The sequence below is a fragment of the Camellia sinensis genome, chromosome 5, assembly GCF_055761805.1.
Source record: "Camellia sinensis isolate YWXY chromosome 5, ASM5576180v1, whole genome shotgun sequence".
NCBI lineage: Eukaryota > Viridiplantae > Streptophyta > Magnoliopsida > Ericales > Theaceae > Camellia > Camellia sinensis.
Genome location: NC_138965.1, coordinates 117,112,477 through 117,184,565, shown reverse-complemented (window position 1 = coordinate 117,184,565; position 72,089 = coordinate 117,112,477). Strand labels below are relative to the sequence as shown.

General features: G+C 34.7%; 2 protein-coding genes, 1 long non-coding RNA gene and 1 pseudogene across 4 annotated transcripts; 2 read left to right on the top strand and 2 right to left on the bottom strand.

Moving 5' to 3' along the window:
• The first annotated feature begins 29,029 nt into the window (after positions 1–29,029).
• On the top strand, positions 29,030–33,250 carry LOC145790823 (uncharacterized). Of its 2 annotated transcripts, XR_014330053.1 has the most exons (3): positions 29,030–29,078; positions 30,755–32,503; positions 32,766–33,250. It is a non-coding gene; the product is annotated as an uncharacterized LOC145790823 (long non-coding RNA). The 2 variants fall into 2 exon arrangements; XR_014330052.1 differs by lacking the exon at positions 29,030–29,078 and having other exon boundaries at positions 30,251–32,503.
• Positions 33,251–49,169: 15,919 nt separating this feature from the next.
• On the bottom strand, positions 49,170–50,601 carry LOC145791636 (ubiquitin carboxyl-terminal hydrolase 9-like). The gene is made up of 5 exons (XM_082872018.1): positions 50,581–50,601; positions 50,279–50,424; positions 49,488–49,862; positions 49,303–49,434; positions 49,170–49,197 (listed from the first exon to the last, which is right to left on the bottom strand). Exons 1-5 carry the CDS (start codon positions 50,599–50,601, stop codon positions 49,170–49,172), a joined length of 702 nt encoding a protein of 233 aa, XP_082728144.1.
• Positions 50,602–54,893: 4,292 nt separating this feature from the next.
• LOC114271251 (uncharacterized) lies at positions 54,894–58,521 on the top strand. The gene is made up of 5 exons (XM_082872017.1): positions 54,894–57,100; positions 57,186–57,491; positions 57,591–57,678; positions 57,784–57,894; positions 58,066–58,521. Exons 1-5 carry the CDS (start codon positions 54,894–54,896, stop codon positions 58,519–58,521), a joined length of 3,168 nt encoding a protein of 1,055 aa, XP_082728143.1.
• A 1,256-nt stretch (positions 58,522–59,777) lies between these two features.
• Positions 59,778–60,771, bottom strand: LOC114271267 (1-deoxy-D-xylulose-5-phosphate synthase 2, chloroplastic pseudogene; annotated as a pseudogene).
• Between the last annotated feature and the right edge of the window lie 11,318 nt (positions 60,772–72,089).

Here is a 72,089-nt window from a genome sequence, read left to right as displayed (position 1 = left end):
ATGCTTAATAGCCACTTTGATATGAAAGATCTTGGTGAAGCTAATTTTATTTTGGGAATTAAAATTACCAAGACTGAGGATGGCATTTTTCTTGATCAGTCGCATTATGTTGAGAAACTTTAAAAGAAATGTAATTTTCTAGACTGTAAACATGTTGCTACTCCTTTTGATGCAAGCATACATTTGTCTGTTGTAACAAATGAAAAAGAAGTGATTAATCAAAAGGAATATGCTAGCATGATTGGTAGTTTGAGATATGCTACTGACTGTACTAGACCTGATATTGCATATGCTGTTGGAGTACTTAGCAGGTTTACTAGCAAACCAAGTCGAGATCATTGGCTAGCCATGGGAAGAATTATGAGATATTTATTTGGAACAAAAAATTATGGTTTGTTTTATAACACGTATCCTGCGGTACTTGAGGGATATAGTGATGCCGATTGGAACACTTTGTCAGGTGATTTTCTCTCTACCTCGGGTTTTATTTTTACCTTGGGTGGTGGTGCTATATGTTTAAAAAACAGACGATAATTGCTAATTCTACAATGGAAGCTGAGCTTATAGCATTAGCTTCAGCATGTGAGGAAGCGAATTGGTTGAGAGATTTGTTACATGAAATTCCTTTTTGGGAAAAACCAATTCCTCCTGTGTTAATTCGTTGTGATAGCACTGCTGCTATTGGTAGAGTGAACAATCATTTTTATAATGGTAAATCCAGACCTATTAGAAGGAAACACAGTAATGTGAGATCCTATTTGATTAATGGCATCATAACTGTGAATTATGTAAGATCTTGTGATAATCTTGCGGATCCGTTAACCAAGGCCTTGGCGAGAGATAGTGTCTGGAATACATCGAGGGGGATGGGTTTGAAGCCTATAAAATCAACAACCATGTATGAGGATACCCAACCTAGGGACCAAAGATCCTGTAACTAGGTTCAATGGAAAGAACGAATCATATAGTGGTTGTAAAAATGCACCCTTTAATATTTTGTTATCCATCCTTATGATGTAAGTGCATTTGTCCTGTAATGTTGGAGGGTTGAGTTTTTATACTCTTAATGAAATTCTGTAGCTCTTGTTGAGTGGGGTGTGTAAATTACAGGAACATCCTTGACAGATTTCACCTATGTGAGCATGAAAGTGGGGCCGCTTTCTATGAGAACAAGGCTTATTCTCAAATATGCTCATGAAAACTAGGATTGGCACAAGGCCGTAATGTGCTGGCTGTTAAAGCTCATGTCAACACCTGGATTATTATGTGTGAGCAGTAATTCTTTATTTCCCCTAAGCAGTCATAGTTCAAGTCTGAGACCACTACTGACTCTGGAGTAGAGGTTACTGTTTCACTAATGAAGGTTCAATGCAGAGCACACCTTTATGATGCATACTAGTCTATCTTTGTTTGGTAATCTCTTTTATCCTTGTTGATATTAAAATGAGTGGGGGATTGTTGGACCATTTTAATATCTTATATTTATTTATTGGTTTATGTTTTTCATAAATGGGGTTTTATTACTTTGGTAACCTCTTGGTCATAAATGGAGGTTAAATAGAATTCATGAACCTGTTTAATGGTCATTATTTTGGTGTAACCATTTTCTTGTTTAATGGTCATTGTTTTTGGTGTAACTGTAAGGTCCTTATAGCCTATATATAGTCTACTCTTTTCTATCTATAGAAATCAACTATTCTATACAAGAGAGATTACTAGCAAAGAAGGGTGTTTTATTGGTGGAGCTTTGGGTTCACCATCTTGTGCAGAGTTGGCCTGAACCATACGACAAGTGGTCGGGCTGTTGTATCCTGGAGGGGACAAGTCATAGTGTTGTGACTGCTGCATCGGTATTTGGATTCTTCCTATCGCAGTGGGCTTGATCTCCTTAAAGAAAACGAGATATCCGTGCCTCAGCCTGATCTATTTGTATCTCATTTTCTTTGCATCATTTATCAATAATATTGTTTAGTTTCTGGTATTTTCTCCAACAAGTATGTAATAGAAATATATAACACATACACATGTTCCATAAATGAAATGTAACTTTGAGAAAACCCTCTGAAAAATATCATATATGGAACCTAACATACATCACAAGAACAAAAAAAAACCCAAACTTCTAAATCCTTAATCAAAAAATACCATACATTCTGAAAAACTCTAAATCTATAACACAGAGATGCAAAAATCTCAAATAACCTTAGATCTGTAACATAAAAATCAAAAAATCCAAAGTATTCAAACAATTTAGGCGTAAACACAAAACATACATCACAACTCTTACCTTTGTATCTTGATTTTTCTTGCTATTTTGTGTGAGTTGACTTCACTTTAACCGTTACCCTCTTTAATTGTTAACCATTATCCCAATTGAGAACCAAAATTGAAACCTTAGAAAACTTTCTCCAAATCTTCTTTCAATTGTGACATGTGAAAATGAAAACTGCATAGACGAAACCTATATATTTAAGGAAAAATAATTTTGACTTTTCAACACAAGCCATTAACGGAATCAGTATTGGAAAAAAATTCTAAAATCACAAGAGGGGTAAGTGAGTATTTCCAAACAATAAAGGGGTAAAGTGTAACTGGCCTAAACCACATGGAAGTAAAGAGGATTTTTCCCTTAAAAGAAAGGTCAAAACAACTATACAAAACTGTAAAACTTATTATAATTTTTTCAAACTTCAAAGAAGGTCAATGTAATTTACCTTTTTTTATTGAATGATGACACCTCTTACCCTCAATATTAGAGTTCTTCCTTAATTTTGAAAAATGGTAATTTAACAGGACATTGCAAGTACATTAGATTCTTGTTACTCGGGGTTTAAAAATAGTCACATGTACGTGTATTTTATTTTTGTGTGCAGAGAAATTAGGATTTAAAATCCCATTTGCCCAACTCAATTTGCATTTACCTATCAATTTGCCCAATCTGCTCGGTTGATTTTGAAACTATGGGTAGTCGGATGGAGATAGAATTTTTTCAATCCAAACCCCATTTGGTCGAGTGACGGATGACATGCAACTCACCCAACACTGGCTCGTGAACACTCTTACCTTCTAGTGATTACTGGGAAAAAAGTATTAATAAAATGCTTATTAAGCACTAAGCATTTGTGTAAAGTTGGATATGATTTTTGATTATGTAAATAATATATGTATAATTAGTTTAGAGCTGACAAATGAGTGAGTTTGGGCGGGTTTAAATGGATAATAGGTCAAAGGAGTATTACTCCAAAACTATCAATTTAGGTAACGGGTCAGGCCATATCCGGGCCATTCACGGCCTGACCCGGCCCAATTTTTTTTTTTTTTATTATTATTTTTTTTTCTTTCATGTGTGTGTGGGGAAGGCATGCCTTTCACTGGTTTTGTTTCTAAAACATAACCACCTACTATAAATAAATGATTATTATTTTTTAGCATAACTTTCAATGGTTTTACTCCAAAACACATTATCCATCTATTGTAATATGTACATATATATATATATTTCAAAGGTGGCAAATGGGCGGGTTTGGACAGATCAAAACGGGTTTTGCATTTGATAAATGGGTTTAAACGAGTTGGGTTGAATTGGATATAGGTTTGACAAATGAACCCACCAATCCATTTACTTCCATCTCTCTTTTTTAAAAAAAAAAAAAAATTAATTTTTTACATTTTATAAAAAAAAAATTATTTTTTGTTTTTTTAATTTTTTTTTACGATGACAATGGCAGATCGGAGGTGGCGGTCACTACAAGAAAAAGCACCTTTGGCGACTAAATTTTTAGTCGCCAAAAGTTGACTTTTCACTTTCTTCAACTAAATATGTTAGTCACCGGTTTTGTCGCGAATACATGGTCGCCGGAGGTATTGGCGACTGAAAAAGTTTTAGTCGGCAAAAAACAGGTCTTTAGCGACCAAAGCTTTTGTCGCCAATAGTCAATTACATTTTTGAAATTATACATTTAGCGACTAATCTTTTAGTCGCCAATAGTGAATTATTTTTTTTATTTATACATTTGCCGACTATTTTTTTCGTCGCCAATAGTCAAGCTTTTGGCGACAAATTCCATTTTAGTTGCCAAAAGCATATTTCAGGAAAAAAAAAATAAATTACCCTCTACTGTTCCCATGTTTCGAACCACCAACCTCCCACATTTTAAACCTTTAGCAACACACTCTCCCCACTATGGCACTACAACATCACATGAACATAAATGCAACATATATTATTTATATAGTATATTGACCGGTATTAATACAAAACTATATATATATAAATAATTATTTTTATTTTATATAATTTATGTAAAAAATAAATTATTTACTAAAAAAAATAGGAGACCACTTTTGGCGACTAAATCTGTTTTTTAGTCGCCAATTCTATACTTTTTGGCTACTAATTACTTTTTTGTCGCTAAAAGAATTAATTCCCGCCTAAAACCTTCACTTTTGGCGACTAAACTGAATTTTAGTCGCCAAAATCCTCCACTTTGGGCGACTAAATTGAATTTTAGGCCTCGTTTGGGAACATGCTATTTTAGTAACTTTTTGGCTTTTTGGTTAAAATATGAAGTAAAAAAAATTAACATGTTTGTGGTGACTTTTTGACTTTTTACGAAAAGATGTGCAAAAAGTAGAGAGAAAATAGAATCTTTGACTTTTTGATATAGGTTGTTGGCTTTTTGATTTTTTTAGTAACTTTTTGACTTTTAGGCTAAAATAACTACTTGCCAAACGAGGCCTAGGCAATTGTTGACTTTTAGCTACTAAATATTTTTTAGTAGCAAAAAAGCTTCACTTTTGGCTACGAAATTTTTTTTTTGTCGGTAAAACACGTATAATCGGCGACCAAACTATTTTTTAGTCGCCAAAACCTATACTTTTGGCTACTAAATGTTTTTAGTCGCCAAAAACCTTGACTTTTGGCTACTAAAATTTTTTTAGTCGCTAAAACACATATAATCGGCGATTGAACTGATTTTTAGTCGCCAATAACTATACATTTGGCTACTAAACTATTTTAGTCGCCAAAAGTCTTCACTTTTGGCTACTAATTCCATTTTAGTCGCCGAAAGTGCTACTTTCAGCGACGAATTTTTTTTTTTTTAGTCGCCATTTGTGCTTTTTGTTGTAGTGGGTGGAGTGGCGATGGTGGTGGAGGTGGTGGTGGTAGTAATAGTGGTGGAGAGGAGGTAGTAGTCGTAGAGTGATGGCAGTTATTTTTGACATATACTTTATTGAACTCATTTTTTTAATATACTTAAATTTTTTTTTTTTTTTGCAAACAAAAAAAATGTAAAAAATAATTTTTAAAGAGTTACATATATATACATATAGTCCTGTATTTTAAAAAAAAAAAAGTTCTAAATTTATTTTTCAAATTAACATATCCATTTTTACAAAAAGGTTTGGGGTTGACTTAAAATTTTAGATCTAAATCATGATTAAAAAAATGCAATACATATAGCGATTGCAGTTTTGACCCGACTCTTGTTGCATTCCGGACTCGGGCTTATGGTTTCTGAATGTTGTTCATTATCGTTTTTCCCTGTATTCCTTCTTAAATGTGGTTATTGGATTGTAGTTATGTGTTTGGAACAGGTTGATTGCTTGATTTTTCAAAGCTTTGTTGCCCAGATTTTTGCTCCTCCGCTCAAGCAGCCATTCTTGCACTCGAGTGGGCTTTGCAAATACTGGAAGAGTGTATTCTATGCTCAAGTGGGTGGACGCTTGAGCATCCAATCTTGAGCTCGAACGATGTCTTTCGTCTGCAAAACTTCTAAAAGTGTGCATTCTGCGCTCGAGCGTCACTTCTCACGATCGAGTGAAACAATGTGTCTGATGCTCGAGTGTCACTTCTCACGCTCGAGCAGACTGCGTGTATATCAGTTCGTAACAGCCACATTTTTACATCACTTTTTCATTCATTTCTCTCTCTAAAACTCTCTCAAACCCTAGATCTTGTGTTTCTCTTTCTAACACTCATCATCTCTCTACATTTTCACTTAGATCCATTGAATTATCCACCCTAATGTCTTTGAGAAAAAGGTAGAGTGTCCCAAGATCTTCATTTTGATCTGAATAAAGTTGGGTTTGAGCATCTTTGGAGTTTCATCCTTGCCTTGCTCGTCTTTTCTCTTTGAGGTAGGGATTGTCTACACTTTCATATAGTTTTTAACTTAGTTATTCATTGTTGTGTAACAATGGTGGGATATGGGAGTGTTATGAACAAACCTAGGGTTTGGGTATAAAATCAAAAGAGGGATTCCTAAGATAAATGTGTTATAAAGGGTTATGCGGTTTGAAAATGAGTTTCTATTGTGACAAAAATAGTAGATTTTAACCTTTGGGTTGATATTTGGGGAAATAGAGCTTGTCCTAAAATGGTTCAAATATTTATTGTGTATAAATAAATGGAATTAGTGTTGTAAATATGAAATTGGATGAATGTTGATATAAACGGTGGAATTGGATATGTATTACCTCACACCTATGAAAAATTGAATAAATTATCTGTCTTGAGATTGAATATCTGATTAGAAATATATATATTGGGCTATCGGTGGAGGATAGTTATGATTGTTGTAGAAATTACATGAAGATTAGGTGAATTAAAACTAATTTATTGTTGATTATCAGTGAATATGACTATGTTTTAAATACATTGTATATGTATGATGTTTGGGAGGAGAAATAGAATGTACTCCATGTTTGGGAGGAGATACGAGATGGACTCCATTGAAATTAAGTTAGCTGGAGTGTCCTGGGGGAAAATCCTGAAACCGTGCGTATACATGGGTGCTGATCCTGTGGACGAAATTTTCGTAAAATGGCAAATTGAAATGTTTGTGTGGTAATTGTGTTGATTGGAGAACCACTGAGTTGTAGTCTCAGTTGGGTTGTTGAACTATAATGAAATTGGCTCATGAATTGAAGGAAAATGGATTAAGATATGAACTTGGTACTTTATGATTATATAAAATGTGAATGTTTTTTCACAGGCATTGTATATGCATATTGTACTTATATCTTTGTTAAATCTTATATATTGTGCTGGGCTTTGGCTCATCCTATTTGGGAAAAAACCATTTTCAGGTATTGGTAATATGCCTCCTCCAAGACAATAGTATGGAGGGACATTTAGGAGCAAGAGCTTCTTTCTTTTGTTATATTATTTTGTATAGCCAAGGGCTTTAACTGTTTTGAGCTAGGCTCACTTTTGTTGTAACCAAGCAATAACTTGGAAGATGTAAGCCTATAGGGCATATGATTACCTGTTTAGTTTTCAGTTCTCTTATCATTGTAACACATGCTGTAGATTTAGGCTGAACAGTTTGTGAATGTATATCGCATATGTTATCTTTTGTATACGAACTTTGATGAATGAAGGCATATTATTTCTATTATCCTTCCGCTTATGGGTTGTATTTATTGTATTATTTTGGGAGTGTTACAACTTGGTATCAGAGCATACCGGGTTTGAATACTTTTGGTACGTGGGAAGTGATTATTACCACAATGGGTTTGTCTCGCTTAGTTGAGACGTTAGTATGTATTGTATGCTTATATGATAACATGCTGATATGATTATATGGGTATGGGATTTAGTTCCTAAAATATTGATTGGGTCTACGGGTTTCTGGAAGTCCTATTAAAAGAGCACTTGAGCACTGTTGTTTCTAATTGGAATCTAGCAACGTCGCGGGATGGTCATTATCTAGGAAGAAAATTCGTATGTGTTTACGTGACTACGTGCTTATATGGAGTGAATTATTATTGTCCAACGCATGTCCAACGCATTAGGACGCGAGTGAGTTGGCTTCGGCACATTTGTAAATGTGTTAATCTCTTTTGTTACCTTCATTAGGATGTCAGGATGTAGACGTGATGGTGGTAGGAGTGGTAGGCCTAAAAGGCACAAGGTGCCCATACCGGATGATATTCCGGCACAAGAGAAGGGAGTGGTCAAGCCAATGTAGTCGAACCAGTGGGTCAACAGGCCATAAGTGCCTTAGCCGCGAAATGGCCGGAGAATTACTAGAATCCATGGACATTCTCAAGGCTGATAATCAAGTCCAGGCCGAAGTAGCTGAAGCAGGGCTATCTTTTCTGAAAAGAGAGTTTTTCCGGTTAAATCCGGATGAGTTTTTGGGTGATCCCAAGAAGTCACTGAAAGCAGATGAGTGGCTAGAGCAAATAGTGAAGACATTCGAGATGCTTGGCATCGAGGACGACCAGTTGAGGGTAACCGTGGCGTCATTCCAACTAAAGGGGTGTAGACACCCCATTTTTGACCGCCCTTAAGACTTGGGCGTTACTGATGGTCTACTTGGTGGTAAAAGGTGTGTAGGACAAAGGTTCAATTTCTTCGACAAGGAGAGAGACAAATCTTAACTTCACACCCCATTTTGGACCAAAGCTATTTTGGATGGTTTTCAGACCTTAAAACCCTGTCTTTCAAAACATTTTTGAAATAAAGTTTCTACAATGTTCCGAGGCTCACATTTTTGTCAAATAATGCGCTTTTCGATGAACCAAGCAAGGACAAAGTGGAAACGAATGAAAGAGAGATGAAATCTTTGAAAAATATTTCAAAACACCTTACTTAGGGGTTTGAAGTTGAGGAAAAGAGGAGAAGAGGGGGGAAACCAAGTTGGAGAAGAAGTTCAGCATGAATCCGGGTAGAAGAGGGTCGAGCAGCCCTCGGTAAATCGGACTTATTCATCTGCATACTTGGATTTTAGCTATGAGGCCACCACCGTTGGAAAGCTTACTTCCGGGGCTTCATTTTTCACTCAAGAATCTCTTAAAGCCAAGTTCGGGTGGAGGAGATATGATTGGTTGAAGTTGGGCATCATTCCGGTTGGATCGAATCTGCGCGGCTTCACCAAAAAGGGCATAACTTTTTGCACAGGAGGAATTTTAATGCAAGGTTTGCGCCATTGGAAATCTAACTTCCGGAGCTTCAATCTGGACACCCATCAGCCACTTTTTGACCTTGGCAGCCACCTATCGGCCATCTATTTAGCCGGTCGGCCAGAAAAAATAGCAGGCCGACCATTTATTGTGCCGACCGGCCATTTATTTGGCCGATGGCTTCCTTTCGTGGCCGGTGTTACCCTTTTGCACCCTTCAGGCATGGTGCATGCCAGCTGTGCCAGCTGGGATGCACAAACCCTCTCTCCCGTGCATATGTGTGGCTATTTTGAACCTTTAACCCCTTTTGACCCAAACCTTTTGCACCCTTTGATCAAGCTTCTTGAGGAAGCTTGACCCTTTGTCAAAGCTTCCCCAAGAAGCTTGCACCTTTACCTTAGTTTCTCTAGGAAACCTTGACCCCCTTGACCCTTCTTATTTAGCTTCTCTAAGAAGCTTCAAAGCTTTCCCTTGTCTATATAAGAGACCTCTCTATATAAGAGACCTCCCTTCTCCTTTGATTGGGTTCAGCAAAAAACCAGAGCTATACACATATATATCTGATATATATCATCCTCTCTCTCTATATCTCCCTCTCTCTCTTCATTTTGTGTGTGTTTGAGGGCCTAAAATGTGTGTTTGTTCTTAGTTTTGCACTAAAACACATAGCATTACACCTTACTTCAACTTTGAGAGACATTAAGGGTTTGTTCTTGAGGTTTTGGACTGATTTTGGTCAGAAGAGAGTGGCTGGGCCTGCTGTTCTTGAAGTGTTCTTCAAGGGTAACACTTTTGCTTTATTTTCCCCAATCTTGCATTAGCTTTTGACCTGTCTTTCATGCTGATTTAAGCTTTGTGTATAACATAAAAAAGTTCTATTTTTTTGTGTTTAAGATAGTTCATTAAGGTCACTTTTGTGTTTGGGGTCGTTTACCCCCTTTTAGGCCTTGTTTGGCCCCATTTTGTGCTATTTTCGGTGAGCTCCGGGACCACCTTGTTTGGGCCTTCTCGCCACTGAAATCTTGAGGAATTTCAGTGGTGAGGATGGTGATTTAAGGTCCTAAGAAGGAGAGGGTCATCCCCTCTCCTTGTTGTCTTATTTGCTTGCATTTTTGGCCTTACAAAGGGGCCTATATTTGCAAACTTCTTGAGCTCGGTTCAGGCATTTTTCAGTGGGTTTTAGGACCCCCATAAGCCATTTTTAGAGTTTTTTTGGTCATGTTGAGTGTCCTTCTTGCATGTGTAGAGTAACCCTCTTATTGGCCTTTCAAAGGAGCACCTTATTCTTGCATGTATTGGACACATTTCAGTGGGTATTTGGTCATATTTTGGCATGCCTTAGATCTATTTTTTCTTGGTTTAATGGTCTCTCGCATGCATCATATGCTTGCTTTGCAATCCTATGTTTTGGCCTAACATGCATCATGTTGTGAGATGACATTTTAGCATGATTTTGGTTAGGTTCCAAGAGGGTTTTAGCACTGTTTTGCCATGCTTAAGGTCTGGTTATGGTTGTTTTGATCATGTTTTCCATGATTTGTATAGTCGTCTTGCATTCTAGCTTACTAACCTTGGGTGTGTGGGTCACTAGTATGCTTTACTTGGCTTATTCTCATGATTTGGCATCATTGGAAACCACATTTCAGTCCATATTCCATGTTTGCATACTTGCATTTTCCATCCCTTTCATGCCTTGAAGAGTTGATGGCTTACGCTCCATGTTTAGGTCCTTGTGCATGCATGCTTGTGTGTGCATTTTCATGCCTTTGTTGCATCATTTTGGCCACTGATTTGGGCCTATTTGAGAGCTGCCCATTTTGGTTTAAGACCATTCCCACATGTCGTTGCATGCTCATCCATCTTGCATGCTTGTTAGTTTGCATAACTTGCATGCTTGCATATTTACATTGCTTGTTCACATGCTCATATTGCATGCTTAGCTTCCATGCCTAGGTTGCATAACATTAAGCATGCATGCTTTGCCTCTTGAATTGAGTATGATGGAGGTTGAGTTCATTGTGTGTTTGTGTGCATTATATTTGACATTAAAATGCACAACTTTGTTTCTTGGGCCATCACGCATTGAAATGCGCGATTGGTGGCCCGAGAATTGAACACCATACCCCTTTGAGTCTTAAATATGATAAGGGATGTGGTGGTGCATACATTTGCTTGAAATGCATTGCCATGCTATGTTTTGCCCTCTGCTACTGTCAAAACAGGTTTTGCAGGAAGCTTTGGCCGGCCGGCCATCTATACTGCTGATCGGCCATCCATTGTTGGCCGATGGCTTTACAGATGGTCGATGACCATCCGGACATGGCCGGTGGTGTTCTGTCTTAGCCGGTGGTGTTCCACAGTGTCCATAGAGTGCTCCCTAGGACTTGTGCAATTTTCAGAGGAGCAGAGCAGGGAAAACAGAGGCAAACTTGTGCATGGCGTTGGATTTCTGAGCAAACCCGAACACGTATTGCATTGGGCCCTCTTCCCGAGGCTGTTTACTGCTTTCTTAGATTAGTTAATTTGCTTAACTAGTTTAATTTGTCTGTAATAATTATTTAGCTTGTAGGTTAGTTAATTGTATTATTCTTTTGGTTCCTCCGAGCGAGGGCAAATTTGTAATAAGTGTGGGTGCGTGCGTGCATGTCTTCCAACCCCCACTTCTTTCTCCCTTTTACTTACTTGCTTTGATGGTTAGTATTAGGGCATATTTAATATAGCATACCTTATGCTATGCATGCATGCATCCATACATTTGTCTTGCATGCACCGGGCTTGGCACATCATACTAACTGCATTGTATTTCAATTCCAAGTTGAATACGTGTTAGTTGTAGCATCATCATATGCCATCCATAGATTAGCCGAGCCTATTGTAGCTGCATCTTGCATGTGTTGCATTAGCCATCTTAACATGAACTAGGATCATGCATATGATTACTAACTAGTTTCTGTCTTGGCTCGGAGTACTAGGTAAGCTTTCATGCTTTAGCATCCTTACATGAGTGTGAGTGTTGCCATGACAGCATACTTACTATGTGGCTAGATACTTATGTGATATAAACTTCTTGAGTGCCTATGGGTGAAGGTTGGATTGTTTGAGTTGGGACAGCTCGTTGAAATCCGTGCTTTAGCCTACTTGCGAGTAGCAAACCATTTTCAAAACAAACATGCAATGTTTTGTTCCAATTTAGGCGATTTGGTCTATACTTGTTTGTTGTGCGCATAACATAGTAATTCTAGGCTAATAACCAGAATAAGAACACATAACGTTTTCAAAAACGGATATCACGATTAGTAGAGGCCGATCTTCGGATCAGACGAGAGGAGGTGCTCATAGCTGACCTTCCCCAATCGTACCCAAGCTCCCGAGCCGAGGCAACTTTGGTGATGACGGACACGTGGCCTTTGGCACCGAGTCAGGGTTTCCTAAATTTCCCCATAAAAAATATTTAGGTGGCGACTCTGTATCTGGCAAAGCAATCCATGTTTGGCACTTCTTTTCTAAAAATCCGTTTTCTCAAAACGATTTGCCAGATTTGGACTTTTTGGTTCAGATTAAGAATCGTGACAATTCAAGAGTCCGAACTGTAGCGAGCCCAAAACGAACAGAACGGGATTCGTCCTCCTGGGGCGTTCGGGGACGTCTACAAGGGGGATATGGGTCAGTGGTAGAAATATGCGCATGGGCGCAGGACAATTTTCTACCTCTCACAGTTAGGGAGAAATTAAGAGACCAATTTTCTAAGCTGGTGCAGCTAAACACACTAGGGGCTGAGTTTGAGGCTACATTCACTAGCCTCTCTAGGTTTGCACCTGAGTTAGTAGCGACTAAAGAGCGTCGTTGTTTGGAGTTCGAGAAATGGTTAAGAACCGGGCTCATGTTTCGAATGGCCAAGTCCATGATTAGAGATTATGGGCGCCTTGTGAAGGCGACGGCCCATCTTGAGACCATTATGCAGATAGAAAATGAGAGAATGAGGGGCTCTAGGAGGAGCCAAGACAATCACGGAGACAGTAAGAGGCAGAGGAGTTCTAACCCCTAGTAGTCCCAAGGAGCTCAATCGAGGTCCACTTTTCCAGTACCAAGTTCGGGTTCTAGGAGGGGTGGTCAGGGAGATATTACTTGTTACAAATGTGGTCAATTGGGCCACAAGTCTCTAGCTTGCCTGTGGAGGGAGGAAGGCAATGGTCTGCATTGTCTGCGGCTCGTTCACAGGGCCAGAGTCAAGGGAGAGGGCAGTCGCTCACTTGTTATCAGTGTGGGCAAGCGAGGCACATGAAGAGATTTTGTCCACAGTTGGGTGGCACATCTGGTGTGTCTGGTTTGAGGCATACATAGAGTCACTAGCCTGCATAGTCAACACAAGCCTCGAGGGCCAATCAAGAAGCCTTTTCAGCTCAGTTAGTGCATTAGACTTATGCTCTGAGGGGTGAGCAAGTTGAGAGAGACCTAAGGAGCGTGTGTATGCTGTTACAGTGCCAGAAGATACATTCTTATTTTGCAATTCAGTTGCTAATGTATTGATTGATACGGGTGCATCCTATTCTTTTATCTCGTTTGCATTTGCATCAGTTTTAGGGTTAGAGTTGGCTCAATTAGCATCTCCTATCTGTGTAGAGTCATCTATCGGTGGTGAAGTTATTTTGAAGCAAGGATGTCAGGGTTGTGACATAAAGATTGTCGGTCATCAACTTCCATTTGCATTTGTATTTATTGATATGTCTAGCTTTGACGTCATATTGGGTATGGACTGGTTGTCTTCATACCGGGCTGTTATAGATTGCTACAATCAGAGGATTACTGTATATACCCTAAGAAGTGATTGTTTTTATTTCTTGGAGGACCAGGTGGATAGAGTTTTATCACCGGTATATGATCCGTGTGGGCGGAGTGAACTTAGTTGTCTTCTTGTAACCTTCTTGGGTGGTAAGTGTAATGAAGTTCGGGTTGAGTTGCCAAGAGTGTTTTGTGCATATCCCGATGTCTTTCTCGAGGATCTTATAAGTTTGCCACCTCACCGAGGGATCGAGTTCTCTATTGATTTAGTGTATGGCACGGCACCGGTTTCTACGGCACCGTATAGATTTGCACTTGCTGAATTAAGTGAGTTGAAGATTCAACTCCAGGAATTGCTAGATAAGGGTTTTATCTGCCCTAGTACTTCACCTTGGGGAACACCGGCTCTCTTTGCTAAAAAGAAAGATGGAGCGTTGCGACTTTGTATAGATTATCGGAAGTTGAACCAGGTAACTGTTAAGAACAAGTACCCAATACCTCGTATAGATGATTTGTTTGATCAGTTGAAAGGATCTTATTACTTTTCTAAAATAGATCTGAGATCGGGTTATCACCAGTTGAGGGTAAGGGAGGAGGATATCCCAAAGACGGCATTCCGTACGCGATATGGCTACTATGAGTTTTTAGTTATGCCTTTTGGGCTAACCAATGCACCGGCAGTGTTTATGAATTTGATGAACAGGATCTTCCGTGAGTTCCTAAATTATTTTGTAGTCATCTTTGTGGACGGAATCATGATTTACTCACCCTCTGAGGAGGAACATGAGGAATACTTGCAGGTGGTACTTGAATTGCTTAGAACCCACCAGTTGTATGCTAAGTTTGAAAAGTGTGAATTATGGCTGAGAGAAGTTAAGTTCTTAGGCCATGTGGTATCCGAGGAGGGGGTGACTGTAGATTCATCCAAGATAAAGGCAGTGCAAGATTTGGCACAACCTAAAATTGCTTTTGAGATCCGTAGTTTCTTAGGGTTGGCCGGGTATTATCGTAGATTCGTGAAGAATTTCTTTAGGCTAGCCTCACCATTAACTAGACTGACGAGAAAGGGAATTAAATTTGTGTGGAATAAGACTTGTGAGAAGTTGTTTGAAAAGCTTAAGGTTAGATTTACCACTGCTCTAGTATTGATTATTCCGGAGAGGGGTTTGGGCTATTCGGTATATTGTGATGCCTCACGGGAAGGTTTGGGTTATGTATTGATGCAAGAGGGGAGGGTGGTAGCCTATGGCTCGTGGCAGTTGAAAACACATGAGAGGAACTACCTTATTCATGACCTAAAGTTGGCGACGGTAATCTTTGCTTTGAAAATTTGGATGCACTATCTGTATGGGAAGAAATTTGAAGTGTTTTCTGACCACAAGATTTTGAAATATCTATTTACATAGAAAGACTTTAATTTGAGGCAGATGAGATGGATGGAGTTCATAGAGGACTATGATTTTGAGTTGCATTATCATCCGGGAAAGGCTAATGTTGTGGCTGACGCCTTGAGTAGGAAATCAATTAGCAGTGTGGCTTGTATCGCTATTCGAAAATGGGAGATGTTGGGTACTCTTGGTGAGTTTGACTTACATCTTGGTGAGTCTGTTGAGTCTGCAATATTGTTTACAGTAGTTGCACAACCCACACTTGTGAACCGAGTGTTAGAAGCGCAAAAGAATGATCTTGAAGTAAAAACTCTCCGGGAAAAGATCTCCAATGGGAAGGTGAAAAGAGGCTTGAACGTGTATTCTGACTCGAGACTGTCTATTTGTGTCAGAGTCTTGCCGAGAGGACGTACTCCGAGAGTTTCACTATTCACACCTTGTGGCACATTCGAGGGGCACAAAGATATATCATGACCTGAGTTGCCAGTTTTGATGGAGGGGTATGACGAAGGACGCGACAACGTTTGTATTGAAATGCCTTACTTGCCAACAAGTGAAGGCCGAGCATCAGATGCCAACGGGTTTATTACAACCCTTACCTATAGCAGAGTGGAAGTGGGAGCATGTCACGACGGATTTTGTTGTGGGTCTTCCGAGGACTCAACGGGGTAGTGATGTCATTTGGGTGGTAGTTGACCGGTTGACCAAGTCGGCGCACTTTATATCTATGCTTGTGAGCGATTCGGTAGACTATCTTGCTGCCCTTTACATTAGGGACATAGTAAGGTTGCATGGGGTCCTTATGACGATTGTTTCGGATAGAGATCCGCGTTTCACAGCTTGGTTGTGACAGAGCTTGCATAGTGCCTTGGGCACTGGATTAACCTTTAGTACTATGTATCATCCTCAGACTGACGAGCAGTCCAAGCGTACCATTCAGATCCTTGAGAATATGTTTCGAGGTTATGTGCTTGATTTTAAGGGGTCGTGGGAGAGGCACTTTCCCTTAGTGGAATTTGCCTATAATAACAACTTCCAATCAAGTATTGGCATGGCACCATTTGAGACCTTGTATGGTCGATCGTTTAGATCACCTGTATGTTGGACTGAAGTGGGTGATGCACCTTTGTTGGGTCTAGAGTTGGTTCGAAAAACGACGAAGAATGTAGCACTTATTTGTAAAGGGTTGGTTACAGCTCAAAGTCGTCAAAAAAGTTATACCGATCGTAGGAGGAGACCCTTGTCTTTTGAGGTGGGAGACCATGTGTTCTTGAAGATATTACCTAGGAAGGGTTTGATGAGATTTGAGAAAAGTGGGAAGTTGTCCCCTCGATTTATTGGACCTTTTGAGATCATTGAGCAGGTCGGAGAGGTTGCTTACTGTTTGGCAATACCGCCACAATTTTTCGAGGTTCATGATATGTTTCATATTAGTATGCTTCGGAAGTATGAGCCGAATTCATCGCACGTGTTGGATTGGACCAACTTAAAGGTAGATAAGGATGCCTCGTATGATGAGAGACCGGTGAGAGTTTTGGATACACGGGACCAAGTCTTGTGAGGCAAGACGATATCCTTGGTTAAGGTATTGTAGAAACACCACGGAGTTAAGGAAGCAACTTGGGAGCATGAGTTGGAAGTTCGTGAGAAATATCCAGACTTATTTGTTGATGTTTGAACATATATTGAGATTTTGATTATGTTAATGAAATGTAAAAGCATTGTATATGTTTTAGAAATACAAGGACATTGTACATGTTATGGATGTTTTGGAAGCATGAATTCAATATAAGTATTGCATATGTTTTGAGAACATGGAATATTGTATGTGTTGCATAACTTTGGAAACATCGTTTATGTTGCGTAAAATTGGGAAATTGGGCTTATCACAAACATTGTTAATGTTTTGGGAATATATGAATTGTGCGTCAATGTCGGAACTTACGTATTGAGTTAAAGAGAATGAATGACCGGAAAATGAGTCATGGTAAGAGAATTGAATGGTTATCATTGTTGTAGTTGGTTCTAACATAGTTTTTTTAAAACTTGATTTGAAATTTCGGGGACGAAATTCCTTAAGAGGGGCATCTTATAGCGATTCCGGTTTTGACCCGACTCTTGTTACATTCCGGACTCAGGCTTATGGTTTTTGAATGTTGTTCATTGTCGTTTTTTTCCCTTATTCCTCCTTAAATGTGGTTATTGGATTGTAGTTGTGTATTTTGAACATGTTGGTTGTTTGATTTTCCAAACCTTTGTTGCCCAGATTTTTGCTCATCCACTTGAGCGGCCATTCTTGCTCTCGAGCAGGCTTTGCAAACTCTCAGTATTTTTACAGGCCTGCAAATACTGGAAGATTGTATTCTACGCTCGAGCGTCTAATCTTGAGCTCGAGCAATGTCTTTCGTCTACAAAACTTCTGAAAGTGCGCATTCTGCGCTCGAGCGTCACTTCTCACGGTCGAGCGAAACAATGTGTCTGACGCTCGAGTGTCACTTCTCATGCTCGAGCAGACTGTGTGTATATCAGTTCATAACAGTCACATTTTTACATCACTTTTTCATTCATTTCTCTCTAAAACTCTCCCAAACCCTAGATCTTGAGTTTCTCTCTCTAACACTCATCTTCTCTCTACATTTTCACCTAGATCCATTGAGTTCTCCACCCTAGTGTGTTTGAGAAAAAGGTAGAGTGTCTCAAGATCTTCATTTTGATCTGAATAAAGTTGGGTTTGTGCATCGTTGGAGTTTTATCCTTACCTTGTTCGTCTTTTCTCTCTGAGGTAGGGATTTTCTACACTTTCATATGGTTTTTAACTTAGTTATTCGTTGTTGTGTAACAATAGCGGGATATGAGAGTGTTATGAACAAACCTAGGGTTTGGGTATAAAATCAAAAGAGGAATTCCTAAGATAAAGGTGTTATGAACGGTTATGCGGTTTGAAAATAAGTTTCTATTGTGACAAAGATAGTAGATTTTGACCTTTAGGTTGATATTTGGGGAAATTGAGCTTGCCCTAAAATGGTTCAAATATTTATTGTGTATAAATAAATGGAATTGGTGTTGTAAATATGAAATTGGATGAATGTTGATATAAACAGTGGAGTTGGATATGTATTACCTCACACCTGTGGAAATTTGAATAAATTTTCTGTCTTGAGATTGAATATCTGTTTAAAAATATATGTATTGGGCTATCGGTTGAGGATAGTTATAATTATTGTAGAAATTACATGAGGATTAAGTGAATTAAAACTAATCTATTGTTGATTATCATTGAATATGACTATATTTTAAATGCAGTGTATATGTATGATGTTTGGGAGGAGAAAGAGGATGTACTCCATGTTTGGGAGGAGATACGAGATGGATTCCATTGAAATTAAGTTGGCCGGAGTGTCTGGGTGAAAGTCCCGAAACCGCGCGTATACATGGGTGCCGATCCCACAGGACAAAATTTTCGTAAAATGGCAAATTGAAATGTTTGTGTGGTAATTGTGTTAATTGGAGAACCACTGAGTTGTAGTCTCAGTTCGGTTGTTAAACTATAATGAAATTGGCTCATGAATTGAAATGAATTGAATGAAAATAGATTAAGATATGAACTTGGTACTTTATGATTATATAAAGTGTGAATGTTTTGTTACAGGCATTATATATGCGCATTGTTTTTTTGATCGGCAAAGAAAAAATTCCATTAAAACATGAAATTTAAAAGGTACAAGAAAAAAAACGCATTGAGAGAGATTCGAAGAGTAAAAACTCACTCTCCTACTACTGCTACTCACGTTTTTACAACTGACCCCTTGACCTCACAAATTATATTTTAAAATTCAAATAAAACAACAAAAAAACCCAAAAAAAACTACAATTCAAACTCTTGAGCCCCACACCTAACACTGATACACAAAGAACACCCACACCTGCCTCGACTGCCGAAGACCACCTAAAGCACTGACACCTAAAACACTGAGCCCCACGTCTACTGCTGTCGAGAACCACCCATGACAGCAAACCCTGCTGGTTACTCCTCCTTGGCTCAACAAATTCCTAGCTCTCGTCTTTAACCTCCGCCGGAAATTGTTACTAGTGCCTCCTGTACTGCTGCTGCGGCCTCCTCCTTAGGTTCTTCTTCAGCAGCCACTGGCTCTGCCTCTGGACATGGAGCTGCTAGTGCCTCCTCTACTGTCGCTGGTGCTGGAGCTGCTCTGCCTCTGGAAATGGAGCTGCTTCAGCAGCCACGCTATTACTCTGAAAACCCAAATTACCAACTACTTCTGCCACGGTTTACTCACCCAAACAACTCCCTCAGTTGATCCTCACCAACAAACGCTGAGCAGTCCCCTCTAAGAAGACCCGACGCCATTCACCTCTTAACCGAACAAAAGCACCGATCACCAAAGATTTGAACGGAAATCACCCCTCAAACTCCCACTCGCACGGAGCGCTCGAATGAAGAACCTAAACAACTATGAAACCTTCATCCCTCAAACTCCCGCTCGCAGTAGAAGTGCCCGAATGAAGTTCCTGAACCAACCCATCCATGATCAACGCAGCTACCCTAAACCGAAATCCATGGCCGAAACTGAACACCATGGCCGAAGCAAAGATAGATCTAAAACCTCCCAAGGAAAACACAGCTAAAGACCCCAAAGAAAACCTGAGAGAACAGACACCCTAAACAAAAACGAAAGGACAAAACAGCATCCTAATCAAATCTAGAGATTAGATCTGTAAAAGGATAAAACCGAAAAACAAAAGGGGGCTCAAGATTATAAAAGAAAAAGCAACAACACAAGAGGAAAAGCTAGGCCAGCCAACCGCCATGGCCAAAGGCGGCGGCCAGCTGGCCAGAGGTGAGGCCCCTAGTACATTATATCTTTGTTAAATTTCATATATTGTACTAGGTTTTGGCTCACCCTATTTGGGAAAAAAACTATTTTAAGGTATTGGTGATATGCCTCCACCAATGTAATAGTATAGAGGGACATTTGAGAGCAAGAGCTTCTTTTTTTTGTTGTATTATTTTGAATAGTCAAGGGTTTTAACTGTTTTGAGCTAGGCTCACTTTTATTGCAACCAAGCAATGACTTTGAAAGATAAGCCTATAGGGAATATGATTACATGTTTAGTTTTCAGTTCTCTTATCATTGTAACACATGCTGTAGATTCAAGATGAACAGTTTGTGAATGTATATCGCATATGTTATCTTTGTATACGAACTTTGATGAATAAAAGCATATTATTTCTATTATTCTTTCGCTTATGGTTTGTATTTATTGTATCATTTTGGGAGCGTTTCAATACAACCTTTAAAAAAAAAAGATAAAAAATGGGAATAAAATCAAGAAGAATTTCTTTTTCTTAATGATTAGAATTTAAATTTAAAAGAAATGAAAACGAAAAAAGAAAAAAGGAGAAGAACATTCAATAAAAAATCCAAACAATATCAGTATATATTTATTTTTATGAGTTCTTCTATGACGATTTATAGATGTACATGAGTAGAGAGAGTAGAGGGAGAACATGAATATTATAAATAAAATATACATAGGAATTGACAACCAGTGAACATGTAGTTGAGCGGTTGCCAACATTATTTGGGAACTTTAGGTTTTAATCAAAAAAAAATTATAAATTATTATAAATTATTACATATATATTTTTATTTTTTTAAACATATTTTCATAAAAAAAATTAAAATAATTAATTCTTAAACGAGGCCCGGCAAGTCTCACGGACCCGTTAACAAGCCGTTCAAACCCATACAAGCAAACCAGTTTCACATCATTATGACCCGCTTGATAAACAAGCAGGTATAAACCCATATATTACGGCGGATATGGGCGGGTTCGGATTAGGATTGCCACCTCTAACTTAGCTGTAGCTAATGTTTTAGATGGAAAAGAAAAAAGTGTCCTTTTATTCTTTTTGCTTTTAAAATTTGATTTTTTACCGAGTTTAAGACTTTAAACTATTTGTGTTTTGGATGGATATTTTAATAAAACTAGTGATTGGATATGTACATTGCACGTGATTCCTGATTTTTTTTTTTATCAATTATTAGTATTGTAATTATACGTATCTCTTAAATTGGTATATGATATGTAGGTATGAATAAATTGATCTGTATTTAAAATATAACTACGTAAGAAATGAATACATACTCGATTGAATAATTTAAATGATAAATGAGAAAATTTATAAATATAAACATTAATTTAAAGTTAAATTGTTGAGATCACAATCTTATCTTAAACAATAAACAGATCCTTTAAATATAGTATTATACAAAAAAATTTCTATCGACTTCTCATCTCAATTTTTCATAATCCGTACATGTAATATAATTGAAAGTATCAAATTAATTGCATAATTATGCAATTTTGTTTAATAATTTACCTCATAATACAAATTCATTAAATTCACTATTACATATTATTTGCATATTATTAGTGTAAGAATACATTAATATCAATATGTAATATATTTTTATATATTAGAGTTGTTGAGTCTCGTTTCCTGTTCCATGAATATCTTGCATGATGAAAAATATAACATCAGTCATTAGTATATTTTCATTTATGTAGAAAATGTGAATTAATTTTTTTTAAGAAAATGGAATGATATTGTATTTTAATATTTCAATCGATATAGGAATTTCATAATTGTTTTCACAATATTTATAGATCCATGCTTATAATGTTTACAAGGTTACTTTCATAAACTGCCAAGTTACATAATTTATTATGTCATCTATAAGTAATCAACATATGACAAAAATTGATCGAAACTTTTTATTTGATGTACTTTTTTATTTGATGTACTTACGTTCTGCATTATTAAGTTGCTAAGATAATGTTTGAGCATCATTTTTTTTCTTATAATTCGACTAAAATGTGTGTATAAGGTATATTATTTGTTTTTGAATTTCACAATAGATAAGAGAATTCTTACTTTAATTTGTCTAACTTTACTTTGATAGCATGTAACAAGAGATCTTCTGTAATTTTTGTTTCATTATCTTCTTATTTTTCTCCTTGCTCACAATTATAACTCACTGTAATACAAATATGTTAATGAGTAAGAGTTTGCGACGATATCATATTGTTATGAATTTCAAAATCTTTTTTTCCTCAATATTGTGATTTTTTTTGTGAGGAAAAAAAAGTACAATTATTTTCGTTAGGGGTGTGTGCGGTGTGATTCGAGTGGTTGGAGAATAAAATTATAAACTGAATGACGGATTAGCAGATTTACGAATTAACAAATTGTAGTTTGAGTGGTTTTGGACGAATTAGCGGATTGAAGAATATTCTATCCAATTAGCAAGCATTTGCATAATACATAATACAAATTAATTTTACATTATATTTTTCATATATATAACTACTAATTTGTAATAAATTTTACATATTAAATCTCTTTCACATTCATTTTTATTTTGATATTTCATTATAGGTTGAAAAATATATATGTATTAACTATAACGGAGCGGTTTCGAAGGTAAATTATGAAATTTAAAATTTAAATTACGGTTAGCGGATAGAGTGGTGTGAATTTATGTAGATCGGTACAGTTTTAATGGATTGGATGATATTTTGCACAACTCTAATTGTCTTGATTGAGTTGATTTGCAAAGTTTTGGTTTGTTATTGAAAGTGTTTATTGTGGATATTTATTTGTATAGCATGCATGTATATATGTATTAAACATAAATTGATAAAAAAACAATATACAATTCTACAGTTTTTTTCCTAACAAATATAACTATATTAATAAAGCAATATATATTAGAAAATTAAAGTATCTAATGATAATATAACATTACAAATTGACAATATAGGAATACAATAACATATATAAATTTACATTTATATTTTTTATATAAATAGACATTGACATATATAAGATATCACAAAAGTAGTATGTGAAATCGTTTGTAATAATATAATACAGATAATAATGATGAGTTAATTGTTCATAATTAAATAGTTGGTCATAGTATAGATATTTAGTGTTATATTTTTGTGCATATGTATCACTTTTAATTAGATTTTTAAATTCACATAAAAATTGAAAGGAATTTGTAAATAATTTGTGTAAAATTAGAAATTAGTGAAAAAAGATTAAAATAAAAAAAATAAAAAGAGAAGTTTTATAGGTGCCGTTTCGTAATATTTACGTTTTTAGTTTTCTGTTTATATTTATAAAAATTTAAAAAATTCAAATAAAAACTTGTTTGGTAAAATTTTTAATTTATAAATCAGTGGTCTCAGTTTATAAATTTGGCCAAAAAATGAAAACACAAAAAATGTGTTTTCATTTTGAGTTTTCAGTTTTTTTTTTTTTACCACCCAACATTAGCCACCACCCACCACCATTTTCCACCACCGTCTTTCGCCACCACCACCTACTCCCACCACCACCTGTCACTACCACTCACCACCCACCAGCCACCACCAGCCACCACCCGCCACCACCACCCACCTGCCACCCACTCGCTACCACCACCCACCCCTCACCACTACCACCACCACCACCACCTACCATCCACCTGTCATCCACCCGCCACCTACCACTATCATCCACTGCCCGCCACCACCACCCGCCACCCACTCACCGCCCACTCACCACCCACCTGCCACTACCATCCACCACCTGCCACCACTAGCCACCTGCCACTCACTTGCCACCACCGCTCACCACCACCACCACCACCACCACCACTCACCACCACCACCACCATCACCCAGCACCCACCTGCCACCACCACCCACCACCACCACCACACACTCGCTACCACCTACCACCCGCCATCGTCACCCACCAGCCCACCACCCGCCACCTACCCGCTACCACCCACCACCACCCGCCATCCGCCACCCACCTGCCACCCGCCACCGTCACCCACCCACCCATCCATCCACCCGCCACCACCCACCACCACCCGCCATCCGCCACTTACCTGCCACCACCACCCACTCGCTACCACCCACCGCTTGCCACAGTCACCCACCCACTCACCACCACCACCCACCTGCCACCACCACCTACCACCACCCGCCACCGTCACCCACCACCACCCACCACCACCCACCCGCCACCACCCACCACCCACCGTCACTACTTTCCACCACCGTCTTCCGCCGCCACTTGCCATTTCTCACTCTTTTTTATATTTTTAAAATTTTTTTAAACATTTTGTCAATTACCAAACGCGTTTATAGTTTATGTTTTTCTAAAAATAAACAAAAACCAATTTATAAAATTTTTGTAAATATAAACTGAAAACGTAAACGTTACCAAACACACCCATAGTGTTTTGTTTGGTATATCTTTTCAAACTTTTATTCTGAATTTTTTGGTTTTCATTTTTTTTAATCTTTGACACCATTTTTTTAATAACTCTTTTATTTTCTTTTTAAATTCACTTAATATAATATTTTTTAATTTTTAATTTTATTTTTAGATTTAGATTCACTTAATCTAAATACACATAGAAAATAATTTCTTGTGTATTTTTTTTGGAAAAAAAATATTAATATTAAATAATAATAATAACAACAACAAAAATATAATAATAAAAAATAGTACATGTTTGAATTTATAAATTTTTTTACCAATATTTTACTTTTTAATTCTATTTACATTATTAGATATTAGATTTTCATGTAAAATTATAATTTAAATATAAAATATGGGGAAATTTTAGTATATTTAATTACAAAAACTGAGAAAATATCAAAAATTAAAAACTGAAAAATATATTTAAAAAATAAAACCAACGAAAGTGATTCTTGTTTAGAATTTTGATATCATATCTTAGTTATTAAAGTACCATGCAAGATTTTACGGTTCATAAAATATGATTTAAATAAAAAGAAAGTATATGAAAAATAACTTGCAAATTTTTGAGATGCAATACAAATTTCTGTTTTATAAACGCATGCGCTTTTCTCTGTCTAGATTTGAATGAACGCATGTAACTTTAAGATTCAATTAAAATTATTCACAGTGATTTAATCCATGATGGACAATTGTAAATATTATGTATATCGAAGTGGACCTAAAAAATAAAAAAGAGTAATCAGTGTGTTTGGTTTCAATTTTCAAAAAATTAAGTTTTTCTTTTTTGTATTTTTTTGTTTTTAGTGAATATTTTTAAAATTTTAAATAATTTTTTTACTTTTTTAGTTGCACCTTACTTAGATGTATCTAAACAGTAAAATATTTATGAAAAAATATTTTAAAAAATTAACAAATACACAAAAATATGAAAAATTTACTGAATTTTTTATTTTTTGGTATTTAGTGTATTTTTAAAAGATTTTTTTTTACAAATATTATGCTTTTTAAGTGTATTATGTTAGGTGTGTCTAAAAATTAAAAAAATTACTGAAAATATTAAAAAAATTTCATTGAAAACGTTAAAATATGAAAAATAAAAAAGTAAAATTTTCTGAAAACTGTTTTCTAAAAATCAAAACCAAACAAGCTGAATAGTTTTTTATTCAATTATCATCAATATAAAAAATAGATAAATGATTTATTTATTTATAAGAAATGAGGCATTTTTTTTATATTTATATAGGACTTGTGGAATATATCATTTTTGAGTGTTCAACTTTAAAAATAAAGAGATAATTAGTTTATATGGGACTCTTCATGACTTTTTAAAAATATAGTAGATTTGAGAGTATAAAATTGAGATTTAAAAAAATTTAAAAAAATATGAAAACTCTTCACACTTTTATAATAGTAGTAGATGAAGCAAAATACTAAGCAGTCAAAATTATAAAGTGGCTCAGCCTATTACTAAAATTACGTTAAGGTAGAGTACAAATGGCCCAAATCGCAAGAGGGTGGTGAATTTTTTCTAATATAAATTTTAGAGTAAAAGTTTAGAAAAAATATAATGGGTGTGTAATGCAATCAAAATTGACACAGATAATGTGCAAACACAAAGATAAATATGATAAAATGCATATATTCAGTATAAGAAGATATAAAAATATTATTTTTTCATCTATACGACTAGCGAATTACGAATGATAAGGAAATAAGTGTTATATGAATTAAAACATTAAAAAAATTCAATATAATTATGCCAATTTGTGAGGCTTAATATATTTTTTCTAAATCTCAAGAGAAAGTATAATTTACCCTAAATTTTATGTTTTTTTTTATTTGATAGATTACACCTTTTATCTTCAAACTTTCACTCAAAGTTTACTTTGATATCCTCTAATTATAACAATTAAATTCTCAAACATCAACATACATTTTAATGTAATCATCCTGTCATCACTACAGGAAAAGGGGGATTTGGTGGCGTTTTGTTAACGACGTTTCTGTAAACATCACTGTTATTAGTATTTAACGGCGTTTTATAAACGCCGCATATTCTATTAAACAAAACGACACCGTTTTATGATGGGAGGCGTTTAAAAACGCCTCCGAATGTGGTGACCTACACGCGTCCCTTTTTTGTGAAAACCTTATTTTGAATCAGAGCCTACATACGCACAGATCTCTCAACCCTTAATACATGCGCACAGATCTCTCTCTCTCAACCCTCTCCATCGAAGCTTAAATCAAAGAAGATTCAGATCGAAGCCCCGATTTGAACAAAACCTGATTCAGATCCATCGAAGCTTAAATCAAAGAAGATTCACTACACCCGTGATTTCACTCTCTCTTGCTTCAAACCCTTTCGTTTCTCTCGATTCAAACCCCTTCATTTAGTAATCGATTAATCTGCAACCCTTCTCTTCAAGTATTCGATTCACCTCTTCTTATAGTCAAGTTCGATTGAAGATGATACTTACTGATGGAATCATTCGATTCAGGTTTGCTAGGTTTTATCTAGATCAGATCGATCGATTGAAGATCTATTGATCGATTGAACGTGATTTCGAAGTTCAACCTTCTTCAGCTCGGTGATTCAATCTCAGATTCGTTTGGCGATTTCGAAGTTCTCTCTCGATTTCAAAGCTCGGTGATTCAATCTCAGATTCGTTCAGCGAGGAAAGTGAGCACCATCATCTACCAAGGTGAGCACCATCGCTTCAGATTCGCTTGTTTTTTTTCCCCTAAATTAGCATGTTGAATTTTCCTAGCATGTTGAATTTTAATCTCTGTTTTTTTATTACCCTAAATTAGCATCAGTTTGGATTGATCAATCAGTGTAGCTTAGATATTTAGGTAGAATATCTGGTTACATTATTATTATTATTATTATTTTGAATTCTAAAATATAGAACAGTTCATTATATCTTGGAATGGATTGTGATTTTGTATTCAATATTGAGAAAAAATCTAGCTTAATTCAATTTCTTGCATAATTTTTTTTACAGACAGTAATAGATATTGATATTTGAACAATTTGTGTATCCTCTGCTTTGCTTCTTTACGTGTCTGATAGAAGAATGTAAATTGTAGTCTCTTTGTGAAGAGATTACCATAGCCGCCTTTATTCATAAGGATACAAATAAGTGTTGGTGCCAAAAATGATTAATAGTAATAAGAGTTGTGTTATCTTCCTCAAAATTCTCATCAATTCAATGTCTTCTTTGAAAAAAAAAGAAAAAAGAAAAAGTGCTTTCATTACTATTCATTTTTAATAAAGTTAATAAATGAACACTTTTGTTAATTGTTTCCGAATCTCCTTTACCCCATAGTTACTGGTGCGGTCTGGACATGGGAGCACAGGCAATGCCACAAGAATGCAAATGCCATCCTCATCCTCCAAATCAACACATCTGCAAATGCTACACTTTATGTGGCTTTCACCACCCACCTTCACTTTCACCTTCACCTTCACCCTCACCCTCACCCTCACCCTCACCCTCTCCCTTGACCGTTGAAATGAAACCATAATTGATGTTCAAAGAAACAAATTTAGTAAATTAATTACAATGCCTCTCAACAAAAAAGATTGGCAATGATTCAAGCTTATTTGTAGTTTTTATCACTTGGGTTTCTATTGTTTTTCTCTAATAACTTCAACATATACTGAGACGGTTGAACAAATTGACAAACTGTCCTAGAGATCGACAGTGAGCAGGCAATTCTCTCCTATATATATACATAGTAGTGGTGGTGGTGGTGGTGGTGGTGTTGTTGTTGTTGTTAGAAAGAAAGAATAAAAGATGCGAGGGAAAGACATGGAGAATGAGGTGTTCGTCGGTGGGATTATACCCCTTCTTTACAACCAGCCCAAAATTTAAATTAGAAAGAAAAAGGAAGACAAAGTAAAGAGAAAGTAATGTGGGACTGAGCAATATGATATTTGTGAAACCATATAATTGTGTGTTGATTTGTAAGTGTATGGAGCGAAGTGGTCCAACTTGAGTTAGTGATTATCTGTATATTTATCGCTTCGAATTATGCATTTTGGGCTATGTACAAGTGTTTCTAATTAATAGATCATTAAAACATGTGATGCTTTTGGAAGTTTAGCCACCATGCTCACCACAACACAGCTAAGAATTTCATTGCATTTCTAGTGTCTGGGAGTTTCTAGTGAAACAGAAAATGGACAGGATGCTGTTTCTTTTTGGTTTAGATAATCTACAACAATAATTATAATGCTTTTTTATTTGGTATGGTTTCTCTCATTGCCTATTCGATTCTATTCTTTTTTTTTTTTTTTGAACATTTATGTTTAAACAGAGAATTATGCCTTTTACTGGTAAAGTAAAAAATGGGCTATGCATTAATAAGACTCACAAGTTTGATCCCAACATACTGTTTTTATCTTACTCTGGTCAAGCCGTAAAGCTTCTAATGCTGCTAATGCGAATAACTTGTCTGCACTTCTAATTTGATTTCCATAAATCTTCTTCTTGGGGACTGTTTACTTGTCTCAAGTTTGATATATTAATTTCAGAATTATGTGGTTCTAATATTGCAAAGTTACTTTTATTCTGTAGACTGTGATTTCTGCACTGCTATCTGTTTTACAAGAGGATTTCAAGGCTACTGAGATTGAGGTATTGCCATTTTCTTAGCGACTTCCTGAGTACTTATTTTTCTTCATAAGGTACTCTACCAGTCATTAACAAATTTACTTTTCTTGAACAATCTAATTTAGCCTAAATCATCTCATTGTGTGATATGTTCCACTTCAAAGGTCGTCACTTATTTTAATTACTATTTTATGATGTGTGCATCAGTGATTTTGTTTTATTTTCTATAGCCAAAGTTCTCTCTATGCTTGGCATCCTTCAGAAGGTTCTAAGCCTCATTTCGGCAGCCTCTGTGAGATAAATCTAAAGATATATCTTATTATGCTCTAATAACCCTTACCTAATGTAGTGTTGCTATAGGACAATTATTATTATTATTTTTTTGGTCAAGTATTATTATTATTCTTTTATTATTTTAGTTTTTTTTTCCTTCCCTTCGGTGAAGTATTCTGAATTCTGATAGCATCCATTGGTAGATGCACCTATCTTAATTTTGATTGTGTCCACTGCTAGATGCACCTATCTTAATTTTGATTGTTTCCTCCTATGTGACTAAAAAATAGTTTGTCACAACGCATTCATGCTTGACACTGGTGTATCATGTATGTCTAGTGAATGTGCTGAACTGTTTGTTAGAGAATGTTTTATTTTGGCTGATTTGGTACCTTTTATTATCATAGATCATGAATAATTTGAGTTATGAGTTATTGTTTTGTTTTCTAATTTTTTATCATAATTTCAGAAACAAGCTGCCAAGAAGGATGTATTTCAGTTGTTTGCTGAGAAGGTGGAATATTTCAGAGGAAAAGAAGGATGTACTTCCAGCTATGTATTAATATCTTAGAATGGATTGTGATTTTGTATTCATCATATTCTAAAGACATACTAGAATCAGATAAGAACCTAGAAATAGAAAACATTGGCAATTTTCTACTGGGAAAGAATCTTTTGGTGCGCTGTGATTTTTAGATATATGTTAGTTTGTGATTAATGTTAAAATATGATTTTTGGATATATGTTATTTTGTGGGTAATGGTGATTGAATATTAATTGAATGAGAAATTGAATTAATGCTTCATTTGTTATTTGAATAGGAGTTATTATTTTATATGTTAGTTTCATTACAGGTGTTTGAATGGGAGTTAATATTTTATATGTGTTAGTTTTATTATAGGTAAATGTGCATCACATATCACTTCATTTTACATATCCACCACTAATGACATGGCTTGTAAAATCGAGCACTGACATGCACTAGTATGTCAAAATCTGACTCTAGTAGATAGTTGAGCAGTAATAGAAAAAATCTAGTGAGATGTTAGTGCTGGTTAGCAAACTGTTAGCTAGCATTTCAATTCAAAACAATAAAGTTCAACTACACCTCCATCTGCTTGTACTTGCTAGTATATGTACAGACATGATAAAGCGTTGATGCTACATCCTCCATACCCTAGAGTAGATAGCATTAGTAATGGTTGATGCCTTTGCAAGTTGTTACACCATTCAGTTTGTTTTGGTTTTCTTCTCAATTTCAATGCTGTTTGCAGGGTGTTTACTGGTTTTTAAAAAAATTGCACCTTGGATGATAGCCCATATGTACGCTTAGGCTGGGCTGTTGAGCTTTTAGTTATCTATCTTTGCTAATATGTTTATCATCTTGTGTGTTAAAGCTATTTTGTGTTTCTTTGTGTTGTCTTTAGGAACAACAAAAAGGAAGGAATTGCATGGGACAACCTGTGTCCATGCACTCTCTGGAACATGGGGATTAAAACCCGATGGCACTGTTTTTCAAGCTTATAGAATACATTTTACTTGTAATATACCTGGTGTGCATTACTCTAGTTTTGTTCTTTTGATTGACTCAAAGCTAGATGATTGTGTGGGAAGTGTTGAAATGGAACTTTTCTTACTTTCGAAGTTTGTGAAATCTTCGGTTTCTTCATGTGGCGAAATACATCTAGATGCAGAACAGGTTCAAGCATACGTTTAAAATAATTTGGGTTCTGTTTTACGTGAAACACTTCTACTAATGCCAAAGCATTCTGTTTTTCCTTGTTAGGTGGTGCGAGCAATGTGCTTCAAATCTATGGTTCATTTCCATTGTTATAAGATTTTGTAAGTTGCTTTTAAATGTGTAATTTATTAATTTATCTTGTTCTTTCAGTGCAAAATGTGTTCTAAGACTTATGGAGACTACGTAATTAAATGTTATGAGAATCCAATAGCTCTCTCTCTCTCTCTCCTGATGTTTGTAAATTGGTTGAAGAGGTATTCATGATTTTAAGGCTTGGTATCTAGGCAGCATGCATTTACAAGACGTGCCTTGTCTGACACACTTGATATTCGTACCACTGTCCAGACTTGAACCAATTCTAGAGTGATTTTTTCCTAAAATTTTCTAGAGTGCTACATTGTGTGATGTGACTTGCCAGTAAATCTCAACCACACAATGTAGCACTCTAAGAAATTTTAGAAAAATTTCACTCTAGATCCTTAGTGGTCTCATATCATTCCTCGGTCTCATATCCATGCCAGCAGCAACGGATCAAAAAAAAAAAGCAAACCATATTTCCCATCACATAAACATGCCATGAAACCATATTTCCCACCGCTTACACATGTGACTTTTTACGATGACATTAAGGTTTGTTACCTAACATTCGATGAAATTTACAAGTTTTTATGTGATCCTGAGGATGTTCCATCTATTCCGTCCCCAAAACACTTTCACTGCGTAAGTTCCCTGTCTATTTCAGATTAGTTTAGCCCTTTCTTCTCCTATTTCTGTGGGGTCATACTTTTATACCTCGCAATCTAAAAGACTCGATAGGTTTGAGAAAGGTTTGACAAATAGTTTCGAAATCAGATAAACTATATAAAATGGATAGTTTTGAAATATTAATTAACTGTGAAAACAATGAGTAATATAATATGTTACTCAAAGCCATTATATATTTGATTCCAATGCAAAAGAAAATCAGCTCGAAAATTGTATATGTCTACTTTTACTCAAAGTCATTTACAAGACATGATTTTTTCCTGACTCGAGTTTTTTCTTCTAGTTTTTGTTCTATGTGAAGTCATGATTTTCAGTTAAGTTCAAGGTAAACTATAACTTTAATTACAGCTCCAACCGTAGTCATTTTGGTCTCACTGGTAACTTCAAACACACACTGGTAACTTCAATCATGTTGTGTGGTAATAATGAAAAAGTGAAGTTGATAATACTCTTATTTTGGTGTTTGAACACATTATTCGTTACTTTATTTGTTGAGGGTTAGTAAGATAATATTTCAGTGCAAGCCTTTTCTGGTATTTTTTATGTAGTCCTCTTTGCAATTTAAAATCACTGTTAAATTGTGAATTTCTTCAGAATGCAGTTGGTTCTCATTTATACCCTCAGAATCCAGTCCTCCGCCTTGGAAGTCAGCTCAACTTCAGTGTAGAAGGTTGGTGTATGATAAAATTTTACATTAATTTTTAGTTGGTCACAACTAAAACTCACAAATCCATTTCGGAAATCTAGATCTAAAAGACAACATTGAGTTAATGTTTAAAAAGCCATACTAATTGTATATGTCAGGTAGAAATCTTAGTCTGAAATTGATGAATAATTCAAATGCTATTTTTTTTTTGTCTGAAATCTATACTAAACCATTGGAACAGCTTAGCTCAGCTAACTCTAATCCTTAAGTTGGATATGCCCAGTAGTTGCAGGAATGCCATCAAGGATTTATCCGTTGGGTTAAGCTTGAAAGCTCAAACATTGAGTGTTTATATTTAAGAGCTTCTTCCTTCCATGCTATTGGAGAATATAGAGAAGCGGTATTAGGGATTCTTTTTCTTGATTTTCCCATTTAAACTACTGGGCATCATGCTCAATTCTTCTTTGCTTTGGTTTACTAAATTTCATTTTATGATAAAGGTGAAGGATTATGATGCAGAAAATTACAAATTATATGAAGAAGTTGGAGAAGGTGTCAGCGCCACTGTTCACCGGGCTCTCTGCATTCCTTTGTGTTGACTGGGATTTGGGAATGTATCCTGCTCAAAATTGTCTTTGTTGTACATGAACCTATTATGATTAATTGAATACGAATCCCTATTCTGCATTGTAATGATGTGTAATATGCTTGACTATTCCATTGCATCTGCATGTGCAAGCAAATGACTTAACCTATTTTTTCTTTTTATTTTTTGATTGTGTTTGTTGTTTCATTTTGGTTCAGACACAATCATGTAATGTTTATTTAGTCAATATATTGAAGTAACTGTAAAATTTTATTCATATTATTGTTATTTTTCAGCTTTATTACAGGTATGTTTTTTAGTTAAATATAACAGATTCAGAACATTTTTTTTTTTTTAAAAAGAGCTATAACGGCGTTTTTTCAAAACGCCACTACAGTGCCAACGGACATTTTTTTAAAATAAAAAAAATCTATCACGGCGTTTTAAAAACGTCGTTAAATATTGAATGACGTCATTTTATCATTATTTATCGCATTTAGCGGCAAACGCCGCCTATACTAATTTTACGACGTTTTTAAAGCGTCATAAACTTATAGCGACGGCCGCGTCCTCGACGTTTGGTGATAAGCGTCACTAAAGGAATTAGAGGCGTTTTTCATACATATAGCGGCGTTTTTAAAACGCCGCTAAAAGTCATTTTTCCAGCAGTGCATCCTACCATAAAAAATTCGAGTGACTAAAGTGAAATTTAAATAAAAATTAAGAGGTAAAAAATGCAATTTCTTTAATACCCTTAAAATGTACTCAATTGAGCACATTTTAAATTTTTATCGATAAATTATAGAAGAATCACATTAAAACACAAATTGAAGTATGATGAAACATAGAGAAATTCTGGTGAAAGTTTGAAGTAAAGGTATAGTTTATAATTATTAGTTTTTTGTTTGTATAACCTTACACTACAAGAAAATACATTTTTGTCGACCATTTTTGGCTACCAAAATAAATTTAGTCGCCAAAAGTGTGGGAATTGGCTACCAAAATGAATTTTAGTCGGCAAAAGTCAACATTTCAGCTACTAATTTTTTTTAGTAGGGGAATGTTGATTATTGGCGACAAAAAAAAATTTAGTAGCTAAAAAAAATACAATTGGCGACTAAAAAATTTTTTAGTAGCTAAACATATCACAATTGGCGACTAAAAGAATTTTTAGTCGCCAAAGACCTACTTTTGGCTACTAAATAGTTTGGTAGCCGAATGAAAATAAAAAAATTATAAAATACCTTTGGCGACCAAAATTTTGGTCGCCAAAAACAGGGGATTCACCGACTAAATTACTTTTTAGTCGCCAAAGACCTACTTTTGGCTACTAAATAGTTTGGTAGCCGAATGAAAATAAAAAAAATTATAAAATACCTTTGGCGACCAAAATTTTGGTCGCCAAAAACAGGGGATTCACCGACTAAATTACGTTTTAGTCGCCAAAGGACTACTTTTGGCTACTAAATAGTTTGGTAGCCGAATGAAAATAAAAAAATTATAAAATACCTTTGGCGACCAAAATTTTGGTCGCCAAAAACAGGGGATTCACCGACTAAATAACTTTTTAGTCGCCAAAGACCTACTTTTGGCTACTAAATATTTTGGTAGCCGATTGTTTAATAATGGTAAAGTGTTCCTTTAGGTAATGGTAATTTCTGTAGGGTTGTAATGAAAAATTAATATTATTAAAATGTAATATTATTAAAATGTAATGAATATTTTTTAAATGTAATAATTTATCATTTAAATAAATTTTTCAATTTTTCAATATCATTATCAAAGCGAGGGTTAAGTGTGTAAAAAAAATTCACTCATGACTTATAAGTAAATAAATCTGATTTGTAAGACTTATTGATATTATTTCAGATTTTAAAATTTTTCTTAATTTTTTAATAATTAATTTTTTCAACTTTTTTAAATATTATAAGTAAATTTGTTTATTTTTTAGATTCACTTAATTTAGATATATTTAAAAAAGAAAATATTTGTGATTTTTTTAAAATACAAAATAAGTACTCACTTAATTCACTTAATTTAGATATATTTTTTTTAAATTTGAGAGATCTATAAAAGTAATTGGCGATTTAATGCTAATTGAACTGAAGGCCTAAGCTGGGGCTTTGCGTATATATTTTTTGGTTATGCGTTAATGATTTTGACTGCAAAGATATGCTTGAGAAACTGATTTTGACTGCTAGTTACAACTGAATAATAAATTAATTAAATCCACTTGACACATGATTTCTTCATCTGTCTTTACCTATGAGAAAATATACATATTGCATGTTCTAAAATTCTAAAAAATTGATTAGTGCCTAGTTAGTCATGCAGGAGTCCCTCCCCCCCCCCCAAAAAAAAACACGGGTTGAGCTGGCTCATAATTTTTTATTAAAAATTTTTTCTTTCTTTTTTTTAAATTTTCTTTCCTTCTTTTCTTTCTTATTATATATATATATATATATATATATATATATATATATAAGAATATAAGAATATAAAATTTTAAAATATATTATTATATTTTTCAGTACAAAAAATATTAGGACAAATATTTAAGATAATTTAATTTTTACTTTTTTTTTAATTTATAATTTTATTACTTATATTTTTATTTAAATATAATTTTAATATATTTTTTATTTTTATTTTAATTTTTTTTGAAGTTGTTATTTTACTTTTACCGACTAAATATTAGTCGGCGATTATAATTACAAAATTTAAAAATTGTGCTTCATATCTGAGGGAAACTTCGGAGGGAAACTTTATTACTTCTTTCTTTTCTCTCTCTCTTTCTCACTCTCTCACGCCTCTGCCCTCCTCCAGCTCTCTCTCTCGCCTTTGTCTCCATCGTCGTCGGGTACGGGAGCATCACTGCCATCGCACACGAGCACCACCGTCACTGCGTATGCGATTCCACTTTGATCGACTCAGCCCTTCCTCTTTGATCTCTCTGAAATTATCTCTAGATCGACCAAGGATCTCCGGGCCACCATTATCACAGGTAAGAAAACTTCCATTTCTCTCTCTATTTTTCTGAAATCTGGTTCTTCTCTAATCTGATGAGTGAATTAGTTTTGAATTCAGTTCTGAATGGTTTGATCTTTATTTGCTGATTTTGGATTGTTTTTTCTCTCATCTGTATAGTTTCTCTGTATATAGCAAAGATGAATCATGCTATATACTTTTTGTGTCTGCAAGGTGCTCGACAAAATGTCAATGGCAACTGAAATTTGCATTTTGTTTAGGTGAGTCTTTTGACTGAAAATGGAAACACCAAGGATGATTTGAGGCTCCCCACTGATGATGCTCTGCTCCCCACTGAAAATTCTAGCCATGACTAGTATATTTCTTTAGCCAAGTGGCTGAAATTTCTATAAATGATTCCAATCATAGAGCCCTTAACACATGTTAAAGGCATTTATCCATGTGTTTAGGTACTCCACAGTAAAAATAAACTTGGGCCGAGCTTAATTTTATGCTAACAGTCCCACCTGTGGTACATATGTCTTTTTTGGAAATTAATTTGGTTAGTCTTGTATTATGTATGAAATGAAATTATTGACGTTGGATTAGACTTGGTTCGTATGGAATTTGTATTATATATAGAATTGGACGTTTATTTTTAATGTTTTGGATGGTTGGAACTAGAATGTGTGCACGTTGTTGAATGCTTGATAATATATTTAGCGTTGATGGGTTATATTGGGTTATATTGAATCCGGTGTTATGTACGTACAGGTTGTATTAAACATGGATGTAGGTTGTTTAGAATTTTTTTGGAAAAAAAAAAAAAAAAAACAGAAAATATTTGGCCACCAAATATTTTGGTAGCCAAATACATAGTTGGAATTATTTGGCTACTAATAATTTAGTAGCAAAACATTTGGCGACTAAAACATTTGGTAGCAAAAAGTAATGAATAGTTGGTTAAAATTTTCATGTAGAACTTTTAGTGACTAAAAAATTAGTAGCCGAAATGTCACTATTGCCGACTAAGTATGGACTCGTAGCCAAATGTTAACTTTCGGTGACTAATTCTTTCGTAGCAAAAAGTAACACATTCGCCGACCAAATGAATGTTAGTAGCCAAAAGTCACATTCGGCGACTAATACTTTAGTGGCAGAAACATACCTTTTCCCGACTAAACTAAGATTAGTAGCCAAATGTGTACACTTTCGGCGACCAAATAAATTTTAGTCGCCAATACTATCGCCGACAGGGTAAAGGCGACGAGCTTAGCGACAAAAAATTTTGGTCGCTAAATGGTTTCGGCGACCAAATTTTGGATTTTTGGCGACCAATATTTTGGTAGCCAAAAGTGACATTTCTTGTAGTGTTACTCCAATAAAATCTACAACTAAAAACAAATAATAAATAAATAAATTTAGAAACATAGAAATCAATTACAGATTTAAACACAAAAATATATATGAAGGGATATGATTTTTAAAAAACTAAGTCCGCCCACAAATTCTATAAAATTATATCTATTTATGTATATTTTGTATTTCTTTTTATATTCGTAGCAAAATTGATTAATATATTGAGGGAGCATCGCACGCCAAGTGGTCCCCTACACACCACAACAAACCTTCCCCAGTCGGGCTCGGCCTCGGAGTGAACAATTCTAATTCCCAAATCTCTCAAAAAACCCCCCAAATTGTCGGAAAATAAAAACTAAGCCCAATGCACATAAAAGGCACCACCACGTGCTGACAAGTGTCGGCACCACAACTGTAAAATTTTATACTCGTATTTATTATATGCAAATTACTTACAAATAATTTTTGTTTGCTTAAGATATTCTTTTATAACTTTAAAAACTACAGTCCATTCTTTCGAATTTTTAATTACATTATAAATAATTTATTTTATTAATAAATTATCAAATCAATTAATAATTTTTAATAATATCAAAAATATATTACAATTAATAATTTTGATAATTTTATTGTTAAATAGGAGAGTAGTTAGAAATTTTATTTTTTCTGTTAATTATGTTAAACAAAAAATTACTGACAATGGAAAATTTATAATTTTTAAAATTATAAGAGACAATTCGTATTTTAAGAAAACTTTAAAGATATAGCTTAAAAAGGTAAATTGTATAAATAGTCCCTAAATAATAGCAACTAGCTCATTTTGATAGGTCTGAAGTGTCTTTGTTGTTCGCTCTATTTGATGTAATCACGAGTTTTGTTTCTATATATTTTGTATGATCTTTTGTGTATATCATTCATAAATAAAAAATAAGTCTATCTAATAATTATAATATATTGAATTTATTATGCTTCTCATAAAAAATATAGTTGGTCTATTTAAAAAAATATACCTATAGTCTATTTTTTTAAAGATAAACATAATAAATTAAATATACTATGTTTATTAAATTGACTTAATTTTACGTGTAAATAATATATGTAATAAGTCATACATAATAAATAATTTAAATTATTAAAATAAAATTTTTGATGGGATTATAATCTTCTCTTCCTAGTTATCTCAAGGAAGAATTCCACGTGCTATTTACTTGCCTGCAAGCCCTGTGAAGGTAGGTGCTTTTTCTTTCTCTAAGCTGTTTTCTTTGCTTTAAATATCAATTTGTCTTTCAAAGGTGGTGCTTGGGAAGCTAAATTTGGATTCTTGTGACTAAAATTTATAAAAAAGTAAAATAAATTAAAATAATTAATAAAAAAATTACATTAAATTCATAATTATTTTATTTCTTCTCTCATAAATATCACATTTAACTATAAAAAATTCAACATTCTTTCCAAATAAGAAAATTTTAAGCTATTAAAATAGTCAAAAATTAAAAAAACTTACTAAAATAGGTAATTTTTCAAACGAGGCCAAAATATATTAAAAAATTAATCCAACCCTTAATTCTTTTGATAATATTAATTTTATCAATTTTATGTGAGATTTTAATAGAAATCTAAATCTCAAGATCTTAAGTCAAATTAATAGAATAAAATAATAATAGTTACTTATCTAACGCCATTGATGGTGGTAATTCAAATAGTGAACTTCTTGGTGGTTATTGTTTTCTGCTCTAGAACTCTACTCTCATTATCTCTCATACACCGTTGGAAAAAATATGAGATAGAGGTTAGGGTTGAAGTGAGAACCTCAACCACATATTTATGAAGTCTCAATCCCATACACGTATGGTTCAACCCATACTTCTTTAGTGCACATAGCATGACTAAAGTATGTGATATTAGAGATGTGTCCATGACCCAGCCATATTTCTATATGTATCACAATTTAATGGGTCTAACCAACACCATTCATACTTTATTTAACAATATACAATATGTAAGTATTTGATCCATATAGGCCCACTTACAAAAAATTCCTTATATTTTATCCTTTTATCAATTGTCGTCTATGATTAAACAGAAATTGTTGATTTGGCAACCAAATTTCATTTGACCTTCCTAAACTATTCCCAAAATATCAATTAGATCTTAAACCCTAAACCCTAAATGAAGATTGAGGGTCTAATTGATATTTTAGATATAATTTGCGGGATAAAATGAAATTTTAGTGCCACGTCAACAACTTCCTTTTAATTATAAATGGCAGGTAATGGCGAGATAAAATTGATCAAAAATCAAATAAAATTGACATTCTTAAAATAGTAGAAGTTGAATAAATTTTTAAATGATAATTTATGAGGCGAAATGATATTTTCTCCACTTGATTTGAGACTGAGGTTAACATTTTTTTTTGTGTGTATATTTTTTACAAAACAATTAGGATAAGGGGCTACATTGAAGTAATGTGCAAAATTTAGGAATATAATTGATACAAATTAAAAATTAAGAACCAAAATAAAATAAGTTTGATACTTAAGGATGATTTGTATAATTATATATACAAATCCAGAACTTCTAAAGTGATATTTTGAATGATTGAAATTTAATTCTACAAAAATTAAAAATACAATAGTACTAAATTGAGGATAAAATAATATTGATAATCACTTTTAAAAAAATTCAACTACACAAAAAATTATTCTAAGATAATTCTACCAAAAATAGGATTTGGAGACATGTAAGAATAGAATATCTGCCCTAGCACCGTATTTCAACTACACAAAAATTTATTCTAAGATAATTCCGTATTTCAACTACACAAAAAATTTATTCTAAGATAATTCTACCAAAAATAGGATTTGGAGACATGTAAGATTAGAATATCTACCCTAGCACCACAAATATGGCCTTATTTGGTATGAGTTATTTTAGTTAAATTAGACAATAAAGAAAAAAAAAATAATTTAGTTAATAAAATGAAATATTACATTTAAATTATAATCATTTTTTTCTTCTCACAATTAGTAAATCAAATATAAAAAAAATTAAAACTTATCTTAAATATAATTTTCTTTTGTCAAATTAAAATATTTAAAAAGTTAAAAGTCAAATTAAATTAATTAATTCAATTGAGAGCTAAACACACCCTATTTTTTTTTCTTAATAGCGATACATTCTCTTAAAAGTAGAACTTTAAATACAACTCTATACACTTGACAATGAAAAAAAAGAAGACACAAATATTATTATTTGTAGAACCCATACCATTAGAGCTCTACTATTAAAATTTCCAAACATTTTTTTTTTCTTTTTGTTTTTTTCACCAAAGTTTTTTTTTTTTTTTTGGGATCAAATTTCACCAAAGTTATTCTCCCCCCCCCCCTATTGAAGTGGCGCGTGCTAATTATTTTTATTTTATTGTTTTGTTAGCTCAATATGTTTATAATGAAATAGAGAAAAAGTGAATGGAAAAGAAAATCTTTTATAAATTTATTTAGCTAAAAAATTGTAAAAAGTATAAGAAAATTAATTTTCTTGTATCACTCATATTAGTACTATAATTAATTTTTAATTTCTTACAAAAATATAAGAAAACATAAGAAAAATTGAATGTCTGAATTATCTATAACTAAACTTTTAATTTTTTTTATTTATAAAATTTTCATCTTAATCAAATGTTTACAAGAAAAAATAAATTTTTTTTTATTTCTTTTCTTTCACTTTCACCTTCACTTTTACTTTCAGTCAAATTTTCTTTCTAATTAATCGGAGTCTAAAGTAATTAGTGGGAAGCGGAGGAAAGTGAAGGAAAAAAGCCATTGGCAATGAGATTTGGTCCAACACCAATCTCAACTAGAGATGACTCAAGCTTATTTAAAGTTAAAAGGAAATAATAATAATAATAATAATAACAATAATAATAATTAGGGACTTTATAATTTTTTTACACTCTTCTTATTTATTTAAAAAAAATTCAAAATTCATAACTTTCTTAGGGTTAAGTAATTTTTTATTTTTTAATTTAATTAGGAGCATTTTTTATAATCTGTTTTTATTTAAAATTCATAAGTTGCTTGATCAAAATAATTTGTATTTCTTCTAATTTTTACTTCTTTGCTTGACCCAAATCAACTAATATCCCTTTGATTCACACTTTTAGCAAAAATAAAAATACAATCTACTAAAAAAATAAAATAAATGTCCATTACTAATTTCATGACCCGAGTCCGCCCCTGTAGGTTAAAGTCATAACCGGCCAGTAATCATAAGATTATCTACGGCCTCAGACAAAACCAAACATACATTATAATAGTAAAGGGGGCCAAACGGAAGCAGTCTTAAAGATTTTGTCCATTGAGTTGTGCTTACATGGCATACGAAAACATTTTCCACATATGTAATAATAACTCACACCATAAACCAAAATAAACATCTTGTTCATCCAGGATCATACAAACGTATGGCCAACCGAACAGAAGGTCTATATACATAGGTGATCCAACGGATCTACCAAAATAGCAAAAGGGGTAAAACAAAAGAACAAAAACAAAGTCTCGTGCGTGAGATGTTCGGACTGACTTCACAAAAACTTGGACTCCTCTCACATTCTTCACTGAGGCTGGAGTTGGACATCTCTTTGCTCACCTACATACATATAAATAAGAGTAAGCGAAAGCCCAATAAATAATACTAAAGTAAAAGGGTTAGATGAATAAGATTCACATTAAGTCATATTAAGTACATTGAACCTGGTTATTTCATATACAAATGGCCTCAGACCCATTTTAGATCCTTATCAAACATATCAAACGGCCTCAGGCCCACTACATAATTTTGTCAAGTTTATCAAATAGCCTCAGACTCAATTCATATCATACGGCCTCGGGCCCATTATATATATATATATATATATATACGTCTTTCATATTCAAGATCATGATCACCTTTTTGGTGAAACGGCCTTTGGCCCATTACATTTATATTCAAACGACCTTGGACCCATCAAAACATTTTAACGTATCGAACGTGTCAAACGATCTCAGACCCAGTTCATATCCTTTGCAAAGCCTTGTACAAACATTAAATCAAATACTCATTCACAATTCAAATAAGCAAATCCATAAAACTTGTACAAAAGTAGGATTTGGAAAATGACATACTTGAAGGTATCTTTACTAAGATATTACTCACAGTGTTCCGTCGATGGATTTGTCCTCATGCTTGACCTTATCCCTTTAGTTCATTTACAATGTTCATTGCATGCCTAAGAGTGCTTAGAAATGAAAGAGAATGGAAAACGAAACATAAAACAACTCTTCAAAATTTCTAAAACAGGGTTCTCTGCTCGAGCGCAGCTTTAAGCGGCCTGTAAAACTCTGTAAAAGTATTGGTTGCATGAATTTTACGCTCGAACGAGACTTTTGAAGCTCGAGTGAGGAGTCTTGCAAAATAGGGTTCACTCAAGCGCAAGATTTGCCGCTGGAGCCACCATGCAATTCTCTGCAAAACTTTTGGGAGCTACATTTTCATGCTCGAGCCAAACTTTCTTCGCTTGAGCGGACATGTCGAATTCTGGAATTTCTAAAATTTTGTTTGAAGTTCAAAACATACTCCTAAAGGTTCAAAGCTTGCAAATTGACACCAAAACATGAAAAAAACATTGCTTAACATATGAACATAGGTAATTTGAAGCTAGTTGTCCAGAATCATGATCCATTTCCTATATCATTTCAAATTCTTTTTGACAATTTCAAAACTTATACAAGCAAGCATCATGCCTTCATGAATCATGCATGAATGTAAAATATTGACTCTCATTCCATTTCAATGGCACAATTGATGCTCAAAATCATGAAGCTCCACAAAATTATGCATACATGTGTGATTTGGCACTCAATTCTTCATGTTTAATATGCTACATGCTTGATTATACAAATTCATGGCAACTATTTATATGCATGGTTATATTGACTTCAATTTCATCTTCGACAACTCAAATCTCATTCTTAGCTTCATTTTATTTTTTAATTCTCATAACCATGATCCTGGTTAGAGTTTAATTACTCACCTAAAGCTTCAATTCTTCCAAATTTAACTAATCTCTTGAGCCTAGCTTCCAAATTCCCAAGCTTTGAGCCAAAATCTACAAATTTTCCCCTCTCCCTCTCTCTCTAGAGTGTGATTCAGCCAAATATGAGAAAAGGGGTTCAAATGTGAGCCTATTCATTAATCTCCCATGTATTTATAAGCTAGACTAATCAATATTTCTAATCCAAGCTTAGTGTTAATCAATTAAGCACTAAATTAATCTAATTATTTTGATACGAATCAATTTTTAATCAAATTTTACCATAGGCTCTACAAATCACGCTTAACACAATGGCATCGCCAATTTCAATTTCTGTCGCCTCTACTACCTTCAATTTTCAAATTATAGTAGTAAATTGGACAAAATTTTCCTACGGTGAACAGATATAGATTCAAAAACATAATTAATTACATAATTATCACCCAAAATCATATTAAGCATATAATCACAATCATAATTAAGGTTAATTAATATAACACCGAATATGATTATTACAACTAATATGATTTTGATAATTAATTGAAGAATGATAATGATTTTTTCTAACTATAATGAGTATTTTCATTGTGAAGGAAGATGAGGGAGAGCGGCACATAATTATTCGATTTTGATCCGCTAGGAGAGGGTAAACTTCAACTTTTAAAATGTAGGGTGAATTATACTAGTAGTCCTTATAGTTTGGGGGTTTGTGTCACTTTGGTCCCTGACTTTTTAATTGTAACACATTTGACCATAAATTTTGAATCTTGTTCCAAATAAGGACAATTGAAGATATCATTATATTTTTCAAAGGTAAAATCATCAATTTGATAAAATATAAACTAATTTGACAAAAATAAATGTCAAACAAATATTTTTGAATTTTTAAAAATTATTTATACCCACTAAAAATAAAATTATGTAAAATTGATAAATCTTTTAAACATTTATTTATTTTTTTTACCAAATTAATTTTTATTATGTGTTTGGATGATTATCATATCAAATTAATTTAAAAAACTTAATCATGTAATTTTTATTAATTTTTATCAATTTTACATAATTTTATCATTGGTGGAAAAAAATAATTTTAAAAAAATTAAAAAATATTTTTTTGACATTTATTTTTGTCAAATTAGTTTATATTTTATCAAATTGACGATTTTACCTTTGAAAAATCTAATGATATCTTTAATTGTCCTTTTTTGAAACAAAATTCAAAATTCGTGGTTAAATGTGTCACAATTGAAAAGTCAGAGATCAAAGTGACACGAGTCCCAAACTATAGGAATTATTTGTGTAATTTGTCCTAAAATGTATATTGATAGAGAGAAGTTCATGTTATTTTTGTTTTATTTGATGAGAGTGAAAAAAAAATAGTTACAAATTTTTTTTCGACATGTAGTCAGAAAATTATTGTGTATTTTGGATTAAACTGTTATTGTTAAATTTTTTTATCCAAATTAATAAAAACGGTATTATACATATCACTTTTTAAAGTGGGCATGGATTTCTTTAAAAAATAAAGTGCAATTAACAAAATATAAAGATAATTTTATCCTTATCTTCTCCAAACTTAAAATTAGATTAAGATTTTAATTAAAATACAATTAAGGATTGATCTAAAATATAATTAAATTAAAATATAAATTAAATAATAATTAAGGATTAATCTAAAATATAATTATATTAAGATGTTAGAAATTATAATAAATAATTAAATATTTATAATTATTTTTTAGTAAATTATAATTAAATTAAAAAGTTATGAATTACAATAAATAATTAAGAATTTAGAATCAATTGAGATCTTAAATATAATTAAATTAAAATTAGATTAAAAAGTTAGGAATCATAATAAATAATAAATAATTTATGATTAATTATAATTTAATTGAATTAATGTTAGAAATTATAAATATTATGTATAAGAGAGGAAAGAGAAAGAAAATAAAAATATATATACAGGATTTAAGAATATTATAGTTATTTCACATTTGTAGTTAATGGGCAATATATATATATTTTTTTGATCAACAAAAGGAACCTTTATTGATGAAGAAAGTAAGATACATGCGAAAACTTACATCAACAAAGAAGGGAAGTGCAAAGAGCACCATAACTAACCTTACCAATCCCATCTAGGTTGGCACCGATAAGGTAGCACAATCCTTTGCTAGCACTTAACCCAAGATTGGTGAGGAACCAATCCAAAGAACCAAAAAGAGAGGAAGGGAAAAAACAACAGTGAACCCTAAGTAGCTTAAGAAGTCCTTAAATAGGTAAATCAGCAAATCTGTTAAGACACTCATGCAAGCTTCAAACAACAATAAAAACAAAATTTTGAGACCTTGTATTAACCGGAACATAGCAGCCACTACAACAAAAGTAACCTATGGTGACGAAAACTAGTGAAGAAAATAAAATTCGTCACTAAATGAAAATAATTTGTGAGGAATTTATAAATTTTGTCACATATAATAAAAAAATAAAAATGATAGGTGACAAAATATATTTTCGTCAATAAATACTTCATTTTAAGTGAGGAAAACTTAAGTTTCGTCACTTAAAATTTTCCCGCTATTTTTTTTGGGTGGCGCCAAAATTTTGGGACTTTTGGTGACAAAAAAATTTGTCACTAATTATAAAATTATTTGTGATGAATATATTTTCGTCACCAAAACGTTTTAATATTTCTGATATCTTTTGATGAGGAAATAATATTGTCACCAATTTTGGTGAAATTTTTTTGATATATTGAGCGGCAATAAAAAAAAAAGGTATTAATTTTTTTTTATCCTTTTTTCTGTTTATCATCGCTCTCTCTCTCAAAATAGGATATTAATTTGTCTTACCTCTTGCTCCTCCACCATGCCGATCGCCATCGTCGCCTCTATTAGTCTTGTCGATCGTCACCACCAATAGCAGCCTTGCCGGTAACCGCCACATCTTCTTTGCTTGATGATTTGGTACATGATTGATTTCTCTTTGCTCTTTTTCTGGTGTCTTTTTCTCTTATTCTCTGTTTTGGTGTGGTGACAAAAATTAGTGAAGAAAACAAATTTCGTCACTAAATAAGAATAATTCATGAGGAATTATAAATTTTGTCACATATAATAAAAAAAGAAAAATAATAGGTGACGAAATTTATTTTCGTCAATAAATATTCACTTTTAGGTGAGAAAAAAATAAGTTTCGTCACCTAAATTTTTCCCACTAATTTTTTTTATGGTGCCAAAATTTTGAAAGTTTTGGTGAGAATTTTTTTTTTCAATAATTAAAATATTATTAATGAGGAATATATTTGTGTCACCAATAATCTAATTTTTTTTTTTGTTTTTGAAAAACTTGATTTTGAATATTTTAAGAACATTTGGTGAGAAATATACTTTCGTCACTAATAATTTTTAATATTTTTAGGCCTTTTAGTGAGAATTATTTTGCCACCAATTTTGAAAGAAGAATTTTGACATATTAAGCGGTAATAAAAAAAAAATCTATTATTTTTTCTTTTTTTTTTTGCCAAGATTTATTTTTCCCTCTTTTTTTTTTTTATCAGTTTTATTTTTCCCTCCTTTTTTTTTATTATTTTTTTATCAGTCTTCGTATGGGCCTCTATCTTTGTCTCTCCCTCTCAAAACAAACTGACGAATAGTTTTCCTATCAATCTCTGTCTCTCCCCCTCTCCCTCTCAAAACACAAGTGCTGTGTGTTCTTCTCCAGCGCCCCTTCAGTGTATTCTTCTCCAGCGCCGTTGCCAACGTCCCTGTTTTCCTCTTTCAGTGTCGCCACAGACGTCGTATCTCCTTTACTGCTGTGTGTTCTCTTCCATCAGGTATGGGTCCTCTTTCTCTCTCCCCCTCTCTCTCTCACTCAATTTCTCTATTTCTCTATCTCTGTTTTCCCTAATTTTCGAAATTAATTTTCAGAATTAATGCTGTATTTTATTCTTTCCAGCAAGTTTTCTACTATAAACTTGAGAATGAATGTCCTATTGATTATAATTAAGAGTTTGAATTTAGTAAAAGCCCTTGACTAAATGTGAATATTTCATATGATTTGGATTGTTTGTCTGTATTTTTAATAAAATTAGGGTTCAACTCCTCTCTATATTTGAATGTTTGTTTAATATCTGTTTATTTTATAGGTTTTTCTACTTAGGTTATTCATAAAAAAATAAAATTTATTACTTACTGATATCGATCGATTCCTTTGCTTCTGTGATCATCCTCCTGATTCTTCTTGGATACCATGCCTGGCTATTTGAGGATCCTTGTACATGCATGATGCTCTGCTACTGCAATTATTTCTTGCCTTTGTTTTAGTTGGCTGTGGGCATCTTCTCTTTATTTTTTTATTTTTTTTTCAGATTGTGTATTTTTTTTTCTTCAAATTGCTGATATAGTTCTGTACCGATTACATATTACGTTTTCTGGAATGGAGCTTAATTGGAAAGCTGTATGTGAGGATGAACAGAGAAAAGATTAAAAGAGATCTATTTTCTAGAATGGGAGGTCTAGGGACTGAAATTTGTGCAATAATTATTTTTCCTTAATTTTGAAAGATGGACTGTCAAATTTGAAATTTAATTAGATATATTCGGTCTTTGTAAGAACCATTTGAATCAAGTAGTATCCCAAATACTAGTTGCAACTGAAAAATTCGAAAGCTTTTCTTTGTGGTGATGATGCCAAAATATCAAGTTGGTTTAGTTGTTTTGTCTTTATCTTGATCATGGTCCTTAGAGGCCTGTCCGCATGTACGTGATCTTTAAATTGTAACACGTTTTGATTCTCTTAAAGCTTAACAATGATTCTGTTACTTAAAATTAGTATTTTTATGGTTGATTGTGTTAATTTTTTCCCCTGAGAAAATTACTTTTGTTGAACTTTTGTTTTTAAAATTCACATGTTTGATTTTTACAAGCCTGCTATGTTTGGTTGTTCAACTACTATTTAATTTTGTGTCTTTACAGATATCTTTTCTATACTATTTCACCCTCTTAATATTGCTTTTATCTTATCCTGGATATGAGTAAGTTCGAATGTTGTTAGCTTTTGTACTAATTTTATTGCAATATTAATCATACTTAATTTGCACTATGGTTTATTTTATTGGTTACGAAGAGTCTTGTTTGAGGTGGTTGTATGATAGAACCAGTGGAAGGCAGTCTGTTACTGTGTTGACAGTCTTATTTTTTCAATTGTTGTAAATGAGATCAGAAGCCTCAAGTTATTGTTGGCATTTCCAAATACTCCAAATACTTCATGATCAATAAAACATTGTTGCCATGTACTTGATAGGCTTATTTTGTTTACTTCTTACATTAAAATTGCCGTTTTTTTTCCCCAGCTGTCTACATAAAGATGTGACAAGTGTTTATCTTGAATCTTTATATACCATAGCCTTTGATCATTAACATCCTCAATCTCTCTATCGCTTCCTCTCCAACTTATTTCCACTGTTTAGAACTTGAAATGTAATGATGTTCAAGAAATTGATAATCTATACGGGATTCAATACCTATTTCAGAAGCAGCTTTGTCACGTTTATATTGATATAACTTATAAGCATGGTTATAATTAGCATAAACGCAGGAAATTTTCCTATTGTAATTTGTTTCTGTAGCGTGTGGTTTTTGTATAGACAGAATATCTTTCCAATGGGAAGGCTGAATTTTTCTAGTTTAAAATGTTGATGCATTCTCCCTACCCACAAATTTTACGAGGGCAGTACCTACATTGAAATTTTGAAACAACAAAAAATGAGGCAGTAATACTTGAGGTGAATTGCTCTGAAAATATGTAATTCAGCTGGTCAAAAGCATTAAAAGTGTTCTACCACATGTCATCAGGCCCTAAAGGTTCCTCATTTAAAAATTCATCCAAGCATGAAAATAAAGAGATAGCTTCTTGTCGAGTTTTCTTCATAGTAAGCTTGGTCTTGTGAACCTCAGGAACATCCTTTAAGTAGCTGGAATCATATAATTTGTGTTCTTTATCAGTCCAATCCAGCATAACTTTAACCAGTTGACCAGTTTTATGAGTGAATCCTTTGAAATAGGCCTGCAGTTCAAACCTCTGTTATCTGTTATGCAGAGCTGAAAGCTCAACTCCCTGCAGGACATTTCTTCCAGTTCTAAGCTGTCCATCGACTGGTTTCCAGGTCCAGAATGGGTAGCGCAAATGTTTGCTGATTCATCAATAGCTTCCACAGCAGAGCCATTTTCCTTGCCACTATGAACAATAGTTGAACTAAAAAAAGTTTTCTTTCTCAATGGAGACAACACTCTACTAATAGCAAGATCGATGTCAGCTCCAGTTTGTGTGTCCTCCAGATAAGTAACCAGTGGTGTCAACAAAAGTTTCCTCTCACTGCCCTTGAAATTATCTGACAAACATCTGGAAAGCAATGATGCTTTAGTTACAAGGAAAAAGTCTTAAACCTAATAAATGTTTACTTAAAATAAAGGTGTCATCTATCCTAGTACACAGCAACCGGACTTCAGACCTGGGTTACATCCCACCTTCATTCACTTCTTTTATTACTTTTCCTTCCTTTTTGGCTTTTTGTTCAAGGGTTATTCCTATAATGTAGTTCATTGCCTTCAGACCAAAAAACTAAAAAGATCAATCAGAGCATCTATGCAACTAGGCAATTTGGCATCCCTAACAAGGAAATAAAAACCATAGACTCATACAGACATGTCAACTCTACCCAATAAAGACCAAACACACAAGGCATGGTAGGATTCAAGATTTTTGAATCTTAGCCAAGTGGAAACGTAACAACTAAGGATTCAAGAATGAGAACTCACTTTTCCAAGTATCGATGACATATCTCTAGTCTTGTTAATTCTGCCCGCTTTGGAAGCCTGTAGGCTACAATATGTTCATCATCTTTTATAGAAGGTAATGGTTCCGAAGGGTTCTCTAAATATCGATATGTTCGATGTTCGTAAACCTGCATATTAAAAATCCAGGGCTTCAGAAGACTAATACATAAAGAATTAGCAACATATTAGTAAATATATAATAGAAGTCAAGAAGATATAAATTACCTCTGCAAGCAACAGGCTTTCATCGCTCCTTAAGCAGCATGTAGTACTCAGAGCCTAACTGAGATCTTTACAGCAGCCATGTTTTAGGAGAGTAACAGTGTATTGCGTTGGAAGACCACTCCCATCACCATAAAATACGGTTACTGTCATTGTCCGAGTGGCAGTAGAAGGTAGCGGCAAAGTTAAGTACATGAAGGGGTCAAATGTTATTGAAATTTTGTTGCAAATTGGGCAAACCAATGTTGATTTTTATTGGCCCTGGGTATTTTGTAAACTTCAGATGCTTTTGGTGGAATTCCTCCAAGGGTATACCAATTCACCTCAAGTATTACCCCCTAGATAATCTTATGTTGTACTTCTGGTGGAATTCCTCCTAGTGGCTAGGATCTCCACTGAGTTGGTCTGATAGAATGAAATGTGGAAGTCTGTCATATTCTAATTCATACATATGCCTTTCTCCATATGTGAGAGTAGAGTACCCATAGTTTTGACCTGGTTAGAGCCTTAAGCATTGACTCAAGGCAGCAACTCTTCAATCTTTAAGAACATTGAAGAGCAGAATCACCTATCCAGAAAGAACACAATCCCAATTTTTTTTCTAAATGTTTTTTGGACAAGAGGTCTAGCTTGGGGCCTTGGCTTGAAGGTGATCCCATATCAGCTCCGTAAATATCATCATAAACATTATCTAGTGTCGATGCTTGTTTGGGAGTTAGATCTTCCTAATCATGAATCTTTGTATATTGGAATATGCATCAAATAAGTTGTTGATCTGTTCCTGTGTGTTACTGATCTGTTGTTAGTTTTTGGGTGCTCTGTCGCTGGTTTTTGTCTGCTATGTTGCTGGTTTTTGTCTGCTCTGGTTGTGGTTTTTTGTTTGCTCTGTTGCAGATTCTTGGCTGATCTGTTTCTGATCTGTGTGTGTCTGTTGTCCCTGTATATTACTGATGCTGTGTGTTGGTTGTTGTTCTTAGTTTTTGTTGGTGTGTTCCTGTTTGGAGTCTGGTTGGTGAAGTGTTTGATTGAAGTGGATCAAACACTTCAATCAAGATACCAGTTTCCTTCCCATTTCAATTAATTTAGTTATTAGAACAAAACAAACCCATTATTTTGTACGTGAGGATAGGAGATAGGAGATAGGAATTGAAGACATGGTTGAGCTTTGTCAAATTGTGACAAGGTTGGTGTCTATGTGCCTCCTTGTTCACTTCAAACTCCAAACAGGAACACGCTAACAAAATTAGTTTATGAACAACCTGATATCCCAGCTAACCTCTGCAATCTTGTCTGTGAAAGGTTAATCCCCACCAAATTACTTTTATTCATGTTCATTTGAAACTTCAAAACTAGTTTTAATTTCACCAGAATTCTTAGTTCTATAATATATAGGCTTGATGGAATGTTAACAGAATTAGAGCTCTTTTATATATCATTACAGAGTTGGTTGTAGACTTGGGATTCTAGCTTTAATCGTAGCAGAATTCTTCATTGGAAGCAGAATGTTAGCTCTTGTTATATATCATTAGAGAGTTTGTTGCAACTATCATTGAATCAATTTTTATTGAATTTACATGATCTCTATTTATTTATCTAAAATTATCATTGAATCATTTTCAACAAAACAAGGAGTGTTTAAATTGAAATGATCTCCATTTATTAATTAATTTGCTTCCAACTGGGAATCTTAGTCATTTCCTCATTATTTTTTATAGTATTTTTAAAACTAATATTAAAAAATATTATTTTTAAAAATATTATCGCAAATGTCACATTGGCAACCATTTTAGCGTTTGGTGTGTATGTGGCATTCTATGAAAAATACAGTAATATATATAGCATTTTTTGTTTTGAAAATTGGTTAAGTTAGTTTGAATGACTAGTTAAAATAAAGAGTATGATTGGAACACACAATAGCTAAACTAATTAGGTAAAATAAAGAGTGTCCTTTTTTTGTACTTTAGTTAGTGAAAAATAAAGAGTGTGGTTGGAGATGCTCTTAGTACTTATGTTGCTAAAATCACTACCATAAGTATTTATTAATTATCTACCGTGGGGGACCTAATTAGTAAGTCCTTATGGTATGTTAAGTTGGTTTGTTGTGTTACTAGCTAGTCCATTTACTCATTAAGCTCAACTCTAGAGCATGTGCATGTCGAAATTCTTATTCTCTGGGGTTGTTTATGTTTAAGAATAAAGGTAATAATGCTAAGTTAATTGTAAAAAGGATTCTCTAGCCTAAGTCCATGGTTTAGTCTTCCATTACACTAGTATTTATTCTCACTTTTCATTTCTACTTTGTTCTCAAGGACCACTGCATGCTTTACTTTCTCAGCATATAAATGTTGAGTTGATTAGTTTACAATCTTTGATTCCTAAAATCCCATATGAAACATATAAGAGAGTCAGCTCTAAGTTGCCCTAAAATGACCCCATGTTTGCATCTAATTCTATATACTAATTCTCATTTATAGCAACATTACAGAGCTTGAAAAATTTATTTGAAAATTAAATGAATTGTGAATGTTAGTCATATTAAGGGTTGTTTTGAAAAGTTGATTTTTGATTTTTTTTATTTATAAGAAAACATATAAAAACGGAAAGAAAGGAGTTGACTATTTTTGTAATTTTTTTTAATTTATTCCCAAAACAGCTTGAAGTTTCATTTTGTATTTGCAGTGTACTTCTATAACCTTTTCTTTTACATCAATAAATCTTAATTTTTGCTGAAAAAATAGGTGAGATTAAGTATAAAGTTATGCTATATACTTTATTTGCTAATTATGTTTTGAATTACTTTTACTAGCTCCCTTTGTGCCCTTAGCATCATGCACCTTCATTTAGAAAGGCACGTTGGATGCCAAAGAAAATTAGTGACAAAAAAACTGAAATGTGGAGACTTGATTAGTATATATGATATCTTTGAGCTTTGTCTCCTTGAAGTGAATATCTTTTTAATGTTCTGAGATCAAAATCTTGCTTTTGGTGTTCTGATATCATATTCCAATTTGTCTTTCATTTGTGTTTCAGTTTGATGCATTTATCCATGGATTTTCTTATTGATGTATCTGTATATTATACACTCTCTTTGTACGTCTGCATTTTTCATCAAGAAACTTTCCTTTTGTTGATTTTTTTTTTATTAAAAAAAAGTCAATATAATTATAAAATTTATATAATTTTTATACTATATTATATCGTGTACTGATATAGGGTAGAGTGTGAATCTTTTTTCTTTATTTTTATTTTATTTTATTTATTTGGCTAAAATAATTTATTTGCGCCGCTTATGACCCTTAGCTTTGCATCCAAAATCTGTATACTTTGAATTATCTAAAACAGTGAGTAACAGTTCACAGCCCCTTGGCTCCATAAAGGAATTATTCTCTCTTTCAAGGGTTTTCCACTTTTTCTTACAAACCATTCACTGTTATCATCTCCAATCCAACACTTCCCAAACAAAACAGTGGCCCCAGTCCTCTCTCTCATGTGCATTTCTAAGTTTTTAGGGGAGTTTGAGTCTATATGTTTGGGATGATAGATTTTGGCTAAAATAGTCAATAAACATAAAAAATATTAAAATAATCAACAAGATAAAATATTATATATTACATATTAATTAATTATTTTTTCTCTCACAACTATCAATTTAATGAAAATTGGAATATTACACCCTTAAATTAGCATATCTTGCTTTAACTTCTCTGGACTTCGTATATAGTTGAGTAAAGAGAAAATCCAACAGAGTACTAACTACAATAACAGGCTTAGTACTAAATTATAGTCTCGAGCATTCATTGGAATTGTCGCATGTTCATTTCTATTGGCATCGTTCTATTGGCATCATTCATTTTTTATATGCATAACTCTTTAAATACATTATTAAGTTCCTCTGCAGAATTTAATCACATTTTGTTTACCGAGTGAAATGTGAGCCAGAATAGTTATATATTTTTCCAAATACGTGTAATTCAATCATATCATTTTGCATTTGGATATTTGAGTACTTAAATTGACTGCTTTAGAAACTCAATGTGGCATATTGTGAGTTTTCTTTCTGTGTCATGTTATCTGCTTTTTACTCTCAGCTCACTGCTTTATTGGTTAAATTTTCTTTGAATTATGATATTTGTCTACTTATTGATGGTTATTTTGCTGTGGTTTATGTTTTGGTTATGAATATTTCTTCTGTTTACGCTAAATTGCTTTGGCTATTTTCTCATGTGATTTATGTGTGGTTGTAATTTATATAACTCAGTATAACCATTGGACTTGAAATTTTTTTCAATTAACAAAAATATATATATATATATATATTTTTCTATATAAAATTTGTCCTATTCACCTAACTTTAATTAACTCGGCTTAGTCAGACATGGACAAGAGTTGGATTGCATTAGGTAGCACAGTTGATGGAAGGATAAGTCGGGCATATAATGATGGGGTAATATCATTTCTTCGTTTTGCAATGGCGGTTATCGATCGAGATGGTAAAATTTTGTGCCCTTGTCGAAAGTGTGTGAATGTTGTTCGTCAAAAATTTCAAATTGTTCAAATTCATTTGCTGCAACATGGGATTATTCCAACTTACACTATCTGGCACGTGCATGGGGAACCCCGTGAATCAAATGAGGCTTATCATCATGATATACCCGTTGAGGGCAATGAGGATTTGGGAGGTATTGATGCCTTAGTGGAAGATCGAATAAGAGGGAAATTAACTAATACAACTCAAGAGGAGGAGGTTCGCACTTTTGATAAATTATTGAATGATGCCAAACGTGAGGTGTACCCAGGTTGCACAAATTACACTTTGTTAAAATTTGTCATCGAGATACTTAATATGAAGGTAACAAACCATTGGAGTAATAAGTCAGTTGACATGATGCTAGAGTTTTTAACAAAACTTTTACCGAAGGATAATTTGGTTCCAAAGTCAACTTATGAAGCTAAAAAAATACTACGTGAATTGGGTTTGTCATACGAGCTCATTGATGCTTGTGTAAACGATTGTGTGCTCTTTTGGAAGGGGAATGCAACACTAGATAAATGTCCAAATTGTAAGGCTTCTAGATACAAGACAAATCATGGTAGAGGTAAGAAGATCTCTCGTAAGGTTCTTCGATACTTCCCGTTAACACCGAGATTGAAAAGGTTGTACATGTCGAGGAAGAGAGCCGAGGATATGAAATGGTTCAAGGAAAAACATCTAGATGACGGTGTATTGAGGCATCTTACAGATAGTGATGAGTGGAAGGAATTCGGTACACAACATCCTGAATTTGCCTTGGAGCCTCGGAATGTGAGGCTAGGTTTGGCTACTGATGGTTTCAACCCTTTCGGAAATATGAATAACTCATATAGTTTGTGGCCTGTCGTACTCATTCCATACAACTTGCCACCGTGGTTGGCTATGAAGGACCCATTTTTCATGCTATCATTACTTATTCCTGGTGAATCACAACCAGGAACTGATATTGATGTCTACATGAGACCTTTAGTGGAAGAATTGAATGATTTATGGAAAAATGGTACATTAACCTATGATGCCTCGACTGGTGAGACTTTCTGCATGCGTGCAGCTTTGCTGTGGACGATACATGATTGGCCCGCATTTGGTGACATTTCTGGATGGAGAACAAAGGGTCATTACTCTTGTTACACTTGCAATGATGAACAATATTTTGAATCTTTAAGAGGTAAGACTACGTATAGTAACCATCGATGTTACTTGCCTGATGACCATCCAGAAAGGCGAAAGAGTAGAGCATATAATGGCAAGCATGAAAAACGGAAGAGATCTTTGGTGATACCGATAGAAAAAATTGAAGGACAATTGGGCAGCGTAACGGGTGTCACATATGGAAAACATCCAAGCAACAGGAAAAGACCTCGTCAGAACCCAAATTGGACAAAGGTAAGCATCTTGTATGAGCTACCGTATTGGAAGAAAAGGAGGCTTCGACACAACATTGATGTCACGCATGTGGAGAAGAACTTTAGTGAAAATGTTTTTGGAACGATGTTGGGAATTGATGGGAAGAACAAGGATACAGATAAAGCACGAATGGATTTAGAAGATATGAATATAAGGAAAGAATTGTGGCTAACAACAAATCCCGATGGATCATATATGAAGCCGCGAGCCAACTTCTCATTGACCCCTAAAGAGAGAGAGGGTTTCTTTGAATTCTTGAAATCAGTCAAGTATCCAGATGGGTATGCGGCAAATATTTCGAGATCAGTGAATGCAAAAAATAGTAGATTAACAGGATTGAAAAGCCACGACTGCCATGTACTTATACAACGGATTCTTCCTATTGGGATGCGTGGTTACGTAGATAAAGAGATCAGTACAGCATTTTTTGAGTTAGGTAGCTTCTTCCAAGATCTATGCTCAAGGACACTGAAACGAAGTGAAATGGAGAAATTAGAGGAACGTATAGTACTCATACTATGTAAGTTTGAAAAGATCTTTCCTTCAGCCTTCTTCGATGTGATGGTTCATTTGGCCATTCACTTGCCACGTGAGACTATTCTCGGAGGACATGTGCAATATCGGTGGATGTACCCGATTGAAAGGTAATTTCTAAAATTGTACTTTCAAATGAAAGGTATAGATTATGTTGTGTGCCTAACCATACTCCTAATTGGTTATCTCTTCAAGGTTTCTCGGAGCTTTGAAAAAGTTTGTCACCAATCGAGCTCGACCAGAAGGTTCTATTGCAGAGGCTTACATTGTCAATGAGTGCATTACTTTTTGCTCAATGTATCTTGAAGGGATTGAAACCGTGCATAATCGAGATGCACGAAATGAAGATTATGGAGTCCGTCGTGAAGGTTTGATAATATTCACCGAAACTGCTCGCCCTATTGGCCAAATCAGAAAGCATGTTGAGATGTCACAGGAACTTCGTGATATTGCTCATTGGTTCTTATTATACAATAGCCCTGAGATAGAGAAGTATCTTCAGTACGTGTTTCTTATAATTATATATATTTTAACAATTTTCATGTTATTAGTCATTAATAATAGTAGTATTTCACACATTAACCAAAACTATTTGAGTAGGGAACACAAGAATTTGTTACAAATTCCCACTGGACAAGATATAACTCAGATACAACATAAGGAATTTCCGAAGTGGTTCAAAGAATATGTAAGTCATTTTTAATATTCACAATTGCGCAAACACTATTAGGCTTTTATAACATACAAACATTACTAACATAATTCAAGTGTTGCACATTGCATGTGGATGTAGATAAATAGATTGAGAGTTGATGAGGCACCAGAAGCAACCGAAGAATTGTGGTCATTAGCGAATGGTCCTAATTTGCTAGTGAAAGAGTACTCGGGTTGTATAATCAATGGTGTAAGATTTCATACGAAGGAATTAGACAATCGTCGTAAGATTCAAAATAGTGGTGTGCTTACCGAAGGGGACTACAAGGGAGAGATGCACGAATTCTACGGTCACTTGTGCAATATTTGGGAATTTGAGTACATGTGTCAAAATAAAGTTGTTTTGTTTCAATGTGAATAGTACAACACCGGTAACACTGGTAGAAGTAGAACAGTACGAGCTGACGCATATTGCACAGGCATCGATGTCACAAGCCGATGGTATCAATCTGACCCTTTTATCTTGCCTAGTCAAGCTAAGCTAGTGTTCTACCTGAATGACACCAAATGGGGGCAACCTTGGCAAGTCGTGCAACGGGTCCAACATAAAGGTGTGTTTGATGTGCCAGAGGTTGGTGATGGAGAACCACCAGATCAACCAGAATTTAATGATGCATTCCAACAAGAAAACATTAACTCAGTTGTCCCGATCAACATTGAAGATATTATTCGATTTCATAGGGATGATATTGAAGTTGAGGTTATTTCAAATAACACAAAGAGAGATGGTAGAGATGACGAAGAAGATGAAGAACTTGGCATACTTGATGATGATATGGATCCTGATATGGAACCTGATATGGATTATGATATGTAGTTTTTTTTTTTTCTAGGTTTCTATATGGACATATGTTTTTAATGCATTACATGGTTATGCTATATTTTGTTGCGTCTCTTCAAGTAAAATTATGCTTTATATTTTATGTTTTATATCAATTTATGCTTTTTAGTTACCAAAATGGCCAAAGGGGAGAAACAATGGATCAAACCAGGTTTTTTAGCGAAACAAAAGCGAACAGAGTACGAAATGGAAAGATACAAGACAATCAAGAAGAATAATAAGAAAATGGATGCTCTACAATTAAAGCGTATAGAAGCTTCTTTGATGGGTTCTACTCAGCCCAATCGTGTTAATCAGAAGGGAAAGAACATTAGAGTAGATGATGATGACTACATACCGTCAGATCATGAGGATGACACTGATGCTGAGTCCTTTGAAAGTGTTGACAATGCGGTACTATATGTATGGCCATTCATTTTTTTTTATTATGTCACCGATAGCTATATATTTGTTAATGATGCTTTGATTTCCGTATACTTTACTTATCCATTTTTATGTATTTATTGTTTATGCTTTTGTATTATGTTTTTTAGGGCTTACCAATGCCACCAAAACAATTGGCGTAGTCATCTATTCAACCTTCGCACGAGGCAATTGTTGTTCCAAATGGGGATTTACATGACAATGTGGATACCCAACACTCACAGCCACTTGATGTCGATATGGAGGCACCGAGGGAGGCAGCCCCCCAATCTAGTGTCGGTAAGATACTGAATTTTACTAAGCTAAAGAAATTCTCTGTTTTAATAGAATTCTATGGTGCAAAAAATTTCAAGCAATTTGTTTCATAGGGATTGATTTTTTATTTTTATTTTAGTTTTGGTCTCACTTATAATTTTTTGTCATATAACACACAAAGTTAACATCTCTATTGGAGATGCTCTTAGCTTTCAAGCATTCCTAGTTCTTTGAACAAAAACATTGAAGAAGGAGAAATTATTGGGTATAGAAAAGGGTATAGCATGACATTGTTATGTGATAGTACTCGTCACCAATCATTAATTGCCACCTTTCATACTATTAGACAAACCATTAATGTAAATGGGATAAGCGATAAGCCTTATCCTGTAAACCAAACTCAATCAAAGAAGGCACCACGTGACAATACTTTGGTACCCAATAATTGCACGTGAGAAAAATCAAAGAATTGACTTGGTAGATGAAACTCTCTCTTACCCTGCGTGATACCTACATTTGAGTATTACAACTAAGCTAGGTAGTTGCTTCTTTCTCTATTTGGTTCCTACAAATTTGAAAAAATAACAAAAACAAAAATAAAAACAAAAACAGAAAAAATAACAGTGGTAGAGGATTGAAAGCATCAGATTATGGCTAGGAGTGGTAGAAGTCCTTCCGGACATTCTGGAAACTCAAAGTAGGTTGTGATAAAGATGTGGCATCCGATCCATTGCCATTGTTGTTGCCATTGTTGTTGCCATTTCAGGTTATGTTTAATGAAACAGATTGTTATCTACTTCTGCTGAAAGTGCAAGAATTTATTGAACTAGGGGAAAAATAAAAAAATAAAAAAACCTGAACCTTAAACAGAGAAGGGGACTAGTTGATGATACTGATTTAATTGAAAATATAGGAACTATTAAAAAGCTTGCTCCCGACATCGAAACATCTCTCTGGAAAATGTTTTTGGAACAGATTCAGTCCAGTTCCTCCCCCCATTGCTGCATGGATTGCTACTATTTTCTCATCTCTCTGACCTTCAGCAACTAAGGACTCTGCAAAGTATTGGGTGTATGACTTTGTCTTTGATTTTGTCTTCAATTTTTTCCCTGACTTTGGTTCAAACTTCACCACACCTATAAAAAAAACCAACACCAATTTATTAGCCCCATGCTACAACCATAATTTTTCATTTTTTTTGTCCTTTGTGCTATTTTCATCCTTGTAGTTTAATTTATTTTCAATTTTATCCTCAAAGTAATAAATGTGTGTTGAGAGAGAGAGAGAGAGAGAGAGAGAGAGAGAGAGAGAGAGAGGTGTACCATGCATCTTGTCAGCTGCAACCTCAGCAGGAGCATAGCCTTTGCCTTTCTCAGTTAAAATATGGATGAGAACAGGTCCAGGTGCAGGGAGGGATTTGACATCCTTTAAGATATGAACCAAGTCTTCCACATTATGACCATCCACAGGACCAATATAGTACAACCCAAGTTCTTCAAACAAGCTTGCTCCTGAACCACCCACCATCCCTCTCATGTATGAATCCATTTTGGCGCTATTTCATGTCCTTGGCTTCCCATCAGCTGCTTGGTCATGCCCTATTTTTGTTTCAAACACAATTTTGTTTTCTTTTTAGGCCAAATTATAAGGATAGCAATTAGCACAATCTTTACTTGAATTTATAATTATGTCTCGATTTAGTGTAATTAATTACAATCGTCATCCCTTTTTTTTTTCTTTTTTCTTTTTTAAAGAATGTGCACGTGAGTAGCATGTTGACCATATTATAAATATGTTCGACTTAATGAATTAATCAACTTAGTGACCATTTTATGTCAAAACTCCTAATCAGTATCATTAATTGGACTAATTGATACAAAATTCAAAATTAAGGGAAAAAAAATAAATTAATTGAAAATATAGGAACTACTAAAAAAAAAATACCACTAATGGAAGCACCCAAGGTACTGAAATTGTGGTGAGAGTAGCTGAACTACTTACCAAAACAGAGAATGAGACTAGTGCTCTATAGGAGAAACATAGAAGGAGACTAGTGAATAGAAAGCAATAGCAGTACGGAAAAGAATCAGCAGCTGCAGCAACTGCAGAACAAAGCAGCAGATGTATAGGAGAGACTGAACAAAAACAAAGAGTAGGGAAGAAATTGGCAGTAATAGAGAAGAACGAAAAAGCTGCAGATGTAGGAAAGAGTAAGGAAACAAGAAAACGGAATAGCAAATATAATTGTGAAAAAGAGAAAACAACTTGAGAAATGAAAAGCATCAACTTCAGAGTAGGGAAGAAAGCTGCAGCTGTACCTGTGTGGCTGCTGCTAGTGCTATTTGTGCAGGGCTTTTCTTGGGTTTATTTTCTAGTTTTGCTTGCTTTTTCTCTCGAGGGTTATGCAAGTGTATTTTGTATTGTTTTTGGCTAGTCTATTGAATGTTCATAGCCCTTTTTCCCTCATGTGGCAAACGAACATTCTTTTGTGTGGTTTATTTTAGGATGATTCTCTTTATAGTTTATTTAGTTTAGTTTATCTGTTTGGTTTTGTTTCTCTTTTACATCTCTAGTTTTTTTTGTTTGGTGTTGTAAGGCCTGGGGAATGCCCCTCGTATATCTCTATATGTCATCATTTTATTTTATGACTTGCTAAAAAAAAAAGTTACTTATATTGCTTTTATGATTTCGCTTTAATTAATTGCTAACCAGTCAATGTTATGTCTTTAAAACAGTGCGTAGTAGACACCCTCGTGGCTTGACACGCGGGTTGAAGGTTCAAGCAATGGTTCAAAAAGATGGAAAGCTCAAAGTTCCCATACCACAGGAGTATCGTGCACCAGTGGGGGATCATGCCTCTCAATTAGTCTTCAAAATTGGTGTTGAGGTCCGAACACACTTGCCAGACTTTAGCATTCGCAGGTGGAAACATGTCAACGAAGAAGTTACAGCACCTATGTTTCAGCGTCTAACAGTAAAAGTTTTACATAATTGATTGAATTAATGTAATATAATTAATTATGACTTACAAGAATTGTGGCTGTTACTAGGATCAATTTGACATGGAAGGTAACTCCACAAATGTTAGCAAAGCGGTGGCAACAAAGTGTGGATGGAGCTTAAGCAGCCACACCTACAGACTACGAAAAAAATACCTGAACCTTAAAAGTGCTAAGGGAGAGGAGTATTCTAGAAGCCACCCACCGCCTGAATGTGACCTCGAGAAATGGAAAAACTTGATTGACAAGAAGTGGAATGATACCAATTGGCTGGTAAACTTTTCTTATGTTTATTTTTTGTTGACAATTACCTTGTCTTCCTAATATGTATATTTTTCTATTGGAACTTGCTCCTTGTAGAAGCAATCAAATGCTAACATTGGCAATTGAAATCAATTGAAGACGAAGCATAGGTGTGGGTCAAAATGTCTCCCAGTTAGGGTACACGAGGCGGTGGGTCTTCTTTAATTTTTTTTCCCTTTTTTTTTTTTAAAGATGATTCTACTACCATCATTCTTATTTAACTTACTAGTTGAACAAAAAAATCAGACAATTGCAAATGGGGGCCAACTGCCAGAGTTGCCATGTGTTTACAAATCTACACACTTTAATGATGTCACAAAGCAGTGGATATCTCCGGAGTGCGAAGAGAATTATGTATGTATATTTACCTTTTGTATTAGGATGATTGCAATTTTAATTATATCTTTATTCATTTTTCTATTTTTTTTTTGAAATGACAGGATAATATGATAAAGATCCAAGCTGAACATTGTTCTCGACCTGGTGTGGTTCCAATTACTCCGGAGGAGCTATCTGTGAAGGTGCTAAAGCCAAGGTCGGGATATGTTAAAGGACTCGGGTTGAGGCGTTCCTTCTCTGTCAGGACTACCAGTGCTTCGACTGACAGTGACTATGTGAGGCGTCTAGAGATGGAAATACAAGAGCAAAAGGAGGAAATTCAGTCACAAAAAGAGGAAATTCAGTCACATAAAGAGGAAATTACAGCACAGAAACATGAAATTCAAGTACAAAAAGAGGAAATTTAAGCACAAAATAAAGAGATAGGGAAGATGAATGGGTCGATTGACGAGCATTTTGAGATCACATCAAGCATCATGGAGTTTCTTCAGAAGCAAGGTTTCAAAGGACAATTTAGAGGATGAGGTATCCCATGAACTCGTACATCGCCTTTTTGGTAAGTCTCGCTCGTTTTATCATTTTATTTTTCTTATGTTGGTTAGTATATACTAGTTAAAGTACAACAGTTTGACTACTTATTAACTAAGATTTAACAAGTTTGAAGATGCATTTAATCAAAATAGATTCATTATCAAAATTCTTACTTAGCATGACTCTAGTTAAAACACACACTAACCAAAGTAGAGACAAAACTAAGTCAGATAATAGCCTGCTGTTAAGTGTGCTTGTATCTGTGGATGTTGGTATCTGTATAGCCTAAGTCACAAGTATCTGTATGCTCTGCTGTTGGTATCTGTATGCTCTGCTGTTTGCTCTACTGTTGGTATCTGTATGCTCTGCTGTTTGCTCTACTGTTGGTATCTGTATGCTCTGCTGTAAGCTCTGCTGTTTGGTATCATTCTGCTTTGCTGGTTGTATCTGTATGCTGTGTGAGTGGATAGATCTGCTGGGCTGCTGGTCTGGTTGTATCATTCTTAATTTTTAGGTTTTTAATTAAACAGTTTGACACCTATGTGCAATTTTTTAGAGACTTAAATAGTTTTGGATTTTTTCCTCTTTCACTTTTAAAGCTATTGTTTCTTTTTGTGTATAAATTCAGCTTTTTTTATAATTTGTTTTGTTTGTTTGTTTACTTTTGTGAGAACACTATTATGTATTTTTTTTTCTTCATTAAAAAGTTTCATTGTGTGTGTGTTTTGAAAAATAAATAAATAAATTCAGTGTTCTTAATTTTGTGTGTATTTTTGGGGAAAAAAAAAGTAGTGTTTTAGTATTTTCATTAAATTAATTTTTAGGTTCTTAATTCATATTTTGCAAGCTTCTTTGAATAATTTGGCACTATTACACGCCATCGAATGATTTTAACCCAAAATTCTTTTAACTTATTATAAGCTACCAAATGATTTTGTTTCTTTTAACTTATATATATATATATATATATCTATGTATCTACTAAAGACTAAAAATTGAACACTTTAAACTGTTCTGAACCATGAATCTGAAAGAAAAAGGAAAAAAGAGCAAAAGCCTTGATTCTTACCTTCTCTCTCAAACTTCGAATAAATAAAGAGGATTCAAAGGAAAACTAATAGAAGATAGATATAGAAGATACCTTTGAGTTGAAAATATAACGAATCAATGTGTTCGCAAAAATCAAATCAAATCAAGATTGGTTATCATCCCTAGTTTCTGAATCGTCGATTGCAAGAAAGAGTTTGGAAAAGCTAGGTTACTGTTTGAAATTGTGAAGAATACCAAGGAAGATGCAAAATGCAATTGAAGGAACATGTTGTTAACTGCTTCAGACGTGTGGAGAGTGAGAAGTGGGAGGTGGAATTAGTGTTTGAATTTATCATTTTTACCCTAATTAAAATTGATGTAAGTGTAAGAAGTTAAGGTCATTTTAGGGAAAATTGAGAAAAGTTTTTAGGAATGGCTTCAAGACACCAAAGTTCATGTTTCCTTTTAATAATAGTATAGATGTTAAAAATAATAAGCTTATTATCTGCATCCATTTTGGTCATTGCTATCACAACTCACCAAGCTACTGGTCTAGTTATCCATTTTTTGCATTGTAGGTTGTTGCTCTCTCTCTCTTCAAAATTTTTTTAAATCCCATTTGTGCAGCAGCCACAATATTTGTTCCTTCCCATTCTCATTGACTGCATGCCCTGGTTTCTTACCATGAGATGTTGCAGTGTTATAATTGGTTTGGCTGTTGTCCGTGGGTCACACCCAGTTTTTGATCCGAGCATAATTCTGGGGATACAGTGAATTTCCATGTTAAGGTGATCATTGCAAAGCCCATGGGTGGGAATGAGCATGGTATTCATCTTTTTAGTTAACCTCTGTTAATTTCTATTTAGATAACTTCAAGCTTGTGATCTTGACAACAGTTTTGTATATTTGTTAACATTCTGATATTTGGCTTTACGTTTATAATAAAACTTTGCTATTATAATAAACTTTATATATATATACATTCTATGCTAATGTTTTCCTTGTTTATTTTCTTTGTAGATTGGTTTTGATGACGTTCGGAAGCATACCTGCAAATGAAGATCAACAGTTGAATTTTTTTTTCCTAAATTGATGCTTAGTTGTAGTTGCAAATTAAGATTGAGTGTTGATTTTTTTTGGACTCCACGCTAGTTGATTTTGGAATTTGCTTTGATGGTTTTTTTGTGATACTTAATGGATTGTTATTAAAGTTGTTTGATGGATATATTTTGATTTATAATATAAATTGTTTAGTGAATTTTTTTGTGGAGTGATGTATAATAGCTAGTGGATTTCTTAGTACAATTAAAATGCTACTGGGATATGAGCAAGGATGTTTGTGAAATAATAATTTAAATTGTATATAAAATATGGAACAAGTTTAGTGACGAATTTGTTTCGTCATTTGTACTTGTTATTATGACAAAGTGATTATTCGTCACTAATAAACTTTTTTTGTGACAAATTTTACTGTAGTTTATATATGAAAATTTTTATTTATTTTGTTGTTTGGTGACTAAAAATTTCGTCACGCATATATATATTTGTGACGAAAAATATTTCGTCACCCATGTATGACTTTTGAAGACGAAAAATTTCGTCACCTTTACATCTTATTGTGACAAAATTATTTCCTCATCAATGATCAACATGCGTGACAAATTTATTCGTCAACTAAAGTTATAAACATGGTACTGAATAATTATTTGGTGACGAAAATGAAAATTTTTGGAGACAAAATATTGTTTTATTGGTGACAAAATTATGACTTTTGAAGACAAAAAATTTCGTCATCTTTACATCTTATTGTGACGAAATTATTTCCTCATCAATGATCAACATACGTGACAAATTTATTCGTCAACTAAAGTTATAAATATGGTATTGAATAACTATTTGGTGACGAAAATGAGAATTTTTGGCGACAAAATGTTGTTTTATTAGTGACAAAAAGTTTCGTCACTGAAGTAATTTCATTGGTGACGAAATTATTTTTCATCACGATGCTTTTTAGTGACAAACATTCAATGACGAACCTGGTGACGAAAATATTTCCTCACAAATATCTATAGTGACGAAATTAGCTCTTTGGAGACAAAAAAAATTCGTCATCCAAGACCCAACTTGTTGTAGTGAGCCATCCACCTATAGAACACAGCAGCCATCCATACCCATACATCTCAAATGCATAGCAACACCTGACTCAGTTTCTCAAATGCATAACAGAAGGGGCATTAGCATTACCACTCCCCAGCCTCAGACCAGACAACAACAACAAAGCAACATACCACTAGTAGGCCAAACAGCTCCACTATTTGCAGAGCACAACAGCTATCCACATATCACACCAGCAGAGCACCAGCAGCATAACTCAGCAGCAACTCCGTCTATATCAGCAGCTCAGGACCTACACCAGAAGATAAGACCTGGATGTAGCACCCACAGCAGCACCTCTATCTTCATCTAAGTCTGAAGACACCCAAACCAGCATCATCCTTCTCAGCACCATTAGGAGCTCCATATAGCAGCATCAATCTCTGTTTGCTATCTCCTTATGAATTAGTTTCTTTCCATCAACAGAATAAACCACAACAGGGCAGTCCGGCAGGCAGACCACAACAAAGCACTGCAACAGATCCCAACCCAGGAAACCATAGCAACTTCCAAATCAGTTCATAATGCAGACTTTAACAACAACATACAACTGTGTACACATATCAATTTGAGAACAGCAACCACTCCCAGCATACAGCATGCCCAAATTCTGACTCCATCAAGCCCTTGTAAATCACAATGCTTGACCCCTAATTAGCTGCATATTATGAACTAGATCCTGCACTAAAAAAGCAAGGCTTGTGTTATGATACTTAACCCACAAAGTTATCCTAATTTTTACCTTCTCACAAAGATCCATCACTTGTGGTTGAACTCCTCTAAATATATAGTCATTCTTGCACTTCCATATGGACCACAGCAAAGCCATAGGAATTGTTTTCCAAATCAGCCACTCAAGCTTTTTAAATTTAAACCCAGTCCACCAATCAAGAAGTCTAACAATTGAACCTGGAACAACCCATCTTAGACCCCACCAATCCACCATATTCGACCACACCTTCCAAATTAAAGGACATAGCAAGAAAACATGATTGATATCTTTAATATCATTATTGCAAAACACACAGGTATTCCGAGCCACATCAGAGAGTACACTAATCCGCTACAAATAAGCCATTGTTTTGACCCTCCCCTTCCAAGCCAACCACCAAAAGAATTGTGTTTTAGGAGGCGAGAAATTACTCCAAATGAGGGAGGGAATAACAAAAGTAGTTTAAGGTTCACTCCTATTATACAAAGAAGCAACACTGAATTGACCTGACCTGAAGAGGAAGCTAACCATCTTAACAAATCATCACGATCCACCAATGTCGGCAAAGAACCATTAATGATATGGATAAGCCTTCCTTCCTCAGCCACCTCTCATGCTCTAAGCGGCCTTTTGAACTCCAACGCCCAACTTCCAGAGTCACTTATCTTTGCTGACATCATCCTGTAGACACCCCATTTTTGACCGACCTTAAGACTCAGACGTCACCGATTGAGCACTCGGTGATGGTGCATATTGTGCTCGTTCTGAGGTTTCAGAGTCTCGACTGCGAGCCTTGCCTCCGGACTTCCGAACTCTTTCATGCTTTGCCTCGGTTTGCGAACCAGGCTCTGTTTTCTCTTCCCGAAGGGAGGGAGAGGTCTCGTAGATCATCTCTCAGTGGCCGTAGGCTACGTTTCGTGGTCGTAGGCCATTTTGCCCGTTTGGAGTCCGGTTTCCGATTTTTCAGAGCCGTTGGCCGTGTGCCTCGGTTCGGGACCGCTTAACCACCTCCGTTTGCTCTGGTTTTTTGGCATGCATCTTATTTGCTCCCTTTTGAGGGACACTGTGGCCCGATAGACCAACTTCATGGTCGAACACTACTTCCGGTGCCTAACAGTCAGTTTTCAGGGCCTCGGGCTGCGCGTTTCGGCCCCCAAACCTTCATTTTGCATCGGTTTGGGCTCATTTTTGGCAGGGACCTCTGTTTCATTGTTAGAAAGGTCGTAGAAGGGTGGGAGGCCAGTAATTATTCTGAAAACCAGTTTTATTCCTCCATCGCCCTCCGTCGCCCGTTTTTCTCACTTGAAAGCGAATGTTGACCATCCTAAGGCCACTTTTTCCAGCCCTAAACCACATATCTGTGTTGTACACACCTGGGAGGCCACCAATATCACATGGCCGGCCAATAATTGTGTGTGACCCTTTTGAACCCCTCCTAAAAGTGGCCCTTTCTCTCTCTTGGTTCACTTTCTCCAGTTTTTGACCACATGGTTGTGTTGTGCACACACGAGAGGCCCTCTTTTTGGCATGGCCGGCCACTAATACCTCTTAACCCTTTTGACCCTTGGCCGGCCGGCCATGGGAAGGGCTGGTCGGCCACCTGCAACTTCAATAATCGGTCGGCCATGATCCTCTCTCCAGGTACATTACAAATGTGTATTTTGTTTCCCCCCAGATTGTGTATCCGGAGGGCTGCACTTTTGGGGGGAAACTTGAATTCATTTCCCTCCATTTTTTCTCCCTTCTTTTCCCACACTTTTGCCTATATATCAGGCCCTCCAGCTCCCATTTTAGGGGTTACAAATTTTGCTTTAAGGCTTTTGCATCATATCTCTCTCTCTCTCTCTCTCTCTCTATTCAAAGCTCCAAAACCCCAAATCCTACACCCCTTTCTACACCACCACATAGCACCACACCACCAACATCCTTTCCAACACTTGGAGCTGGTTTTCCAGAGCTTAGGAGCACCTTTTCTCAAGCCAAAAGCTGCTGGAGCTTGGTCTACAAGGGTGAGTCCTCATTCTCCCTCTTTTGTGCTTTATTTTGTTCTATATATTAGCTCCTCTTGATTGCATATTTGGGCTCCGACCCTAACTTAAAATAGCATTTTTTGAGGTCTTTTTCATGTTTTTTTAAGGGCCTCTCCCTGTTTGAGGCTTCCTTTTTACACTTTGTTCTTTACCTCTCTTGTATGCCTCTTTCTTGCATAGTATTTTAGGCCTATTTATAAACTGTTTTGAGCTTGGTTATAAACTGTAAAGTAGCTTATTTTGAGCCCTTATTCAACATTGTTGAAGGGCTCTTCACTGTTTGAGACTTAATTTTGTCACTTGCCTCTTTATCCCTCTTTTGGCCTTATTTTTGCATGTTTTGTTAGCCCCTTGTGCTTGTGTTTTTGGGCTCTGGTACGAAATGTAAATAGCCTTATTTTGACCCCCTCTTCATGTTTTATCAAGGGTCTTTTGCTTTTTGACGCTTCATTTTTACACTTTGTGTTTAAACCTCTTTTTAGGCCTTATTTTGCATAGTGTTTTAAGATTGCATGTGCACTGTTTTGGGTTTGGTCACTAACTGAAAAATACCATGTTTTTGGCCCCTCTTCAAATTTGTTGAAGGGCCCTCCTCTGTTTGAGGGCAGAAACCATCACTTGCTTCTTTGTCCCATTTTTGGCTCATTTCTTGCACAATGTTTTAGGCCTGTTTGTGTTTAGATCCGTGGCTTGTTGTAAACTGTAAAGTGCTTCACGTTGAGCCCCTCTTCAACTTTTTTGAAGGGCTATTGGCCATTTAGGGCCAGCAGCTGCTACTTGCTTCATTACCTCTCTTATGGGGCCATTTTTGCATGCTAGCTTAGTCCTATTTGTGTCCATTGTTTGGCCTTGCTTAAAACTGTAAATATTCTTATTTTGGGGCTGTCTCGATTCTTTCTTCACACTTCATGATCAAATAGTGCATGCTTTGCATAGCCATAGGTCATTCCATGTACCTAATTCCATGTTTCGTGTCTCATTTTATGTATCGGGTGCCATATTGCCATGTTTCGGGGATGTTTTGCATCATATTTTGGTACTAAAATTTGCATGCTAGTATGCCATAATCCATGCCTTGCCATGTCTTGTTAGAGTGGCATTTGTGCCTTAGGTTCGGTCCTTGGTTTGCGTGCATGCATCTCGAGAGTCTCATTTTCATCTTATGGCCTCCTGTGTGAGTGCGGCTGAGGTCCACTCATGTTGGTGTAAGCCCATGTTGCATTGCATATGCCATTTCATTTCATAGCATTGTGTATGCTAGGCCGTATGTTAGCGCATTGTGTATGCCATGTTATCTCGTGCATCGTGTATGCCATTTCCTAGCATTGTGCATGATAGGTTGTATCTTAGTTGCATTTCATGCATCTCATGTATACTGCATTGTGCTTGGGATAGGAGTTAGCCCGAGCACGGGAAACGAGGTACGTTTCGTACTCCGAGTGATAGAACGTGTCTCAATTCTCGGTCGCCGACACTCTAGATTATCCATGATGGAGTCTAGGCCTTGTTGTGTCCATATGTGCATTCATTTCATATTGAGTTATGCAATTCGACTCCTCGGCCATCATGTATCGAGATGCGTGATTGGTGGCACGAGAATCGAGGCATGCATACATTTGTGAAAATACATTGCCATGCCCTTTTCCTGCTCTCTGTTGGAGCAAATCAAGAATTAGTAGCCTTTCAAAGGCCTTGCACAGCATTCCGGCATCAATCGCAAACAGAGGCTAATTGGGGCATCGCAGTGGATTTCCGTGCCAAGCAACCCGAGCATGCATCATTCATCATCCAGAGCGGAGTCGAGGCAATCCCTAGCTTGCCTGCTAGTTTACAGCTTTCTTAGTTAAATTTGTAAATTAATTAGGGTTTTGTACATATTTGGACTGTAATTATTTGGGACTGTATATTATTTATTCGGACCTTCCGCGCGAGGGCAATATTGTAATAAGTGTGCGTGTGTGTGATGTATGTCTTCCAACCCCACATCTTTCTCCCTTTTATTTACCCGCTTATGATGGTTAGATTAGGGCATGTTTCAATTAGCATACAGTATGATAGCATGTTTGCATTCATTCATCTGTTTTGCATGCACTGAGCTCGGCGCATCATACTAACTGCATTGTATTTTCAATTTCAAGTTGAATACATGTTAGCTGTAGCATTTCATATGCCATGTTTAAAATAGCCGAGCCTATCTTAGTTGCATTTTGCATGTGTTGCATTAGGCATTTCTGTATAATTAGCATCATGCATGGATTTCTAATAAGCTTCTGTTTTGGCTTGGAGTACTCGGTAAGTTTTATGCTTTAGCATCCTTGCATGCGTGTGAGTGACTGCCATGAATAGCATGTTTACCACGAGGGTATATGCTTATGTGATATAACTGCCTGAATGCCTGTGGGTGAAGGTTAGGTTATTTGGATTGGAACAATTCATCAAATGTGTGTTTTAAGCCCATTAGATAGTGGCAAAATCATATTTTCTAAGCCTACCCGAGGGTGGCAAATCCACATCTTAGCCTACTTACGGGTAGCACCATCAAACCATTTTCAAACAAACAAACATGAAATATTTTGTTCCAATTCAGGCGATCCAGTCTATACTTGTATGCTGTGCGCATCACATAGTAAATCTAGGCTAATAACCGGAATAAGAACGCATAAAGGTTTCAAAACTAGATATCATGATTAGTAGAGGCCGATCTTTGATCTGGCGAGCGGGGGTGCTCACGAAGTGACCTTCCCCAATCGTATCCAAGTTCCCGAGCCG

What these genes read in the sequence shown, in the direction of transcription:
- LOC145791636 (XM_082872018.1), bottom strand. Translation starts at nt 50,601, where the DNA reads ATGGCTGCTGTAAAGATCTCA. An exon ending in TGGCTGCTGTAAAGATCTCA is followed by an intron (nt 50,425 to 50,580) that starts GTTAGGCTCTGA and finishes TTTAATATGCAG; the next exon opens with GTTTACGAACATCGAACATA. An exon ending in TGTCATCGATACTTGGAAAA is followed by an intron (nt 49,863 to 50,278) that starts GTGAGTTCTCAT and finishes ATTGCTTTCCAG; the next exon opens with ATGTTTGTCAGATAATTTCA.
- LOC114271251 (XM_082872017.1), top strand. Translation starts at nt 54,894, where the DNA reads ATGGACAAGAGTTGGATTGCATTAGGTAGCACAGTTGATGGAAGGATA. An exon ending in GAGATAGAGAAGTATCTTCA is followed by an intron (nt 57,492 to 57,590) that starts GTACGTGTTTCT and finishes CTATTTGAGTAG; the next exon opens with GGAACACAAGAATTTGTTAC. An exon ending in CGAAGTGGTTCAAAGAATAT is followed by an intron (nt 57,679 to 57,783) that starts GTAAGTCATTTT and finishes ATGTGGATGTAG; the next exon opens with ATAAATAGATTGAGAGTTGA.